The following is a 72,089-nucleotide window of genomic DNA, read 5'->3' on the forward strand; positions in this document are numbered from 1 at the left end:
CCATCGCCCTTACCCCGCGAGCGGCTATTAACTGGTGACGAGGCCGGCGGACGGGCGTCCGTCCCCAGGGCTACTTTGGAAGGTGGAGTCGGAAGGTTGAACCGACCTTAGAGCAAGGTCGTTTAGCGAGCCCTGTTCTCTCCGGCGTTTCCAACACCTCTCTTCCTTGCACTTGTGTTGCCGGCTGTCCTCTTTTTATCACGCGCCTCCTCCAATTCACGGTCTTTAAGCTCCTTAAAAGCTGTTACCCTGGATAACACATCTTCCCTGTCCTCGTTAATGTCACTGAGGACAAGGGTTGCAGCAATTTCCGCTCGCATGAGGTCATTGCTTTCCTCAGTCCCTAGGGTACAATCGAATGGCTCTCCACGGTACAGCAACATATGAACCATGACGTACAGACCACAGTCATTGGCAGTATGTCCTGCTCCCCCCGATTGAATTTAATGTTGACAAAAGGGAACCCTTCAACTTTCTTGCCTTTGTCGAGCCCTTTGTAGGCCATATACTTTCCCATTGCATCAGCCTGGCGGAAGTTAGGCAAGGCGTTTAAAAGGGGAAGACGTAAGAACAAAACAAATGGAGCTGATAATTAATCTAGTCACCAGTTTTATTAGTCTTACAGTAATACGCGCAATCCCTCCGTATGGTAATTTCAGAAGATCGTCCTCGTAAGAACGGTTATCAAGATACTCGATCTGCTGAGAGAGGAAATTTATGCAAATGCAAGAGTAATGATCTTTATCGCCAGTGCTTACCGGGACGAAAACCTACAAACATGCACCAAAAATCTAAAAGTTTTGAAACATAATTAGCAGATTAGAGGCATACATATTGTGCGTAGTTGGAGTTATACAGTCTGTGCCCAGAGTTGTACATTATATGTGTAGAGTTGTACATTCAAATCCCAGAGTTATACAGTATATTCTTGCAGTTGTACATTATGTATAATTCTGAAAGCTAAAGTTATATACTGTATAGCTCTTGCCAAAGGATGTATAACTCTAGCCATAAAATCTATAACTGTAAGCATATACAGTGTAGTGTATAACTCCAGGTATTACTCTAGGTAAAACTCCATGCCTAACTCTAAAGCATATATTGTACAACTCTAAGCATATACTGTTAAACTCTACGAAAATAATGAATAATTCCAGTATGTAAATGTCTCTATATTGATATCTGAGCTCACCATATCGGAGTCCAGTTGGAATGGACTAGGACACGACTCTTGCCACATGTCCCACGAGTAACAAAAGCCTTCAGAATGATCAACAACCAAGTTTTTCTTCCTACCTTGCCAAATTTCAATTGCTAGGGCCTATAAAAATGATAGACGGGGGTTGGCAGCTTGTATCATAAGTTACGTACAGTTTGTCACAAAATAACTTGCGGAGTTCGAGCACACTTACAGCGTGAGCTAGGCCAAAGAAACAGCGCGAACTTGACACAGCTGCGGTGTTCGCGTGCGTAATTTGATTGAGTAGTACGGACCAATGATCGATAACATTTTTAATCGATTCCCGGGCATCAACGACCGGAGATCAATACGCGTTATGCGGTTTGGACGGGGATATGTGACCAATTGTTCCCTACAAAGGATTAGCAAAATTGAGACACGCAGCAAGGGAATGCATTCATGGCTGTTTATTTGTCGTATTGAAATATAGGTAAAACTTCTCTTTTACTTACGATTTTTTGTGGTCGTGGAATTCATCAAAGACATAATCCATTACATCCTTCCTCACCCTGAACACCGTCCTGAAACGTTCCTTGTTAAATCGCAACCACTGTGAGCATACGTGCTGGTCAGGATCGGGTGACCCGCAATCCCGAGAACACCCTAGGTTCTCAGGTACAATGTCCATACACGGAAGGGGGGCAGTTGAATGCAGTAAGAACGGATGGTGGATCATGTCACATCGCGGCACATAAATAGGGGGTGGGAGTGGCGCAACAGGCTCAACCCTAGCATCTCTAATTTCAACTACCAAACCTTCTTTGGCAGCACCAATCGTTCGCTCCTCAACCCCGGCAAATGCCGCATTCACATCTTCCGTGCTCATGAAAGTCAGAGGGATTTCATTTCCAGTACATTCCGTTGAAGGATTCCCCGGGGTGATCTCCACACGGCCGACAACATCTACGTTCCCACCCCCATTGTTAGAATGTTGTTCAACATTCTCAATTACATCCTTCTTAACAGTGTCCTGAATGAAAAATAAACAAAATTAAACACCAAACGTATAACTCTGGCCATAAAATGTATAACTGTAAGCATAGAATGTATAACTCTGGCCATTAAATGTATAACTGTATACACTATAATGTATAACTATGGCCATATAATGTATAACTGTAAGCATAGAATGTATAACTCTGGCCATAAAATGTATAACTGTATACACTATAATGTATAACTATACTGTATAACTCTAGATATACCTCCAGCTATCTAATGTATAACTCCAAAGCATATATTGTATAACTCTAGCCATATACTGTATAACTGTAGTCATATACTGGTTAACAGTGGCATGAATGAAAAATAACAAAATTAAACACCAAACGTATAACTCTGGCCATAAAATGTATAACTGTAAGCATAGAATGTATAACTCTGACCAGGAAATGTATAACTGTATACACTATAATGTATAACTATACTGTATAACTCTAGATATACCTCCAACTATCTAATGTATAACTCCAATGCATATATTGTATAACTCTAGTCATATACTGTATAACTGTAGTCATATACTGGTTAAGAGTTGTACCAACCGGCCGTTGCAGTGGCACTACAGTTAGAAGGCTTGAACATAAGTTTCAACAAGGTTATACTTGATCAACTTAGAGTTATACACGACCAATAAACAAAAAAAAAAAACGATTGTATAAAAAGTATTTGTCGCAAATTAACAAACTTACCTCGCCACCAGGACCACTCCCGTCCGTTTGATTTCCACGTGCAGCTTCCTTCATTTCAGCAGTAGAAAACAGACAGTCCATCAATTCTTGTGTGTCCAAACCCAATTCTGGGACCGTAGATTTTTCAATCGCCATATCTGACGGTTGATTGTCTAACAATCGTTCAACATTTTCTGGCAATCCCTCCCCATGGACTTGCTCATGCACCGCATCACCTACCACGGGCCGAGATTCAGCATTCTCTGACCGTCCGTCAGCTTGGCCTACAATGTCTGCTGCTCTTTCATGGTCAGTGTCTGCCAATCTTCCAACATTTTCAGCATTTTCATTCAATCCGTCCCCATGAACGTGCTCATGCCCCTCATCACCTGTCCAGAGGCGAGCCTCATCGTCCTTTGACGGTCCGATACTTTCCTCAATCTCCGCCTCGGAGTAATTCGCCCCCAACAGCAGTTCTCTGACAGTTGGGGCGGGGGTGCACACAACCTGATCCTCTAACCCTGGGCTAGCAGGTGACAATGGCTTAGAAACCACTGTATCACCTCCCACTTCCTCCATAATCTTTGACCATGAAACTGCAATCGATTTCGTTGGCGTGTCGCCTATGACGGACTCTCGACGCGGCTCAACGCGGGGGTTACCACCCCATCCACCCCCATCATTGCCGAGACTCTCAAGAACTTCACTGATTTGACGCGTAGATGCATCGATTCCGACAGTTTTATTGGGAGGCTCAGTAACTACCTCTCCAAATGCAGGGGCGTTACCCACGTAAACCTTGACCTTTCTCGCAACTGCATTCGGCTTGACGTACTTTTGAATCTTTTCACCCTCAAAGAATTCTTGAGAGGCCTGACTAGCATTTAGGCCCGTCGGATCACTAGTTCTGACTTTGATCCGTGCGGTTGCATCTGCGTACCATGAATAGAACACAATAGCGTTCCTTTGCATTTGCAGATAAAGCTCGTGAGTACCCTGCATCCAAGAAGTACAGTAAGTTAGTTATATTATAATATATGAGTACGTAACCAAACAGAATCCATCTGCGAGAAATATATAAGGGTTTGCACTTACATCGACCCTAGCTTTCAATTCCTGGTCATCCTCGACCCCTGTGGTAGTTCTATCGAATGAACTTCTTCTCGGAAGTTGGGCGGGGTTGAGGGGGTTGAGGGGTTGTTGCAGCTGTGATAGTTTGGGTTCACGCGGGTCGCCGAGGCCGCTCGTCCACACTCCTTCCATAAGAGGGGTCTTGAAGGCACCTCGGGTGCACTGGTCTTAGACAAGGTTAAAGTACCCAATCCCCTTGACCCACCTCAAATTTTACCCTCTCTACAAGCGAAGCTTCATCCCAATGTTTAATCAAAGGAAGATCACTATTACAAGGCTTACCCCTGTAATCATATCGCTGAAAGTAGCTTATCATGAGGAAGGGGATACACCCATTCAACATTGTTACCCCCCTTTTGCAGTCTGACCCCGCTTTCACCGTCGAATCCAAAATATAAGAGCACCAGTCAAAATGCGGGATGGCTTTAGGATCTTCTCTGACCCTTATGACTTCCAATCTATCCCGCTGTTTGGGGTGGGTGCGAGGAATGAAGACATGCAGAACAAGACAAATAGCCGGCAAAATTGATCGTCCGCCTCCTCGTACTCTTGAAGTTGCTTGTGAACTTTCCCTAAGGGTATTGCACTATTCCCTTTGGCCACCCCGTACGCTTCCCGCCATTTGTCCTTCAGCTCCTTATTCTCGGGGTCGGTGGACCCCTTCTGCGTGCTCACAGGCACCAAAGGGAGAGGGTTAGGTCCGAAAGGTAACAAGAAACAGTCATGCACGTCATGCTTGCGATCATAAACTCCTTCTTCCGCGAAGCCCTGAACACATATGAGTTGTCGGAGAAGGATTCCAAGAAAGAGCGACGTGTGCAAGTGGGAAGCTCCTAATCTTGAGCTCCAAAAGGCCACCAAACCCAATTTTCTTAACAGCGGACACCTGATCCTCATTAAGCTTTTCAATGAGAGAAACAAGTCTTTGGGGTCGACACGAAACCGAGACTTCATGCACCCTCTTTACCCTTGGCTTGGCCTCAACTATCTGGGGAAAAGCAAAGACAACACAGAAAATTATACAGACTGTAGTTGCAATTATAGATATTTGGAACAAAGAAATACACATACTGTGAATTAAAGTAATACAATAGATAGTCAGGGTTATACATTCTGATAATAGAGTTATACAAAATATAAGTGAAGTTATACATTCTGATAGTAGAGTTAATCAGAATATATCAAGAGTTATACATTCTGACAGCAAAAGTTATTCAAAATGTAATCAGAGTTATACAACAAATGGCAACAGTTATAAAAAGCTAAAACTTTGAACCTGGGAATCAGCTCCTTCTCGATTACTTGGTGCATCATCCATCTCAGAAGTGACAAATAAAAAGGGATTGATTATATAATGTGTAAAATTATATGTGTAACTCCAGCCATTAATGTATAACTCTATTATTAAAATGTATAACTCTAGCAATAGAAAGTATAACTGTGGCCATGTAATGTATAACTCTATGGATATAATGTATAACTCAAACACAATCAGTATATGCTAAGAGTTATACATTATATGCCTAGAGTTATACATTGTAGAGTGTATTACTGTAGTTCCAGAATGTATAACTCTAGTCATACAATGTAGAATGTATAACTCTAGGCATATAATGTCTAACTCTATACACAGTCTGTATAACTCTGATCATACAATGTATAACTCTTGACACAGACTGTATAACTCTAGGCATATAATGTATAACTCTAGGCATATAATGTATAACTCTAGTCATAGAATGTATAACTCTAGCAATAGAAAGTAAAACTCTGGCCATGTAATGTATAACTGTAGTCATAGAATGTCTAACTCTATACACAGTCTGTATAACTCTAATCATACAATGTATAACTCTTGACACAGACTGTATAACTCTAGGCATATAATGTATAACTCTAGTCATATAATGTATAACTCTAGTCATAAAATGTATAACTCTGGCCATAAAATGTATAACTGTAAGCATAGAATTTATAACTCCAGGTATAAATTGTATAACTATAGGCCTATATTGTATAACTCTATGTATGGAAACTAATTAGAAGTATAGTCATACATATAACAATTAGAGTTTGACATCTAGGAACCAGAGTTATACATCTAGGAACCAGAGTTATACATATTGAGTACTAGAGTTATACATCTAGTAAGCAGAGTTAGACATCTAGTAACGTATAAATCAAAATCAAAACTTTTAACCTGGATATCAACTCCCGTGTCAATACTTTCTACAACATCCATCTGTAGATGACCAACAATTGGGATTAGAGTTATACAGATATTTAATTGAAGTTACAAATCATTCTATAAGAGTTATACCAACAAGACGAGATTTTTTACCTTCAATTGATTTCTTGGAAGATTTCTTGGCATTTTTCTTGGCAAAAACCATTGTTAATTATCAAATGACCTCGAATTTGTTCTGCACAACCATAATTAACAATTGAACAAATAAACATCAGCAAACCCATAATTGCAGATTGAAAAATCGATGGAACTCTTTTTATGATAGTTTAACAAAGGCAATAATTAACAAAAAACAAACTCATATCACTAAATAAGGAATGGAGAAAATACCTTATAAAAAAATGGAGACAGGCGAGTTTGCACGCGACTTGGTATTAATTTGTTGTGATGAAAATGGCGTTTGTTGGGATGGACTTAATTGGTAATGATGAAAATGGAGTTATCAGAATTGTGAAGAAAGAAAAGGAAGACGAAATGACAGGAAATAGAGGGAAAACACAAATACCCGCAAGTTGTTTTGAATTGTCTAGAAAATGAGGAGGAAATGATCATGGTGATGGACAAAAAGGTGTAGCATGCATGGGTTAGTGGGTAAGAGGAGAGAGGTAAATCAAAAATATTAGTTTAATGGGGTTTAGTGGGGTTTGACTGCGAAATCTTGGCCATTGGTTTGATTGATCCAACCGTCCACATTAGAACTTATGGACTTATTATATAAAAGGACCTTAGTTGATCTCTTCTCTATATATATATATATATATATATATATATATATATATATTGTAGACACCGAAATTTTATATTTTTGGTATCTATTTATTTTATAATATCTTTTGTATTTTAGAGATAATTATCAGAAAATAATGTGATAATATCTTAGAATATTCTAGAATATGCCGTCTTGCCCTCCAAGCTACTAGACTATAAATACAGCTCTTGTGTTTAGGGTTTAAGAGGAGAGCATGGATTAGGTCAAATAAACGACCCCGTCTTCCTACTATCAAATTGTAGGTATGATGGAATAAGTCCCAAAAACGACCCCATATCTCCGTACGAGATTAAGTCGATAAGATCCTCGTAGAAACTATCAAACCCTAAATCCTTAGAGATGGAATCAAGAGAGTTACGGAAATTGTAACCTTTAATCTTTCAATAATAAAACTCTTGTTTTCCGTATTATTTTTGTTCCTCTTTATTGTTTATCGCAGGTCAAATCCTCCGATTCGTCGACCGCTTGAAGATGTTTTGACTTTTTTTTTTTTTCTTCTTTGACATGAAAGTCGTGGGCACCTTAACCTGTCGTAAAGGTAGCTCCATTTTTTTTCTCCGTCACCCGGTCATTATCTGACTTAACGGACAACACACTGAGCTTTCATTCTATGATTGTCTTGCCCTTATAACTTTGCAACATACATGCGTAAAGTTTGGATGGAGTGCACGTCATGTAATCCCAACTAGTCCTATAGTCATGCAGAGGCCATTAGGTGGGATACGTAATTAGTGCACCATACCCACACTTCCTCTATAATTAAGATTTAGGCTAGACCAATTAGGAAACTACAAAACTAAGAGTCCTTTTTTGGTAAGTACTCTTTTTAGAGCATCCGGTTTCCAAATTCTCTTAACTTCTATAGTCCTTCGGCAACAAGTCTCTTTTAGAAATAGGGTTTAAAGACTACCATGCCTATATATACTCTGCGGTATTGAACGAGAACAATTCATCAGCTTATGCGTTCTGCGCCCTTATTTTCTACAGGTAATTTCTTTCTCCTTCAAGCAAAGATACTGCCCAACGATTGCAGACTGGGACTTGCATAGACTCTTCTGCCCCCAGTGCCAAAGTGGCTGCAAGATTAGCAAGCGCGTCAGCCAACTTATTGGCACTCCTTGGTACATGACCAACATGGATGTCGTCAAGTTGATTCAGCAGTTGTAATGCCCGTTGATGGTAGGGGATCAAGTCTTCCTTTTTCACTTCATATTCACCAAGGACTTGGTTGACCACTAACTCTGAGTCTCCGTAGATGTCCATATCCCTGACGCCTATTTCAATCGCCATTTGAAGGCCGAGTATAAGGGCTTGGTATTCTGCCATATTATTTGTACACAACTGAGTGAGTGTAAAGGCATATGGCATAAGATGATTTTGTGGAGTTACGAATACAACTCCAGCTCCAGCTCCATCTTGCCTTGCAGCACCGTCAAAGTACATTTGCCATGGAGGTAGGACGTCCACATAGAAAATTTCTTCTCCTGGGAGGTCATCTGAAATTTCCCATTCTGCTGGCACTGGATGATCAACAAAGAAGTCGGCGATAGCTTGGCCTTTCACAGCCTTTTGAGGCACGAACACCAAGTCATACTGCTTAAGCAACATTGCCCATTTCGCAAGTCTTCCAGACAAGACTGGTCTTGAGAGTATGTACTTGATTGGATCAGCTTTTGAGACCACATGTATGGTATGCGCCTGCATATAGTGCCTCAACTTCTGGATGGCAAACACCAAAGCAAGACATATCTTCTCTATGGGCAAGTAATTTAACTCGGCTCCAACCAAGGTACGACTCAAGTAATAGAGTGCTCTCTCTTTACGGTCTTCAATTTCTTGAGCACACATTGCCCCCAGTGAGCGTTCTTGTGCTGCGATGTAGAGGACAAGTGGCTTTCCTGGAATTGGTGCCCCCAGCACTGGTGCACTGGCCAAGTACTTCTTGATGCTATCAAAAGCATTTTTGCATTTTTCATCCCATTGGAATGGAGCATCCTTTTTCATGAGATGGCTGAATGGTTGGCAACGTCCTGCTAGGTTAGATATGAACCTTCGAATGTATGCCAAACGTCCTTGCAATCCGCGCAACTCTTTTAACGTCTTTGGTTCCGGCATTTCGTTGATGGCTTTAATTTTTGTTTGGTCAATTTCAATGCCTCTATGCCTAACCACAAACCCCAAGAACTTCCCAGATGTGACACCGAACGCACACTTGAGTGGATTCATCTTGAGTTGACATTTTCTAAGTCTTTCAAAGACGGTTCGAAGGTCTTTGATATGGTCTTCTCTTTTCTTTGATTTGACAACCACGTCATCAACATAACACTCTATTATTTTATGCAGCATGTCATCAAAGATCTTTTGCATTGCGCGTTGGTACGTAGCGCCAGCATTCTTCAATCCAAACGGCATGACTGTGTAGCAGAAGATCCCTTTTGGGGTTCGAAAACCTGTTGCTTCTTGATCTTCGGGTGCCATATGTATTTGATTGCTTGTAACCAGCAGTACAATCCATGAATGAGAAGGCTACATGACCAGTGGTTACAATCCATGAATGGGCCGAGGATCTTCAATAGTTCCCAAGTTGAGTTCCTTGAGTTCATCTACAGTCGATTTCCCCCCGTCTTCAAGTGTTTCAGGGGCTTCATCCGCCTCAACTTCTTCATTCTCGTCAGGTATCTCTTCTACTGTGATGTGATATGACGACGTTGTAATTTCTAAGTCACTTGACTTCTTTGTATCACAGAGACGTGAAGATGAAGGCACAAGCTCTTCGGCATTCTTTTGCTGGCCAGTAAGAACTAGTACGTGCCTCCTTGCTTTGAGTGGCTCATGTTGGATGATATCCACTACTTGCATACGCTTCATACGAGATGGTATTGCGCTTCTCAAGTCATCGCTTACTCTTACTTCTTCTTCATTTTGTGTTGCAGAAGTTGAGAGAGGACGACCCTTGCCACTATTCTTCTTGGGAGCCCCTAGTCGACTGAAGACTGTTTTTGATGGACCGCCCAAGCGTTCATGTATTGTGCCCTTCTTGTTTATGCGCAACAAAGGTGTTGACACTTTGACTTTACTTTCTCCTTGATTGCCAAGCCTAGCAAATACAGAAATGTGTTTGGTTGAAGCACTTGGTCTCCCTAACCTTGTGAATATAGAAGGGTGACACTTCTCTGCAGGTGGACTTATTCGATCGAAGACTGAAGATGGATGCATCTTTTCCTCTCCTTCATTTTCTTCGACCTCTTCTCTTTTGTGATGTCTTTGAGAAGACGCAGTAGCCCCTTTTCTACGAGCACCAATCTTCACAGGCGCAGGAGACTCATATCCGAGCCCGGCCCTGGTCACCATGAAGCTCCCATCTTGCTTGAACACTTCATGTTGCGCTTTGTTCAGACCGTACGGCTCAACTTCTATAACTTTGCCGAGAGGAGTCGGATTTGTAAAGTCATATCCAGCCTTTGCCAGTAGCTTGTAAGCATTGGAATCAAATATCCCCTTGTTTCCCTCACTTGACGATTGACTGGATGAACAGACAAAATCATTCTGAGGAGGTCTCACAATCTTCGTTTGAGATGAACTTGGTAGAGGTGTAACGACTTTGGCCACCCATTCCTGCTTGAACATCAGACTTGACTTTTTATCCTTAGGCTCTGTCTTTGGTGTTAGACACTCTGCAAAAGGACTCTCCCCATATTTGCGGCGAGACTTCGGGATGTAGCGTAGTACTGGTGGTGTAGTTTTCTGCGTCGTCTCTTGCTTCTTGGGTGATGCGGCAGAGAGTAGGCATTTTCTTGGCCTTGTCTACATCTTTCTTAACATCATTTTCTTTAGCAGGATTTTGCAAAGACTATCTTCTTTGATGATGTTCTTTTCCCGCTTACCCCCTTTTCCTGTTGAAAAGATAGTGGTTGGCATGAACTCACTGGAAGTACCATTCTCTTCAAAGAATTTTGCATCAGCGAAGAAAGAGTCGACCTTAGAGAAAGGTTTGGCATCTCCGTCTATCTTTCTTTCACCACCACGATAATATTTCAAGCATTGATGGAGGGTTGAGGCGACAACTCCATTCTCACGCTTCCAAGGTCGTCCCAGCAATAGTTTGAACGATGTCTTGCCATCCATGACATGGAACAATGTGTTGGAAGAAAGATCAACCATGGTAAGGTTTACGCGGATCATGCCAACTGCGCGCTCCCCATTCAAGTTGAAACCATGAATCATTGTTCGACTACTGGAGAGTTCGTCCATCGTGATCCCTAATTCGTTCATGGTTGCTTTTGGCATGAGATTGACTCCTGATCCTCCATCTATTAAGATGCGCTTGACCTTTTGCCCCCGGATGTATCCGGACACATAAAGTGGCCTGTTGTGAGGCTTGGATCCAAGAAGTAAATCCTCATCTGAAAAACTCAAGGCTGCATTGCATGAGACACATCCAGTTGATTGCTCAAGAGGCTCAATTTTTTCTTTCATCTTGCCCGTATACAACTCGGGCTTCTCAAGTCCTTGAATTATCAGCTGACGCTTCTCTTTAGGTAGATGAAAGATTTGCCTCCATCCCATGTTTGTAGGAAGGGCGTCAAGAGCAGCCACTATTTCGTTCTCCTTTTCAGAATGCAACTGTTGTGGCAATACCGCATCATCTGGGCCTCCTTCCTCTATCTTCTTTTTATCATCACCACCTTCCGTAGCTGAGATGGTGCACACGGTAACCTTGTTTAAGAAGTCTTGTGGGAAGAATTCTTTTAAGGTGACGGGACTCGGTGGTTCTTGCTCAAGTACATCGATAGGCAAGACATGTGGTTTGATCACTGTTTTGGGCTTTTTCTTTCCCTTCGTCTTACGAGGTTTAGTCTTCTTTGATTGTTTTCCTCGACGGTGAACAGGTTGCGCTATCTGTCTTGTTTGTTTCTTTGACTTCTTGCGCGTAACCAAAGTCCAACCTTCATCGTCATCTTCATGCTTCTTTTCCTCATTCTTATTCTGAGGAGGTAGTTTTTCTTCCAATGACATTGGAGGTAGCGGCAGCAATGACCCTTGGATCCAGTAATGCCACAGCTTAAAACTTCCGAATCGCAACATATACACACATTGTCCTTGCCGTGTAATTGGCTCGTCAAGTTGTTCCAGGATTACAGTAGTTTGATTTGTGGTTACTGTGTCCTCCAAGTCAAGAATGATCTTCCCTTCCTTGGAGAGCTGCATGATCTTCTCCTTGAGTGTTATACACTTTTCAATAGGATGACTCACCAGCCTATGATAACGTGATAATTAGGATCGTTTGTCTTGTTTGCTTGCTCGGGCGCTTGACTCGGCAATTGTATAACCTTCTTTTCCAAGAGGTCATCAAGCATTCCGGACAAGTCAGAATCTGGGAATGGATATTTCTTAGCCTGCAACTCTTTCAATGTAGGCTTGTCTCGTTGGTAGTTGTAAGAGAATGACTCTTTCTTCTTTTCATACTTTGGCTTTGACGATATTTTCACAGGTGCACTGCTGGTTTCGACGACCATTGTTTCCTTTGTCGACGATTTGGAGTTCTTATCAGTTTTCTTGAACTCCTTCTTTTCACTTGGCACCTTAGAAGAACTTGGTCGAGCACTACCATGTTCTTTGATTGTGATCTCCATGTCGTGGGCGCGGGTAGCCAGGTCTTGGAAGCTCTTTGGCATGATCCCTTTCAGGATGTAAAGAATGTCCCATTTCATCCCGTTGACGCACATTTCAATCGCCGACGCTTCACTTAAGCGATCCTTACATTCCGGACTCAAAGCGCACGCCACCTGTTGATGTAATCGACACAGGCTCATCTTGCCATTGAGATGTCTTTGTCAATTCGCTCATGCCGACGACACGCCGGTGTCAGAGAATCTGTTGAGGAATTCATCTTCCATGTGACCCCGGTTGTCAATTGACTCGAGTCCGGATCGTGTACCGGTCGAACGCGATCCCTTTGAGCGAACGAACGAACGCTTCACCAAACGACGCTTCTGTTCGGCAAAGATTGTTGCATGTCTCGGCGAAGTGGGCGATGTGTTGCTTTGGGTTCCCCTTCCCGTCGAACTGTTGAAATTTTGGAGGCTGATAGCCGGATGGCATCGCAGATCGTCAATCCTCTTAGTGTAAGGCTTGATGTAGCGTCCACTACTTGTCGAGCTATCATCCAACTGACACTTGATCGTCTTGGCTATTAACTCTGCAGACTTCTCTTCGGTGAAGTTCTTGATCTCATTCTTTGGCTTTTCCCTATCTTCGCCAACTTCTCTATCGCTATCAACATCCCTATCGGTGTCACCATGCTCGCTCTCGGCCTTCCTGTCACAGAGTGCCACCACCTCTTTTTGGAGCTCATCAATTTTTTTGTTCTTTTCTTCATTCTCCTTCATCATCTTCTCAAGGAGTTCATTCATTTTCTGCATTCGATCCTCAAGAGTATCACCACTTATCACCATGACTCAAGCGACGCTAGGAGTTGATGTTTCTTTCTTCTTTGGCGACGCCTTTGATTTGCGGGGAAGCCTTTTTGTCACCCCTTAACACTTCTACCCTCCTCGCGTGAAGGAGATGAGGCGAGCCAAGAGTCTTAGCGGCGGCGGCTATGGAGGCGACAGAGAACTTGCGCGGCCTAGTTGGGACGTGTGCAGAGCGTAGACTGGCAGCAGCAGCATTGACAGCAGCCTTCTTCGCCATTCTTGTTGTGGAGATGCTAAACCGATGCGTAGCGAGGGAGGTAGCGACCATGGGGGTACCTGCGGGGATATCTGCGTAGGTCTTCTTGGATGGACTGGAGGAGATGCTTTGCTTAGTAGACATCTTCTTGTTTTGGTAGACTTGAATAAAACAGCAGTAGAGATGAGAGGTAGAGATTTTCACGTCGGGTTCACCAAAATTTGTAACAGCAAATTTTGTATTGCGATAACTGAAATACAAAACAAGGAAACAATTATATTTTATTAATAAATATCAAAAGTACGTGTACATTGCATGATAGCTCCATGGGAGAATCGAAATGATCCGACCGGAGTAATTTCCACATCTTCAAGCGGTCGACGAATCGGGTACATTGCATGATAGCTCCATGGGAGAATCGAAATGATCCGACCGGAGTAATTTCCATATCTTCAAGCGGTCGACGAATCGGGTACATTGCATGATAACTCCGAAGGAGAATCGAAATGATCCGACCGGAGTGATTCCACATGAATTGATAAGTAGAGTGCGGCCTACTCTGAACCTGCGCACCAATACTTCCCAACAAACATACAACCACGGGTTGGGGACAATATGCACATACAGGAGTATAATATATGTTATGTGCATAAAATCAAGATGTGAATTTTTGAAGTTGACATTACCTTGAAAAGACGAGCACGATTTTAAGAAATGGAGTGAGCTATTGGGCTGCATTCAAACAAAAAAGGAAAAAGGTCAAATTGGATTTTGAGAGCTTGTACGTCAATGACTCCATCAACTCTCAATAATACAAAGTCAGAGAAACTAAAGTAACAGGGTGACTAAAAGGAATGATGGTCTCACAGCTCTACGACTATAACAGTACCCAAATATAGGCAGCAAGGGACTATAAGAGAGTAATTTCTCATTATCGCTCATAATTTTCACTTTCAAGCAACACTGGCGAACAATAAGGCTTTCCAAAATCCAGTTTGTTGTAGTCTGTATGTTGAGTTGAAGAATTTAGGGCGTAAATCGGTCTCGCTCTGAATCTAAAATATTTTCATAAGTCCAGACAGAAATTCGAGCCCGGCATCTGACAAAAAGGATTCATGTAATAAGAATTTAAATCCCAAATAGAGGTCATATTTACTCGAATCGGAATAAACCTCGAAGATTATAACCTCAACATATTCAACCAAGAGGGCTTTATGTTCATAAGCACTAATGACAACCAACATTCAAGTATTCAAGCAAGAGTTCATGACAACAAGGATAGGTTGCTGTATAAAAAAAATCCAGTCAGTTCAAAATAAATAAAAAAAATTGAGACGGCGATATTTGGGTCTGGCGGCCAATGTGAACTTGATCGAAGTTAAAGCTAAATCGATATCGATCGATAATGAAGTTTAGACAGATTTCAATAACTAAAATTCAGGTCTGGGAGTTTCGTAAACTTTATGGTGGAATCAACAAAGAAGGTCAGCCAAGCGAATAAAGGATGTCAACCGAAACAAAGAGCGAGACACATGAGAAACAAAATCAACTTTTCCTCCTTATATTTGTGTGAATGAACAGCATGTATGTAAGCTTGCCTAAGACACTTCGCATAGAAATGGAGAAGCAATGATATTCCCGTGTGAGTAATGAGCCATAAATATTACCTTGCAAACGCTTTCTGAGTAATGTAAATGATGAAGCGTTCGGATTTTTTGGCCAAACAAAGGTAATAGACCCCAGACTGCACAGGTCAACGACAAAAGTCAGTATTATAATTCATAACATTATCACAAAGAAATTAGGTGGTTATAAAAGACACAAATGCAAGTTGATAAAGCTTGAATCCTCCATGGCTAGTACTTAGCTGACAATGCAAATTAAGAAAAGCCAAAAAAAAAAAAAAAAAAAGGGGCCTCAAAGATTGATATTTAATATGGCTAATTGTCATAATGCCATATCCCTGCAACTGAATTTTCACTTAGTGTCAAGGCAGTCAAGATTTTCCTCGATATATCGCCGTCTATCACTAAAGATAACTGCATAATCCCTAGCTCATTCCGGTATATGCAACACTTCCGTCTAGTAGGCGTCGGCACCGATGCTTACTAATCCTTGGTGTCTACACTAGCGCTAAGTCAATATCCTTAGTCCGAAACGGAAATCTTCTCTAAGGAAAGGTGGTTTTGGTTTGAATCTAAAGCCGAGTTCGGGAATTCATACCACAGAATTTCTGGGCAGTGGGGTCAAGTTGATAATTCGCGGACGAAAAGTGCATGGTCCATATTCACGAATACAAGAAAGGAAAGTTGGATTTGTGCTTCATGTTATCGTGAAACAAGGGTAAATTGGCTAAGATTAATCAATCATAGGACTACTATAAAAAAAAAAGGGAGAATATGAAGATGGATGGACATACGGGCAGAATATCAGACACATCATTACACATCATTGGGTTTGCAGGGGTAAGAGAGAATTTTACTTCACAAATACAAATAAACCAATATCCAAGCCTTCAATATTAATCTAAGTGACGAGAAGATGTTGCCGAAACGAAAGATGAGAAGAACGAGATGAATATACCTCGGTAGCTTTTGGATCGGATCGTCGCACAAGTCGAAAAAAAAAAACCTCGAAGAAATAATTGTCTGCGTTAAAGAATTCGGCCGGGAAATCGTCAGTATGTTTGCAAAGCTATGTACGTCCATAACCGAACTGAAGCAGCATGACGAGAAAGGAGAAGGAAATTACCTGTAGAAAATAAGGGCGCAGAACGCATAAGCTGATGAATTGTTCTCGTTCAATACCGCAGAGTATATATAGGCATGGTAGTCTTTAAACCCTATTTCTAAAAGAGACTTGTTGCCGAAGGACTATAGAAGTTAAGAGAGTTTGGAAACCGGATGCTCTAAAAAGAGTACTTACCAAAAAAGGACTCTTAGTTTTTTAGTTTCCTAATTGGTCTAGCCTAAATATTAATTATAGAGGAAGTGTGGGTATGGTGCACTAATTACGTATCCCACCTAATGGCCTCTGCATGACTATAGGACTAGTTGGGATTACATGACGTGCACTCCATCCAAACTTTACGCATGTATGTTGCAAAGTTATAAGGGCAAGACAATCATAGAATGAAAGCTCAGTATGTTGTCCGTTAAGTCAGATAATGACCGGGTGACGGAGAAAAAAAATGGAGCTACCTTTACGACAGGTTAAGGTGCCCACGACTTTTAAGTCAAAGAAGAAAAAAAAAAAGTCACTCGCCAAATAAAAATACTGATAGAGTGACGTTTTTAAAAAAAAGATGGGTCATCCTTGCGACAAGTTTGGGTGCGCATAGACTGCCAAGTCAAAGCCAAAATGAATCGAGACCTCGCCACATCAAGACACCAAAGGTGCACGTGACAAGGTCCCGAGGGGGCAATTTGTAGGCACAGAAAATTTATTAATGTGCCGAATAAATAAAATAAATCAATTAAATTTGAGTTAATATTATATTTTAGCTCAATTTAATTAGTTTGCCCCGATTAAATGAAATACGGATCGACTCGGATTACAAAATGGGTTATCCGGATCATTAAACTCGAAAAAGATCAAATTTGGGCCAAGTTCACTAATAAGCCCATAAATGGGCCTGTGAATGTCAAAGTCCACCAAAGGGAATTAAAACTCTATAAATAGAGCTATTCCCATTTATTTCAAAGTTAGAGAAATCATAATCATAAAATTCAGAGAGAAGAAGACACAAAAGCTCTATAAATTCCCTCTGCAAGACACTTCTGAAAGCAGTCAACAAGCACACCAAAAGCGTGCACGCCTGCCCAAGAAATTCAAGTTCAAGCTACAGCATTCAAGAGAGAACAAGTCGCAGTGACCCTCTCAAGAATACAAATCGACACCTCCTACAGAGTGCATACAACCTCTACAGGTGTCATTCAAATACAACGTTCGCGCCTCTACTACAGACAGCGTTTACGTGATCTACTACGGCATTTAGAATCAGAGGATACATTAGAGATTGTACACATAAACTTTCTGATATTAATAAAAAAATCATTTGTTTTCTATTTGTATTACATTCATTTTGCGATACAAAATTTGCTGTTACATATATATATATATATATATATATATATATATATATATATATATATATAATGAGAACCACTTACATAATGAGAACCGTGAGAACTCTACCTGACGGAAATTTTTTCTAAAAAATAATGACATATTTGGATTCGGCATAAAATTTTATGGCTAGATAACATATTTCTTGGTCCAAAAAGTATAAATTATTGACAGAAATCAAGGCGAGAAACATTTTATTAATTTTCATGCACCTACTACTCATTTTCATGTATCTAACAATTTTCATGCACCTAGAACTCGTTTTCGTGCACCTAGAGCCTGATATTTTCATGCACCTAGTAATCATTTTTATGCATGTAATAATTTTCATGCACCTAGTATTCCTTTTCATGCATCTATAGCTATTTTAGTATACGTAGTTGTACTTTCGTACACTAAGTTTATATTTTGTTAATAAAATAAAAAAAAAAAAATTACCTATACTCAAAATGTGTTTGAATAAACTAAACAAAAGGTAAATGATCCATCAAAACTTTCAGAACAAGATTTGATGATGATTTAGTAACTGTTCTCACGGTTCTCATTATGTTAGTGGTTCTCACCGGATCCTGACCCTATATATATATATATATATATATATATATATATATATATATATATATATATATATATAGTTAATATCCGGTGAGAACGGTGAGAACAATGGTAATAATCAATAACTTACGCTCACGATCACACAAACAATAAAACCCAAATTTTACAACACCCAATCTCACGTATCCTCTCTCTCACATCCCTATGCACTACTACCACCACGACCACAACCAGCCGTCTCCGTCAGCCACCACCGTCATCCACCGTAGACCGGCGACATCACCATCCATTCCAGCAATCGCCGGTGTCACCGACCACCCCGAACGACGCGGGACCACTAACACATTTAGCTGCGTTTTATGGTGATAATTCTGTTATTGATGCTGCAGTTAAGATCGATTCCGAGAGTTTATCCGGATTTTGGTTAATATTTCAGTGAGTTTTTGTTTTGATTTGGGGATTTAGGGTTAATTTATTGAATTTATTATAATCTCGATTAACTTTAATGCTTGAATAAACCTCTGATTAAAGTTTCGAAAACCCGTCGCAAGAACTCCGGTGATGTAATATTTCACTGGAATAATAATACATTTGTGCATCGGTCCTCGGCTTTGGTGGTTCGAATCGTGTTTTTGGTTTTAATTATATTTATGACCTTGATTAATCAAATGGCCAATAAACTGGGCATGGTTGTGTATTTCTTCCGCTCGAGTAAGTTCATTAGGTACTTAATTATGAGTGATTGCGTTTGGCAAATTAAAAACACCAGCAGTAGCTCACTTAAACTTTAGTCTATTAAGTGATAAGTTCAGGTGTTTTGCACTGAAATTCCGATAATGTCCACTACATTGTTTAGCATGACAGTACATTGAAGTATATAGATAAAAAAGTATTATACGAGACTCGGAAAAGTGAGACCAAATGTAATACGTGCAAGAGGAGTTTATGTAAAGGGTTGTTAGTTAATCTGATTTTTTGGTGTAATGTGTCTGACTCACTATATTGTCACTGCCCTTGAGCCTTTTCTCGCACCATCTATATTAATAGAGCTCTGTACAATAACTATGAAAGTTTGTACCCTTAGCTACTCAATCTCCTTTGCTAGTCAATCTGGTGTAATGTGTTTCAGAAAGCAATGAATGAAATATCATACCTTTACCAAACTGGCCATCAACAATGAGTTTGAGCTTTGTAGTGCACTCTTTTTTTCGAATCAAGTAAACAATATATGACTTAAAATGTGTTTTAATAATCATCCCCTTGCTTACGTCGGATTTCTTGGTTGCGTGTCAGTGGAATAAATTGAAGGGTGTTGTTGCTCCGAGGTCGCTGGAATCGAGCTTTACCGAGTCTGCGATTACATCAGCTCGCTGGCTGTGCTCCGTCAAGCAAATGGTGGTTTGGTGTTAGTCTGTGTTAAGTGTGGGGCGGTATTGAGAGAGGTTGTGGTGGTTGTTAAGAGATTAATTATGTAATTAGGTGTGTATTTGGTTTTAGATACATCAAAAACACTATTAGATACATTAATTATACTATCTGGTACGTTATTTCTAAGTAAGAAAAAAATTGTACGTAGTATAGAAAAAAGTGTATCTACATTCTTAAAAAGTGTATATAGAATTCCGGTAAGAAGTGCAACTAGAGAAAAAAATATATTTACGTTCTTAAAAAGCGTATATAGAATTCCGGTAAAAAGTGTACCTACGATAGTTAAAAGTGTATATGGAGTTAAGATCCGGTGAAAAAGACTACCCGATGAGAAAGAACTGGATACATTACAAAATATGGTAGATATATTGTTTTTTTACCAAATTTTAGATGCACTTTAATCTATTGTAGATACATTTTTTTATATGTTCCTAGATACATTTTTTGACGATGTAGATACATTTTTTTACATTAATTAAAGTTACATTATATAACAATGTAGGTACATATTTTTCCATTCTAGGTACATTTTTTTTTTCTACATAGGAAACAAATAAAAACAAAATACCTAGATGCACAAAAATATTATTCTATATACACCAACATGTGATCTAGATACACAAAACAACCTTTGAGAAATAGTGAAAATCAACAAATAATAATAATAATAATAATAATAATAATAATAATAATAATAATAATAATAATAATAATAATAATAATAATAATAATAATAATAATAATAATAGATCAAAAATCAAGTGGTATTCAATAACTGTTTGGATTGCAAAAGAATTCGATCCAACAAGAATAGATATAGAGAGGAGTAGACAAAACAAGAGAACACCAAAGTCAATAGAAAAGTTAGAAAAATGTAAGAATCGTTCTGATAACAACAGTAGCAAATTAGACCAAAATTCAGGTCACACTATACGTACTACCAACACACCACGACCACCACACACCTCCGACCAACACCTCCTATCGCAACTCCGGCGTTCCCAACGACCTCACGACACCGGTGAGGAGTAGAACAACGATCATCGCCGTATTTTGCATCTCCAAATCTTTTTCTCGCCCGAATTCGCGTAGCACCAACAACACTACAACTTAACCCACGATGTCAATTGAGTCATTGTCGGCGTCGATTGGAGTCCGTTGACTATTGAAGAAGGGCATTATGGGTAAGGGACGAAATAAGGGGAAGAATAATTGAAGAGAAAATAGATTGAAATCAACGCCAACGAACAGAAATGAATCGAGGACGCTGGTCGACGCCTTTGCCGGCATTTTCTGTAGAGACACGCACTAGTAGTCGACGGCGTGTTTGAGCTATTTTCGGCGATGTTATCATATATCAACTTATAAGATGGGCTAATTCAGGTGTGGCCGCCGGCGTATGTGGTGGTGATTGTGTCGTCGGCGTCGTCCATTGTTGATGGTGGTAGTGGCTGGTCGTGGTGGTCACCGTTAATTAAGGTGGAACGAACGTCGCTGTTCGTAGTTGTTTATCGCTGAAAATGTAAAAGAAATGAGAGGTGAGAAAAAGGTTGACTTAGGAATTGGTGTTTTATAATTTATACGTAAAACGTTTGGTTATCATTGGGATTGATCTAAGCCGCGAGTTGTTTTTTAATCTAATGGTTGTAGTTCGTTCTCACCGAGTGTTCGTTCTCACCGGATCCTATATATATATATATATATATATATATATATGTATATATATATATATATATATATAGAGGAAGGATCAAGTGAGTCCACCTTAAGTCATTAAGTCCATAAGTCCCATTTATAGCCCTTAGATTGTGAGGATGAATGGCTAAGATTACACCAAAAAGCAACTTATAACATTAAAATAATATGTAGACTAATTACCTCTCTCCTTAGGCTATTAGACTTACTGTTCATTCTGCATGTATGTTTCCCCTCAGTCACTTGCACGTTATTCAACTTCCCTCCACTTGATCATACAACCTCCTCATAATTTCAAAAAACCGTCCTTCCTTATTCCTGTCTTTCATTTCACATTTCTTCATTTCTTTTCTATTCCTTACTGTTCCATTCTCTTGCTTACCAAATACAACAAATCCATTTCTTTTCTGTATTCTATCGCATTCAAACCTTTGTAGTTCCTATCTTTGTTTCTTTATCTCAGTTTGAAGGTAATTTATTGATCATCCTTTATTCTTTTCTTTGTTTAAATTTTTTTATTTTGCAATTTATGCTTCAGTCGTAATTGTTTTATTGCGTGTTTCAATTTTATTGTGTGTTTCAATTTCTGTGATTTTATTGTGTGTTTGAATATTTAATTAAATTCACAGTGTAAATCTGAATTGATGGGTAGTGACAATGTATTTGTTAGGGTTTTAATCGAGCTTTGTTTTTTGGGGATTGTAAATGTGATGTAATTGGGAATTTGTGAATGTGAGGACACCAAGTGTAAATGTGAGGATAGGAGAAGTGTAAATGTGAACAATCAGAAAGTGTAAATGTGAGGATAGGAGAAGTGTAAATGTTATCAAATAAAGCGTAAATCTGACTCAATTGGAAGTGTAAATGTGAAGATATTCAAAGTGTAAATGTGATGATAGAGTAAGTGTAAACGTGAACACTAAAACCGTATATCCGACTAAATTGGAAGTGTAAATGTGAAGATACTTTGGAAGTGTAAATGTGAGGATAGAGTAAGTGTAAATGTGAACAAATAAAGGGTAAATCTGACTAAAGTGGAAGTGTAAATGTGAAGATATTCAAAGTGTAAATGTGACGATAGAGTAAGTGTAAACGTGAACACTAAAATCGTATATCCGACTAAATTGGAAGTGTAAATGTGAAGATACTGGAAGTGTAAATGTGAGGATAGAGTAAGTGTAAATGTGAACAAATAAAGGGTAAATCTGACTAAAGTGGAAGTGTAAATGTGAAGATATTCAAAGTGTAAATGTGATGATAGAGTAAGTGTAAACGTGAACACTAAAACTGTATATCTGACTAAATTGGAAGTGTAAATGTGAAGATACTGGAAGTGTAAATGTGAGGATAGAGTAAGTGTAAATGTGAACAAATAAAGGGTAAATCTGACTAAAGTGGAAGTGTAAATGTGAAGATAATGAAAGTGTAAATGTGAGTGCAGGAGAAGTGTAAATGTGAATAAATAAAGGGTAAATCTGTCTAAATTGGAAGTGTAAATGTGAAGATACTGGAAGTGTAAATGTGAGGATAGAGTAAGTGTAAATGTGAATAAATAAAGGGTAAATCTGACTAAATTGGAAGTGTAAATGTGAAGATACTGGAAGTGTAAATGTGAGGATAGAGTAAGTGTAAATGTGAACAAATAAAGGGTAAATCTGACTAAAGTGGAAGTGTAAATGTGAAGATAATGGAAGTGTAAATGTGAGTGTAGGAGAAGTGTAAATGTGAATAAATAAAGGGTAAATCTGACTAAAGTGGAAGTGTAAATGTGAAGATACTGGAAGTGTAAATGTGAGGATAGAGTAAGTGTAAATGTGAACAAATAAAGGGTAAATCTGACTAAAGTGGAAGTGTAAATGTGAAGATAATGAAAGTGTAAATGTGAGTGTAGGAGAAGTGTAAATGTGAATAAATAAAGGGTAAATCTGACTAAAGTGGAAGTGTAAATGTGAAGATCTTTGGAAGTGTAAATGTGAGGATAGAGTAAGTGTAAATGTAAATGTGTAGACTGTTATAGGTTGACGACATCTGTGCATTTCTTATGTACTTTTTGTTCTGATTCGGATGGTATCGATGGAGAAGTACTGGAGGTGAACAACAACCGAAGTTACCCCCTCAAGTTTTCGTCAAGTGTCGCCCAACCGGCTTCACAAGCTTATTGGTAAGCTTAACATTGCCCAACGAGCTGCTGTACAGAGGATTGGATTTTGGGGGCTGCTTCATCTTAAACTCGAAGTTTCCGCTTTCACATGTTCCCTGAATTTCTTCGAGGCTTTTAGCGATGGTTCTCATGTTTTCGGGCGTCGGAGTTGAAGGAGTTTATGGTTACTAAGTACGATGTCTATGACTGTTTCATGTTACCTGTTGGTGAGAGAGAGATGGAAATAGTACCTACTGGACACATGCCTGGTGCTAAAGATGAAAAATATGTGCGCATAAAACAACCGTGGGCGCAAAAAGTTCAAAGTGAAATCAAATTCTGATTCTATTCCTTTAGGAGACGTCTTCAATTATATTGAGTCAGAGCAATTCAAAGATGGAGGCGATGAATTCTGCCGCCTGTTTGTGCTTCTTAGCATTTCATCATTCCTTGCGCCGACATTGAACAACGGCATTGAAATCAAACTTTTGAAAGTGGTTGAAGATGTGAGTGCCATACCGGAGTATGACCGGTGCTCGTATGTATTGGAATGTCTAGCTAATCTTTGCGGTAGGAGGCTCGCAATGTGCGATCACATCCGCTTGGTTGTATCCCTTTCCTTATGATTACTTATTTTTTCAGTATGATTACCGTGGCAAGAGTTGCCCAGATGGCCTTCCACTTATTCAAAGATTGGGATCGAAAACTCTATCGAAGAGGTTAAAGGATGAGTTGGACGTGGGTCCACTGGGTCGCCTAACTTTGTCGAAGGTGATGTACCCGCGATGTCAAAACAAGACCCCGATGAGAAGGACACGTAATACGATGTTGGCTATAGCCGGCGTGCCCAAGGCGCCATTGGCAAGCCCCACGCCTCTTCTGATTTCAACGTCGGGTACATCACCCGATAAGAAGTTTATTTAGATTGAACTCCCTCCCGGTGTTGAAGATGACGATGAGTTGAAAGCTAGGGTCAGTAGATGTAAGATTTATGTTATGAATGTTTAATTAATCGCATATTTTTATTTAATATATATATATATATTGAGCAGGTATATTTTGTGTATCTAGAGTCTTAAATCTTTTTTGTTACCAACTCGTAGGGTGTACACGAGCTGTACTTGAAGATTCAAAGGAACGCTGTGGCCTTCTATTCCTGGTATACGGATGCAAATTTGAAATGCTTAAGAAATTTACAACAGGTGCTACTTCTTCAATCGATCTTGTTCCTTCACAAGCGACGCAAGCTTTTTTGAAGGAGCAAAGGTGAAGGAATATGTTGAAGAAGTTGGAAATTTAGCTTCCCAAATGAAAAAGTATAATGATAACGCTCCTCATTGTCGGATGTTGGGAAGGTGGCCAAGAAAAAACAAAGGCAAGCAAGAAAAAAAAGACCAAGGCTCCTAAGTTCGAGTTTACGCCTCCGTAGAGCCTGTATCACTTGCGAAGATTCTCGATTTACATGATAAAGCGGGTGATGCGGCGATGTCGAGGTAATGGAGACCGCCGATTTCTACAACACCGCCGAACTTAACGAAGCCTGTCGACGAGAGGAAGAGGAATGCGGGCTAGATCTAACCGACGACTTGACTCAATACATCGATCGGCAGATTCTAGAGAAAATTTATAGCCCGGATGAAGTTGAAGAAGCGTACACAAAGTCCTCATTGAACGAGGAGCAGGAAAGTTTGGGAGGGGAAGTGCCCGACACTAGTGGTGGCCCGAGAGAAAATCAAGATGTTGTCCGAAGTGTAAGTCGAAGCAACGAATAAGGGTGATGCGGATGTGGTAGGTCATCAATCAAGATGGTTCATCTTGATTCAACTAAAATTTATTTCGATTCACGATATTGATAATGCGCTGCAAGGTTTGCGAGATGTGGGGATGGTGGCGGTGAAGCGGGAGGGGCGTACGAGATAGGTGAGGATGAGATTGTGCGGGGTATGGATATGGAGTCGGCTCAAGAACAGGGGCCTGTTTTCGCGAAGGGGAGCCGTCTTTTTCAAAAGTAGCAAACAAGGTGGGTGCGGATGTGGTAGTCCGTCAATGAAGATGGATCATCTTCATTTGAGTTGAAATTTATAGCGACAGTGATGATATCGATAACGCTACTGAAAAAGTTGTCGGACAGCGGTGACATTCAAGTGGCACGGGGTGGTGCAATCGACGATCCGGGATGAGGGCGTGCGGGGGCATGGACATGGAGCAAATCCCAAGAGCGGGGGACTGCCGCGGGCCCGAACCACTCGTGGTTGGACTAGTGCCTGGTGAGGTTGTGGATGTTAGCGGTGCACCGGGAGTGGAAACGGCCCGTTGGACCAACCGAAGTCAGTGGTACGAAAGCACCGGATGGTGAGCCTGGCGTTGTTTCGACCACAGTGCGTGAAGATGCATCGCAAGAAGGTTTAGAGATTGGTAGTGGCATGGTCAACGAGGAAGGTGAGGGCCCTACAGAACAACCTGGTTGCCCTGGTTCATTTCAGAATGATGACAAGCCCATGGATGTTGCAGAGGGTTCAGATAAGGTTATTATTGAAGCACCCTCCTCCGAGTTTAAGTTGCCGGAATTTCAGTGTACGTTTATATCTACTGCAGAGCTAGCTGAGGCGTTTAAGGGGGTTCCAGGTGAGGATTTTGGAACGACTGATGTGGCAGGCCCTTCTCAACCAGCCGTTCCCGCTGATGGTCGGGAAATTTATGTCCCCCGTAGTAATATGGATCACCACCCTTTCCTATTTCATTCACCTGAGCCCTTACAGTGCATGGAAGTGGTCCCTGAGAATCTGACTTGCACCATGGATTGTGGGGAACCCATGCCCGAGCAGGGCTTTATTCTTCGTAGACTGCATTTGAATAAGAATTTATTTAGGGGTGTTTTTAAGGAAAGGAAATACGTCCTGGACTACGTATTTAACAAATCAGAAGCTTGGTTGAAAGGGTGAGTCGATTAATTTCTATGTTAAACATATTAATACTTATATGTTGTCGTAACCATGTTTGCCTTATATAAATCAAATTTTTTTTGTAGGGAAGAATTGGCAGTTTTTTCAGACTTTTTCTTCGTGTCACGGGAAGACATGTTAACCCTTGAACCTGGACAGGAAGTTATGAATTCTGTAATCGATTGTTGGTGCCTACTAATCAATAAGATGATGTACGACCAAACTGCACCAGTTGCATCCTCTCGTTGTTTCTTCGGGCTTAGTCATACTGTACTTGCCCTATCCTCACTCAATGCAATTTTTATAGTTCCAATTTAATTGATTAGTAAGTGTCTAAATTTAATAGCGCTGCCGTTTGTTTGAACAGAGCCCTGCACTGGAAATTTGGAAAGCCAAGAAGAAAGGCATTGTTCTTGACAAAAAGGACGAAAACAAAATTTGGGTGGGATGCTTGGATTCAATCCTGTTTGTCTCCATTTCAACTTGGATCTGATATGGTAAGTGTAAATGTGACCTATTGTGAAGTGTAAATGTCATCACACCGAAAGTGTATATGTGATTTTCACAGAAAGTGTAAATGCCTGGATGTGATTAAGAAGAAAGTGTAAATGTCATGGAACATGAAGTGTAAATGTGATACGTAGTGAAGTGTAAATGTTATGATGTATAGTGTAAATGTGATTATATAGAAAGTGTAAATATATTGACATAGCGAGTGTAAAGGTGACTAAATAGAAAGTGTAAATGTCAGCACACATAAAGTGTAAATGTGAAAATATGTAAAGTGTAAATGTCATGATGTATGTATTGTGGAAATGTGAACATATAGAAAGTGTAAATGTGATGACATAGGGAGTGTAAAGGTGACTAAACAGGAAGTGTAAATGTGGTCGCATTTAAAGTGTAAATGTGAATATGGAAAGTGTAAATGTCAGCACTTTGGAAGTGTAAATGTGAGATATAGTGAAGTGTAAAAGCTATGAGACGGGTAGTGTAAAGGTGACTAAATACGAAGTGTAAATGTCATGACATATGTAGTGTAAATGTGAATATATGGAAAGAAGAAAGGCATTGTTCTTGACAAAAAGGACGAAATCTGGGCTGGGTGGGATGCTTGGATTCAATCCTGTTTGTCTCCATTTCAACTTGGATCTGATATGGTAAGTGTAAATGTGACCTATTGTGAAGTGTAAATGTCATCACACCGAAAGTGTATATGTGATTTTCACAGAAAGTGTAAATGCCTGGATGTGATTAAGAAGAAAGTGTAAATGTCATGGAACATGAAGTGTAAATGTGATACGTAGTGAAGTGTAAATGTTATGATGTATAGTGTAAATGTGATTATATAGAAAGTGTAAATATATTGACATAGCGAGTGTAAAGGTGACTAAATAGAAAGTGTAAATGTCAGCACACATAAAGTGTAAATGTGAAAATATGTAAAGTGTAAATGTCATGATGTATGTATTGTGGAAATGTGAACATATAGAAAGTGTAAATGTGATGACATAGGGAGTGTAAAGGTGACTAAACAGGAAGTGTAAATGTGGTCGCATTTAAAGTGTAAATGTGAATATGGAAAGTGTAAATGTCAGCACTTTGGAAGTGTAAATGTGAGATATAGTGAAGTGTAAAAGCTATGAGACGGGTAGTGTAAAGGTGACTAAATACGAAGTGTAAATGTCATGACATATGTAGTGTAAATGTGAATATGGAAAGTGTAAATGTCAGCACTTTGGAAGTGTAAATGTGAGATATAGTGAAGTGTAAAAGCTATGAGACGGGTAGTGTAAAGGTGACTAAATACGAAGTGTAAATGTCATGACATATGTAGTGTAAATGTGAATATGGAAAGTGTAAATGTCAGCACTTTGGAAGTGTAAATGTGAGATATAGTGAAGTGTAAAAGCTATGAGACGGGTAGTGTAAAGGTGACTAAATACGAAGTGTAAATGTCATGACATATGTAGTGTAAATGTGAATATATGGAAAGTGTAAATGTCATGACACAGGGACTGTAAATGTGACGAATTATTGAAAAAGTAAATCTGAATTTTTTACTGAGTGTATCTTTTATGTCTTTGTTGTCACACCCGCCAGGTCTTCATCCCGATCTTATCTGGCAATAATGATCATTACAGCTGTGCATGCATAAACTTCGTTTCCGAGCAGATAGAGTATTTGGACAACCGTCGATACGACGATGATTTTGAGAAGCTTCCATATTTTGGAATTTCCCGCATTGCGGTAATAATTATAAATAGCATTCCGTAATTTGTTCTTCAGTGTTGATGTATTCTGGAATTGTAAACACTGTTTTTCAATTGACGTTTTTTTTAATTCCTTTTACAGTGTGATTTAATGGGTGCGTATCTGGAGTCTAAAGGGTTTGTCAGAGGATCAAAGGTTGCTGGGTTCAAATTTGTGAATGTCGAATTTAAATGGCAAGGCACGGGTTATTCTGCGTTTGATTGCGGGGTGTACATGATGATACACATGCTGCTTTTCAATGGGAAGCTATTTGACTGCGCCTTAGGTGAGATGGACGTTCTGAACCTCGTCCGGGCTGAAGTGGTGTCGATTCTTATCCTGAGTGACCATAACAAAGTGAGGGAGAGCGTTCGCTCAAGGATAACCCAATTCAGAGATAAGTATGGTCAAGGTCCGAACCCATTTGGAAAACCTGGTGTCCAATGTTGCATGTGGCGGAGTCCGGACGATGAGGAAGAGATTACGTACGATAAACGACCTCGTGTTGCGTCCCACCCCTAAACGCGTAGAAGGAAGCCCCGTGGTCAATCCTGTAGCCATACAGCGGAAGCGACCCATTTGTTGTTCAGCGTCAGCGTGATCGTCGGGTAGCCAACCGTTGTCACCAGACGGAGCCGTCCCCGGGGGGGGGATGGCTTGGGTTGCTCTATTGACTGTGGGGCTGCTGGTACGCAAACTCTTGTTGTCTCGACCTTCTTACGGAACAATCAAAGTCTGGTCAGGGGTATTCGATCACGTCGAAAGCATGCGGTGGACTATTGCCTGTTAGACGACTACAACTTTGAAAATTCGTTAGTTCCTGCCTGTCTCTTATAACAGCGCCAATTCGTTACGATATTTAATTTGTAACTACTTCTCAATTTCTTACTATTATACGTGTGTTTTATTGCAGTGAATCAATCTCTTGACAAAGAGGTAGGCATGCGACGTCTGCGCCGGTCCGACATCATGACCATGCTTCCGAGGTTGTAATGTCGCCTTTGTTGTCATTGAGTCGTGGGGCTGTTTCTTTGAACCATTTGGAGTCCATTTGAACACTTACTTCCTAGGATGGCCTTCTTTGGGATACGTCATATGGTACACCGTCCCCCCTCCTCCCGGCGCACAAAGCCTCAAAGTTATACATTAGTTCTTTCTTTTATTATGAAGTCTCACTCACTCCCCCGAACAGGGAATGTATCATGCGACTTATGGATATACGTGAAGCAGTGCTCACGGTCTAATGACATCACCGATCGGGTCAGTATCACATTTGGGATACCTTCATCCAGGATGTGATAAAACTTTCAACCTGAATGCCGAGTTTATCTTCGCACTGTCAACATTGGTGGTCACTTTGCATGCGTGTGTATAAATTTTGGACAACAAACTGTGGATCTCCTTGACTACCAACATCATGCCAATCGGGATCGATCGAGATGTCGCAATGTTACTCGCCAAGTGGCATCGTTTGTTAGCGATTATTTGGACGTCGAACGGACGGGGGATATGAGATTACTAGCTTTGAGCATCGGCAAATCCCGTTCAGGCGCCAAACACCCCTTCCTAACATAACGAGAATCGGGGTTTTTCGTATGATGTATATCTTTGATGTACGAGGGTCTACCTTTTGAGCATCCAGACTTGGAGAGGAAGAGGAATCGACGGTACTTGGTAGTCGAGTTGGTGGCGACGCTTGTTCTAGCTGACATAAATGTCAACGGAGACATTTTTGAAGCAAAGTTGAATGGGTTTATCGCTGGAAAAGAAGATTTATGGGCCAAGTTACAAAAGAAGCGCAAAATTAAAATTTGTGTTGTCGAAAAAGTGAACAATTTGTGGACATTTTTTTTTTAAAATGTATTTTGTTTGGCACTCTTGAACTTAGTAAATAATGTTTTGCAAGTGTAAGCTTTTATTAAAGTAATGAAGTGTAATTGTAAATTACACTAATGAAGCTTTACAAATAATGAAGTGTAATTGTTGGCATTTATAGTCATAGTTTATTCAAAGTGTAAATGTGACTAAATTGCAAGTGTAACTGTTATCACACTTGTAATTTAGTCACATTTACACTTTAAGTGTAAATGTTAACACACTTAAAGTGTAAATGTTAACACATCGGTGTCAACTTTAACATCTTGAAAGTTTGAATATAAACACACCGAATTTAAATTGAATGCGGTGTAAATGTGGTGACATGGGAAGTGTAAATGTGGTGACAGCCCAAGTGTAAATGTGAACAAAAAAGTGTAACTAACAACAAATAGGAAGTGTAAATTTGAATATAGGAGAAGTATAAATGTGAGGATATAGTATGTGTAAATGTGAAGTTCTTTGGAAGTGTAAATGTCTTTGACATGGGAAGTGTAAATGTTAACACCGAGTAAATTGGAAGTGTAAATGTGAGGATATAGTATGTGTAAATGTTAACACTGAGTAAATTGGAAGTGTAAATGTGAGGATATAGTATGTGTAAATGTTAACACTGAGTAAATTGGAAGTGTAAATGTGAGGATATAGTATGTGTAAATGTGAAGATATTCAAAGTGTAAATGTGAGGATATAGTATGTGCAAATGTGAAGTTCTTTGGAAGTGTAAATGTCTTGACATGGGAAGTGTAAATGTTAACACCGAGTAAATTGGAAGTGTAAATGTGAAGATATTCAAAGTGTAAATGTGAGGATATAGTATGTGTAAATGTGAAGTTCTTTGGAAGTGTAAATGTCTTTGACATGGGAAGTGTAAATGTTAACACCGAGTTATTTGAAAATAAGTGTAATCTGTTACTTGAAATAACATAAGTAATCCAAAATAAGTTCAAGTAACACAATGTTTGGCTATCTAATAAAACAGAGAGATTTTGGTCTTATGCCAGTGTAACTCTAATGTTGGTGTTACTAAAAGTTACACCAACTGCATTTCAAAGTTACTGTTTGCCATGAGACCAATTCCTTATCGCTCGCTCGAGTTATAGCACATCAAAGTTTTAAGTTACACACTCAAAATATATAAAGCAACACTTGTCACGATCGACGTCTATTCTTCTCCCGACTCCAGCTCTTCCTCCTCCTCTCCTTCATCCTCTTTCAGTTGACGACCCTTCGCACAATGGTGTGTGTCTTTGAGAAGGGGTTAGGCGATTTCTCTTGTCGTGATTTGCCATTCTCTTGCAATTCTTACACTTACGTTTGGGTTTCCTAGCCAACACCATTGCTTTTGTTTTTGTCGACAAAGCAATCTTTTCCGGTCCCCTTGTTTTTCGAATTCTTTGGTGGCAATATCGTGACTACCTCACATGCCGTACAATTCAGAAATTTCTCCATTTGTTGATTTTTATTCAACACTTCCTCTAATGGTGAGAGGGACTGTCTAAATGATCTAATTACAGTGGAAAAGCTGTCAACATCAGCTATTCCTTTGTCTCGAAGGAGTCCCTGACTTCATGAACTTGACCACATTATTGACATTGCAATTTGTTTTTCATCGATGACTTGCATGTTTTCTGTTCCTTCACCATTAGATGTGAAAATCCTTAATCGGAGATACTCTTTCATCCATCTATTCGAACATAATCTTTGGTATAGTCTTTATCCCACTTTTGAAAAAATCCATATTATATGGCGGCATAGGATTCCCGGTTCTTTCAAACATCGTACAACTGCAGCTTGCTCTACGTGTACCTTCGTCATCAGATAAAGCTATCATGTAAGTGTGAACGTTAAAAACAGTGAGACTTATGTAAAGTGTAAATGTATTGAATTGTAAAGTGTAAATGTGAAGTCATTAGAAGTGTAAATGTAATGATCTAAAGTGTAAATGTCATGAATTGTAAAGTGTAAATGCTAAGTAATTAGAAGTGTAAATGTAATCTAATAGGAAGTGTAAATGTTAAGGTATTAGAAGTGTAAATGTAATGAACTAAAGTGTAAATGTCATGAATTGTAAAGTGTAAATGCTAAGTAATTGGAAGTGTAAATGTAATCTAATAGGAAGTGTAAATGTTAAGGTATCAGAAGTGTAAATGTTAAGTTATAGGGGATTTACATGTGTAAATGTCATATGATGTAAAGTGTAAATGTCATCAATTGTAAAGTGTAAATGTTAAGTTAATAGAAGTGTATATGCAAACTAATAGGAAGTGTAAATGTAAACTAATGGGAAGTGTAAATGTTAAGTTAATAGAAGTGTATATGCAAACTAATAGGAAGTGTAAATGTAAACTAATGGGAAGTGTAAATGTTAAGTTATTAGAAGTGTAAATGTTAAGTTATAGGAAGTGTAAATGTTAAGTTATAGGAATTTAAAAGAGGTAAAAACAGAAAGTGTAAATGTCATAGGAAGTGTAAACTACCTGTACTGTACACAACTTCAAAATTCTTCTTTCTGGTTGAATCTTTGACAATAGTTATCTCTATTTCGCCTCTCTCAGTGAAACCTCCTGTTCTACATGTATCAATTGAGAAGAAGGCTTCTTGTTTGAATGTGTTGAAAGCTGAATATGTGTACACCTTTGCAGCATGAATCTCTAATGCCAGATGTGTTGATTTGTTGTGGACGAGTGCTTATCCATGTTGTCAAGCTGCTTTTGTGTATGTCTTTGTTGGTCCATAGCGCTCTCAAAACGCATCCAAAACTCAACCAATGTTCCTGACTTGTGTTCAAACCTCTTGAAAAAGCTATTTTCGCTCTCTGATCTTTGAGTTGTCCTCATAATTGACGCCATCCTCAAGTCTCTGCAATGCGCCATCACCCACTGTCCCCTTATAGCATATGTATCTGCAAACCAATCATTTACGCCAACACCATGATCTTGAACTATTTGCTCCCAGAGACCATCAAATTCGCGCCTCAAGCTCATCGTCCCATATAATGTCATCAATTTTGAGATGAAGTCATTATAGTCGCTTCTCGATACGCCAAACTTATTTGGCATTTTGTTCATTATATGCCCACATCTGAAGCGATGGCGCGCTGTCTTGAAAACAAGAGGGACAGATTTGATAATACCCGGGTCCTGATCTGTAATTATGTACTCGGGTTCCTTACCTCCCATTGCTATTAAAAACCGGCTGAAAACCCAATTAAACGACTCATAATCTTCCCTTGCAATTAGAGCCCCACGTAACGTCACGGATCGTTTATGGTGGTCAACACCGTGAATGGTGTGAATACCATAGAATACTTATTGGTGGAGTAAGTTGGGTCGAATGACACCGCATCACCAAAAATTTTGTAATTATCTCGGGCGGTACTGTCCGCCCATATGGCCCTACGTAGGCTGCCATCATCGTCAAGGTCATATTCAAAGTAGAAACCTATTCTTGTTTTGAGTCATTTCCTTGAAATGGTCAACAAACAACCGACCATCCCATTCGTGAATGAAACATTTAACATCCCTATGGAAGTTCTTAAAATCATTTAAGCTTGCTCCAATGTTTTCGTATCCATTCACTTGTTCTTTGCGGATTCGTATGTTTTTGTTGCTCCTATCTTCACCGCCAATTAATCATTAATGATACGTCGATAAAAATAACATGAATGGAATTATTTATTTAGTATAGAGATCGATTATGTATTACAAACCCTTGAGTTTGACACGATTATCATCTTGTGATAATCTGTTATGTTACTGTGACAATTTCTCGGAATGTCGTCACGAAGTGAGATAAGCTCGTGATTGTGACCCTCGTGGAACCGGTCAATTACTAAAACACCATTCTTCATATATAGTCGTATCCTCGCTTTACACCCAACTCTAGTGACCCTGAATATCCTCTTTGAATTCTCCCCATCCATCCGCCATCCCGATCTTTTCGGGCTTCTTGTGAGCGAAACCTTCTCGATTGCGGACAACGAGCTTTGACTTGATCTCACCGCCACGCCATTTTTTTTGTTGTGTACCTACGTACATCAAACCCACAAGCAATGGCGTATATCTTATAAAAAGTCACCGCATCATCAACACCCCCAAACTCCCGGCCGATGTACGGTGTAAACCTCTTCTCCACCTCCTTACATGCTCTTGCCTGTCGGGTTGAACCCCATTCTGTTTTACCAAGTCCGTAAATGTGCACAGAGTGTAAGTGTAAATGTAAATGTTCTCAGATATGAAGTGTAAATTTTCATTTGTAAAAGTGTAAATGTCATCAAAAGTGTAAATGTCGAACTATAGTAAAAATAAACATCCAAAAGTGTAAGTGTAAATGTCAGTAGAAACAAAGTGAAAATGTCTTTCATTACGAAAGTGTAAATGTCATCAAAAGTGTAAATGTCAAAACTATAGTAAAAGTAAACATCCAAATGTGTAAGTGTAAATGTCAGTAGAAACAAAGTGTAAATGTCTTTGTAATGTCATGTGTAAATGTCAAAAAAGTGTAAATGTCAAAACTATAGTAAAAGTAAACATCCAAAAGTGTAAGTGTAAATGTCAGTAGAAACAAAGTGTAAATGTCCTTGTAATGTCATGTGTAAATGTCGGCAAAAGTGTAAATGTCAGAAGAAATGCAGTGTAAATGTTATGCTTTAAAAGTGTAAATGTCAACAAAAGTGGAAATGTCAACATAAATATAACAATAAAAATGCAAATGTTATGAATTGTAAAGTGTAAATGCTAAGTAATTAGAAGTGTAATTGTTAAGTTATAGGGGATTCAAGTGAAAATGTATTATAATGTAAAGTGTGCGATTAATACAAGACGGAAAAGTGTAAACGTGAGCAGTAATGCAGTGTAAATGTGAGACTTTAAAAGTGTAAATGTCAATAAAAGTGCAAATGTTGTCAGAATGCTAACTCACATAAAAAATATACCAATTAAAATGCAAAGTTGACTATAACAATAAAAAAGTGTAAATTTAAAAGTACAAGGAAAGTGTAAACGTGAGCAATAATGCAGTGTAAATGTGAGGCTTTAAAAGTGTAAATGTCAATAAAAGTGTAAATGTTGTCAGAATGCTAACTCACATAAAAAATATAACAATTAAAATGCAAAGTTGACTATAACAATAAAAAAGTGTAAATTTAAAAGTACAGGAAAAGTGTAAACGTGAGCAATAATGCAATGTAAATGTGACATTTTAAAAGTGTAAATGTCAATAAAAGTGTAAATGTTGTCAGAATGCTAACTCACATAAAAAATATAACAATAAAAAGTGTAAATGTAAAACTACAACTAAAATGTTCATGTAAATGTTGTCAGGATGCGTTCATGCAAATTTAAACCCAAATTAATGTAAACCCAGCAGGAAGATTTAACTCTAACAATGTTCATTTCAAACCCAGTAACAAATAATCAAAACAAGAATGAACAAATTCAATGACATGCAAATATGCAAAATCGTAATGTTTACCTTCATCCTTCCTATTCAATGAAAAATATGAAAATGTGAAAAACAATTAATAAAATGAAGAAATACCATTGATGCCATCTATTATTTGCATGTTTACGCTGATTTGGAGGATTTAGAGAGAACTTTATCTTCGTTTGGAGATGAAAGAACCCGATTTTAGAGAGAAGAAAGAAAGAAAAAGATCGAAATTAAGTGTGTTGAGGAAGGAAGAATGTGGGAAGTGGAAACATAGTACAAAGGATATATGTTTTTGTCATTTGGAAATAATCATTGGTAAGAACAATTCGCGGGGAATTGTTGTCCTCTCTCATAGCCATGCTTTTCCTTTTTTTTTTTTTGGCCTACATTTTGTAAATAATCTCCACCATAGATGTTGTCCATCTAAGGGTCCTTATAAGGACTTAAGGACTTAAGTGAGGTAAGGGACTCATTAGATCTTACCTCTATATATATATATATATATATATATAGCCGGGATCCGGTAAATCCAGAGTTTTAAATGAATCCGTCCTACCAATTAGGACCACAAATAGGATTATACATTCAGTTGTACCATAAGCATTGTACAACTAAGTATAAGAATCCGAGCTTATGTGTATTCTTTCCGAGCTAATTTAAACGGATGAACTCAATATTTTCTAATAAAACTCATATTCTTTAATATAAAGCTCGGATACTTTGACACAAAGCTCAGATTTTACACGGTACAACATATACAACTGGTTGTATAGTCCATGAATTCAATTCATGGACTATACAACCAGTTGTATATGTTATACGGTGTAGAATTTGAGCTTTGTGAAAAAGTATCCGAGCTTTATGTTAAAGAATATGAGCTTTATTAAAAAGTATTGAACTCATCAATTTACACATTAAAAACATGAACTTTAAAGTAACTCAGAAAGAATACATATAAGCCTATTATCGGATATGCTGTAATTGAGCGTTCAGATTATGCCACGTAGCTCATAAAAAATACCCGCATTACTCTTCTTTACATGGGTTTTCAATTTCCTTTTCACAATCTGATTCCTAAAAACAATCACTCACTCAAACTCTCTCTCTTCAATTGTCCTCTCTTGTTGCTGTTCTCTTACCTTTTTTTAATCAATTTTCGATAGCAATTATATGTTGAAGTCAAAAAATTCAAATTACTTCTAGAATTTGTGACGGAAAAACGCAAAGTACTTGGCGAGAATCGTTTCAAGCAATTAATTCAGGTATGAAAAAGACGTGGTCGATTAATGTTTTTAGTAAAAATGATTTTAAATTAAATAAAGTTGATTAATTTTATTCGCATAGATGCTTAAAATAAATTTGATCCGTTTAAATTATTTTAAGGTTTCAGTTGATGTCGTTCGTCGAAAATCATTCAATTATTCTAATTCGTATATTTTTCGATGTTTCGGAGTTGAATTGTTTGAGTTCTTATAATCTTATGTGATGATGTTGAAAAGCTAGTGTGTTATAACGATGTTGCACTGAAGTGTGAAAACTGATAAAAACCTACAATGAAGCCACTTAAGTTAGTAGGTGAGCCACCGAATTCATCCGAAAGATTCAAAGATGAAAAATTCATTTCTAAATCAGCGGCATTACACAATGAAATATATTAATTATTAGGGTAATTTGATAATTTATACCTTGAATAAGTCACTTTTTGAAATCTTATACCTAAGATAATTTTCTTTAAAATTTTATACCTAAAATAACATTTTCTTCCAAACTTAATACCAAATCTTAAAAAAATCCCAAAATTAACGATTTTGTTCTCGCCAATTTAATGGTTTTTAGTGGTGGTAATGGTGGATGTGTGTGTTAATAGGTGAGGCAAAGGATAACAATGTTTAATTAGTAAGGGTAAGATTGTCAATTCAAGGCTTTTTTTCGGATTTGGTATCAAGTTTGGAAGAAAATGTTTTTTTAGGTATAAGATTTTAAAGAAAGTTATCCTAGGTATAAGATTTGAAGAAGTGACTTATTCAAGGTATAAGTTATCAAATTACCCTAATTACTATCATATCATATTGATTTTGATTTATTTGTTATTGTAATACATATTTGCTGTTATTGTAACACATATTTTTGGTTCCTGTAACACACTTATTTTTGCCCAAAAAATTCATATGAGGGTTGATCACTCTAGCATATACTCTGTATAAGTAATTGTTGTGACGCATAATTGCTTAGTTATCGTAACACACATGAGTTGCTATTGTAACACTCTTTCGCTATAATTGTAACATAGACTGTGTGGTTATTGTAACAAATAATATTATTGTGTTAGTTCTTACTCTATTATATAAGAGTAAATTATCAATTACACCCACGTCAAATGCACTTTTTTACATTTACTCCCACGTCAAATTTTTTTTATAAATTACACCCAAGTTAATAGCTCAGTTTATAAATTGCACCAAACCCCATTTTCCGGCAAAAAAAATTATGAAATGACAATTTTGCCCCCGAGTCTATTAGGCTGATTTTGTGGGACTTTTGAGTTAATTCCCCTATTTCCTCCTCTCAACCTAATTTCCCCTCAAAGCCAGGGCAGGTCCCACCTTTGAACTTCATCTTTCTCCTACATTACAACTTCATCTTCCTCCTCCTCCATTACAACAATAACCATGACCCGGTTTCAATCATTTTTCCTTACCAAATAAATAAAAAATCCAAACACCTATACTCCATACACAAATTAAAACCAATATGCATTGATCCAACCTTAATTAATATCTCCTCCATTTTACTTCTAATTATTTACCCTTAATGAAAGTACCCCTCTTTCCATTAATTCCCGTCTTTATTGAATCTGCACACCAAAAAACCGTAAAAATCAAAACTATCCTCCACTTTATAGATTTGTAATCAATGGCAAGAATGGGTAGTGGCTATACTTTATTTTGTAGATTTTTTTTTGTAGAACATGAGAATAATAATTGAAATCAAAGGCAACCGTAAAAATCAAACTCCATTTTGTAGAACATGTGATTTAGAGGTATTTATTTGGCAAATGTATTGGTTTTTAATAATTTGGCTGTATATATGTGTGTTTGGTGGGACTTGTAGATGTTCATTGTGATTTAGTAATCAATGGCGCATGAAAAAAGATGGGTACTGGATTTAATCGAAATGACAAGCTTTGATAAAGGTCGTTAATGGTGTTTTTGAGAGGTAAAGTAGAGTAAAGGAGAAGAATGTGGGTTTACTTAGTTTGGAGTATGAAAAAAAAATTATAAGAAAGGTAACCTATTTAATAAAAGAACAAGGGCAAAATCGTCATAAATTAATGTTTTAAACAAAAAAATTTGAAATTTGACGGAAATGTCGCCGGAATCCGATATTGGGTGCAATTTATAAACTGAGCTATTAACTTGGGTGTAATTTATAAAAAAAATTTGACGTGGGAGTAAATGTAAAAAAGTGCATTTGACGCGGATGTAATTGATAATTTACTCATTATATAATGATTTTTGGAATGTAAATATACGTCTTGGTTGTTATAGACTTGTATGATAGCTATTTTAGGCTCATTTTCACCTAGACATTATTTTTCTTGTATTTTGATGTTTGTTGTTCAACTGAACTAGCTAAATTACATTTTGTTTGCTCATAATACCACGGACTATAGTGATTGTATCGGATGTTGATTCTATCACACCGTTAATGCTGAAATATCACTTTCTCGTTTTTGTTGTTACAATAACAAATAATGTGTGATATTTATAGTAGTAATCCGTCTTATAACAATATCATGTATTTGTTATACTAACAGGATCGTCCAATTACGTTTGCACATAACTTGTGTGGCGTAATTCAAAATAGTGTAGTTTTATGATTCAATATAACTGATATTTTTCCTAAAGGCTATTAGCTCAATGGGAGAGACGTGCAATCTTGTACAACGATGTGGGTTCAAGTCCCACATATCCTAATTTTCGTTACAAGTAATGTTACTTGGTGGAATAAGTACCGCTGCTTTATATAATAAGTGGGCTACCTTATTGAGTAACCAGTATTACTATACAGTATGAATAATGGTACTACAAAAACCATTACTTCATTAAGGAAGCAATTTGACTCTATAAACTGATAATGTTACTGCATTAAGTAACAAATGTTACATTGTAGCGTAATCTGTGTTACTCTATCGAGTAACTATTGTTACTCTTACCTAAAAAAAACTTAAATGATTTTGGTGGCCTATTAAGGATGGTCTTTACATTGTAAAATTGGCGTATTGGTTGGGGATGAATATGCCTGAGGACAGTGACTCAAGGTTTGGGGCATAGGAAGAATTATGGTAGCGATATTGTTAGTTGTTAATCTATAAAATCAATAATGTTACTCCACAAAGTAACGGATGAATAAGTTGTGTTACATAGGCTATGTAGGACTCGAACCCACACTTTTGTGCAGACCGGCACGTCGCTCTACCATTAAGCTAATAGCCTTTTAGGGACTGAAACTCAAAACACAAACAAAAGAAATATGCAAAAGATTATATGATGCACTACGCTAAATAAGACCTTCAATAACGGTCAAATAATGCAATTACCGTTTTAAATAAAAACACGGGACCGTTATTGCAACGACGGTTGTTAAATATATACCACGGTTGTACAAATAATACGCGACCGTTATGAACATCAAGAACCATTATAAAATCTTTTAAGAAACCATTATTAAATCTTAATAACGGTTTCGGATCCGTTGTCGTAGTTTACTATTGACAACATCTTATCGTTCCAAAACCGTTGTTAAATATTATATATGATAACGGTTCATTTTGTTATCTTATTTAATTGAATGTCAAAATTTAACAACGACTTTATTGCATGTAAAACCGTTGTTATATTTATCTGTTGACAACGGTATGTAACCGTTATCTGTTTTTATTGATGAAACTTTTACAACGGTTCTGTTTAAATAAACCTTTGTAAAAGTTTTAAACTCGGCAACGGTTATCGTTCGTTATCTTATATTTTTGGCGGTTTGAATGGGAGGGAAAAGATGTCAACGGTTATTTATCTAAATAAAAAGGTTTTCAAATAATTGTTTGCAACAAGTTGTTTTTAACCGTTATCGTTATTAATTTTTTTTTTTAAAAAATGATTTTAGCTTGTTCTAACAGCTGCTGAAATGCTACTTTTTCAGCAGCGTTTGTAACAGCGGCTGAAATGCTATTTTTTTCAGCTGTTGCTGAAAAATAGCATTCCAGCAGCTGTGCAGTACAAAAATTCGATCCTGCATCAAAATATTACACCCCATCATCATCGAAACCTAGTTTAAAAATAGTACAAACAGGATGATCAAAAGCCAAAATACAACTTCCTCAGAAAAACAAAAGAAGCCAATACACAATGGGTCTAATATATTCACACTCGTACATAAAGCATGAGCAAACTTTTGAGACTCCACTTATGTTACAACATAACTGGCCCACATATTTCTCAACTGGTGATGTCCTCTGGCGAATATTCTTGGGCTTTATTGAGTATTAGTGGAAACTACAATTCAAAATATACATAATCAAAATAGATATAATACATAGAAGTATACAGAGTTGAACTCAATTTACATCTGAAATAATTTTTAAATCACACTAACCCGTAGCGGAATGGTAGAAAGTTTTTCGTTGATAACCTCCCACGTGGACTGACAAACGTAAAAGGCGCATTGTTTGTCGTCTGGTGCTTTAGGAGAATATTATATAAATCACACACAAATCAGCTGGATTAGATAATCAACCTCTCACATAAACATAAACTAAATGATACGAGTAATTATTAAGAATACACTACTAATGGCATGATAAAATTGGGAACAGTGTTGCTTTCATATTTCCCAAGTTGACATAATCTGGTTTTTGCTTCGAAAACACTAATTCATAATTATACACACATTCATTATTATTTACATATATATGGCTCAAGTCATACAATAACAAATGACATTATTGAAGGTTGTAAACTTACTCAGTTATCATCCTTACACAACTATCAGAGGGTTTTCCTTCGCGAGAGTCAATCCAGTACACTGTTTTTATTTCCACTTGGATTGCCAGTAGCACCCAATGCTTCCTATTCAATTTGGGACATTGAACTGTTAGTTCGTTTACACCCATGTAAGCATGTTAATAATAAATTTATAGAACCGTAATTCATTACAATAATCACGTACTATATATACATATTCTCATTGTACGGGGCAAGCCATAGTTTTTTGGTCGACATCGACCGACGAGCGATACTATTGATTTGTTCTTCGTATGAAATTCTGTGCACAGAGAACGCCTTAGGACTCAAGAATTCGTAGGCGTTAATTGGGACCTTCCACTCAGCGAATTGATTATTCAGGTACCTATTACGCCACATGGACGGAAGAATGTTATTGTATTGATAATTTAAACAAACATCATTATTCGTAAATGGAAATGACTAAATAGTTTTATTAATAAAAATTACTTCATCCAAATAAAAAATGTGAGCAGCATCTAAATTGTCAAGTTCAACAAATTCCATCAGTTGCTTCGGGTCCAGTACGGCTATATCAGCTGCGCCTATAATTTCCTCTTCAATGTTAATCATGACTACATCCCCTCTAAGTGACTTTTTTACAGCCAGGTTGTGCAAAGCCTTCAGCGAGGTAGTTTTCATTTTTTTATTATATTCACACGATTCATAATAAGAATCATAAGCAGGCTTGACTGCAACAACTTTCGTAGCTGGCTTATATTTTATGTCCCGTGGTTTTGTTTTTTGGGAAGACGTAGTCCTTTCGGTGACTTTGTCCGTTGAAGTAGTAGTAATTGCTTTAGCTTCCGCCATGGCTTTGCTTAACTTCTGCAAATGTAAAGATTAAAGTACTTACAATATGTTAATATTCGTACCCTAATATATTTAAAGAACAAGTAATATTTAACGTCTGCTTATAGGTACCTCGGGGATGACAACATTGATGAGGTTGTTAGGCCAATGCACATAAGAGCTTAGGGTTTCTTTCAAATAAGTGACCTCCTCATTAGGAAATGGTAATTTTACTTCCCTATACTCGTCTTTTTATAATTGGGACACTTTCACTTCCCTGCAATTGTCACGAAGGGGTATACCATGAATCTTAACTTGTTGAAGCCAGTCGTAAGCAAACACGTATCCCCTAGCAACAACAAGTTTCTGTTTTCTCTGTAAATAGAACAGACGACAAGCCACCTTGCAATCACCCTTCACGACAGCTTTAATCAATTAGTACATATACATTCACTACCTTTAATAAATTTCATAAGAAAAAAACGTGTACTGGGATGAATAATTATAAACTAGCAGCTATTACCTTTTTCGGTGTTGAGAAGAACGTCTGATCATCAACTAACTCAGTCTCATCCTATGTCACAGCGTTTCTGTCTTCCTCTTCCTCTTCAAGTGCCTGATATCGATCCTCGGCTCCCACCTCAGTCTCCTTTGCCATTTCCTTCTCCCTTGCCATGTCCACCCCGGCTTCTTTCTGTACATTAATACTTGTCCATATAACACGTACTGATTTTCCAAATCATATAACACATTGTATATAAGACATAAATATTATTACCTCTTCCTCCTCCTCCTCCTCCTCCTCCTCCTCCTCCTCTGCTTCCTTTATGACTTCTTGAACCATATCCAACTCTTTTTCTGATGGCTTTTCCCCAGTTTCCAACATTTAACCATCAAATGGGTATTTTTTGTAGCTGTGTAGTAGAAATTAATGTCAGCATATATAGTTATAAATTATGTTGGTTCAAATGCAGTATTTATAGATTACCTTCTTGGAATCATCACCACTTCGAGTAGTTTTCCCAAAATACTTAGTGATACCAACATGCGTCGACACCCCTCTCACACGACCTGGATAATCTGCTTTGGCGATTGCCCTAGCCAGAATGTCATCAAAACCTTGAGGCTTCCATTTTCCTTCTTGTACCTCCTTCTCACAGATCCTCTATATACACATAAAACCATCAAGAAACTAAATTTTATTTAAACTCACAATTATATAACTCTGACCACCAGTTTGTCGTAGGAGTGACATATTAAGTCAAACTTACAATTTTTTCCTTGATGTCCTTATCATATTCAGTTTCCATCTTTTCATTCTTAGGAGTGTGACCTTCCACCCAAGCGTCATGACGATTGAATTTTCCAAGCTTTGCCTACAATTCATTCAGCACACTGATATCCTCTCAAAATATGTATGATTACTATGAAAATATATAACATCCGACTCAAACACCTAATAGTCTAATACTATAAGAATTATGTACTTACAAGTTTCATCTTAATCAATCTATAACCACCCCGGGAGCCGTAAAAGACGGTTTTTGTGTTTCAAAATGTTCGCCTTATTCCTCTCACTCATAGCCTTCATCAAATAAATTGTATCAAGAAACGTAAACATGACCAAACACTAAACTAAGTATACTTCTTTACTTATTATTATTAAGTTACCTTAAACTTGTCAGACTGCCTATAAGAAATATAGCTATCCCATTGGTCTTGACTGACATACGGATACTTCTTTGTTGGTGGTCTCTTGTTCATCACCCCGGTTTCCTTGTTGAACAGGTGGTTCTCAGCAATCTTTAACTTCCAAGAACTGAGGGCTTCCCCTGTTTTTTTGGTACTTATCATACTTTTCGGGGACAACGTAAGCTAACTGCATATATGATGAGCATAGTTCGTACAAGTGTTTCCGCTAATACACATATCAAGTAGTAACTTAATTTTATCTAGTATTTATTATTGTATTTACATATCTTTATTCTGTTTATTAGCATAGTGTTTCGTATTTTACTCAGCTCACTGATACGCGACCTACCAAGAGGCACATACTGTCTTACACAACAACCAATGCAACTCGTAAAATACCCGGCATTCTCACCATATGGCATCCTCGTATCTTTATCCCATTGTAAAGAATAAGGTATATGTGAATTTATTGCTTCTAGGGAAACCCTATGGCACATTTGACCCACAGTGTGTTGCAAATTATTCTCATCACCGGAGTCATCGCCTAAGGCATTTCCATCGTTTCTTTTCCACTTTTCGACCATATCTAAAGCACAAATTAATAAACAAATAATAACAATGCATACTTATAATAACAAACAAATATCTAGATAGGAGGGTTTATTACTTCTTTAAAGAGGAGAATTCAGATTGATCTGGCGGTGGCAATGGCGATGATAATGACGACAGCGACGGCGATGGGGTATGCTGGTGGTTGAGGGAAAGCTCAGTGTTTGAGGATATTATGTGGGGGAGGGGAAGCTCAGAGTATATGTGTGTGATACAACACTTGCAAGACCTTGTTTATTAGAAAGTAATAAACACGGTATAAGAAAAATCGTTATATTTTGTTTCCAAGCAGACAACGGTTTTGTTTGAAACCGTAATTGATTAGTATTATCTACAACGGGTTAGAAATAACCGTTATCTTAAATATTTTCATTTTGTTTAATTTTTCTGCCACGAAATAAAGCATCATTTTTATATACATAACAACGGCCTGAACCGTTATAACTGTATACGTCCTGAACAACGGTTTAGGTATAACCGTTTTATTTTATATTTCATTTTGTTTTATTTTACCGCCAAGAAAAAAGGCATCATTTGGTAATTCCAGCTAATTACAATAAGTTTCTCATAAAATCTTTCTTATTTCCATTAATTTAAAGGATTACAAGCTTACACATAAAGAGTACAAACTAACACCATACATAATAAACTAGGTGAATAACAATTAGAAGAAGAAATTTGACAAAAAACTTAAGCCATGCCTCATTATTTTTGAGTTCTACAATATTCATAGTTAACTTCTTGCACTCTTTATTTGCCTTCAATATTTCACTGTCATTTCCCCGCTTCGATTCTTCAAGTTGATGTAGTATACTTCTCACTTAAGTAATATCGATATCCATGCTCTTTTTCTCATTCACTAACCTGTTTATAACCTTCCTCTACCACTCAGTCATTGGTTCATCAACCCACTTGAAGTTATTGCATCCACGCATTTTAGTGTTGGGATTATAGAATTTGCAAGTAAGAAACTTTCTTCCCGGATTTTGCAAAGTCCAAGAAGTCCGCAATGCTGCTGGAACTGAGCAATTACATGTCCCTGTTGAAATAGAGAAAGAAGAAGAGATACCACTTGACATAATTTGAGTAATAAGAGAGAGAGAGAGAGAGAGATAGAGAGAGAGAGAAATAAAGAAAGAAAGAAAGAAAGAAAGAAAGAAGGTTAATTAAAATCTATTTTATTCAGCAATTGCATAATCTAACACGGTTCTTATAAGAACCTTTGTAATTATCTTATTAATATGAAATAATTGTTAATTACAGCCTTATAAAAACCACCTTTTGAAAATTACAGCCTTAAATAATTTTTTTTTGAAAATTACATCCATAAAATCACTTTTCTTTGGGAGTTGCACCACGACGACGTTTCCGGTGAATTTTATCAAAAACTGATTGATATACCCTTCTTTTATTTTATAGCTTACTTACCCAATTTCTGAACTCTCTTTAATTTATTACTTTTCTAACATATCATTTACCAAAAACTCTCCTCTTCCTCAAAACTTTCTAACAATTTCTCCTCTAACATCATTTTACCGAAAAACACTCAAATCATGAGTGACAAAGCACAATATGGTCTTTAATTCTGACATTGTTGTTAATGATTTTGCATTTCATTAAACCGGATGGTAGTTTGTGGTTATTCCATGCTAGTGACCCAACAGGCTAACACGTGTAGTGTGCCTAATGCCCACCTTTCAATATCCTGAACTCTAGGAAGGAAATTACATGAGACGAGGAACAACAATGCGACGACTATCAGGTGCCTAATTCACACTCGTTAATGCGCCGATCTCCTCAGATACATTTACTCGTTCAGAAGTAGGATTAGTCGACGCATCTCATAGGTTGACTGTGGTTTCTGTTGGAAATTATTAATCTCATTAATTTACATATTCATATATGAAACAATTTATTTAGTCATAAAATAAATTCTAGATCTTATGCATGCAAACATAAATAAATATAGAGAAGAAATCGTTTTCCTTACTATAAAATTTTGGATCAAAGGGCACAAGTAAGATCTCCTTCTTATTTGTTCTTGAGCTTTCCTTATATCGATGAACAAAGATTCAAAGATAAAATCTCTCCCAAAGATGAATACCCAAGATAACCCCTTAATAGATTAATATTATTAGATCTAGAATAATAATAATCTTACTAAAAATTGACCCAAAAATAATTATTTTGTACTCTATTATTTCGGTAAAATAGTGGAAGGAATTTTGGAGTTTTTATCTCTCTAATTTCATAAGATGTGTAGAGAGTTTTTATTTCTTACACAAGAAATAAGAATTGTGTGAATGAATAATGAAAGAACCCATTTGGCTCTCTTTAGAAGGCAAAACCGGTTGGTGTGGGGAGGGTGCCCTATGCATGGGTTTGATTCTCTAACCAAGAATATAGGCATGCAAGGCCAGGTGTAGGTTTCATAATTATGTTTTCCACTTATAAATAATCAACACAATTTTATCCTAATACACCCTCCATTTTGGTATACACACATAAAATGGATGAGTCCATTTTATTTGTGATTTTGTCAATATGTCACATGTGACACATTATATGACATCTTATATATAAAATGTACTTTTAACAATTAAAAATCAACATATTAATAAAATATGTCACTTATAAAAATTAACATAGTAATTCACAATTACTTGTACCAAAATGGTTTACCAATTTATAAATCACAACATCTTGTATTTATAATAAATCATTCATTCAGTTTCAATTGTTTCTGTAAACAATAATTTCATCTAAGTAATAAAAAAATTCGATTACTTAGACCGTATCTTACTTAATCAAATTACAATGAGACACGTAAATATTACTTCCAAAATCGTCCGTCAATTTAAAGTAATTTAATTAACTCGTATCGTCATACGATCAATTAAATATTCAATTAAGAGTGTTACCCTTTAGGTATGACCTAAGGGGATCAACTAATCACCACCGTCGCACGACAGTAATGTCAAACTCTAGTCAGCCAATCATTACCGATATGTGTGGACCAGTTGAATGTAAAATATTACATCCCATATGTATTCTTAAAATGAGAGTTAAACATGTGATCATCATGATCGACAGTTGTGATCGCATTATTGTCGAAGGACACATATTCCAACAATCTCCCACTTGTCCTCGACAAGTGTGCGTCACCAATTCTCTTGTCGTATTACTATCTCCCACTCAATGCAAGGTGTCTTTCAGGTCTAACTGCAAGTGATAATATCGAGAGTGGTTTCCTCGATCTGGAGAATAACTGATTGACCGGAATTATCTACCATAGATACCTTCCGAGCGTGGCCACGCATTTCCAGTTCGTTACTCCTCGAGTGGCCTTGAGATATTGTTATAACCCTGACAAGGGGTGGACAATTCCTATCACACTTATTCCTTTCGACTAGCCACATCCATCATAACCCAAAATATGCCCATTTGACCCCATTTACGAAGGTCGTAGTAACACAAATCAAAGTTAATCTGAAACTGTGCCATCTTAGGCGAACAGTCTTTAGTCAAAAGAATCGACTCATTAGAATACTATAGTAGCTCTCGCCATGACCAGGCTATATAAATTTGCCAGAACTCTATAAGCGGTCATAAGGCCCGACAAAGTGTTCCTAACAGTCTGCCTATGTGATCGACAGTCATCTCATATGACTCTATGGCATTTGAACTTGCCATCAATCGCATGACACTCTAGTCACTTCGAGACGTCACCTCATACAAGTGACTATGGGCGAATACCATGTTAATCCGGGTTCACTTTAACGGGGTTCAATATTGCCTCTACAACCCGTTTGGATGTAACAAAGTATAAAAGGAGTTTTTCAGCTTAAAAACTCGAACGACAAATGTGATAATCACATATGAATAGTTAATACCTGATTACTATTCCATATTCTATAATCTAATTTGATATTGTATGTAGTTGTTAATCTCAATTCAATTGAAATGTTATGACTCATCATGTTAAGCCTATGAGAAGGCTTTGGTTAGTAGGTTTTATCAACTTCTTGTACCTTACTAAACCTTACTACATACTCGTTTTCCTTTGTAATGTATATATTTGCATTACAAAACTTCTTGAGTACGTGTCGAGATCCAATCAAGACATAGGCCCTCTAGCCTTAGAATAGCTCCCACTATTTTCACAGTGTGCAGGACTCATCCTTCTTGCACATCTCATGATTGCAAGTGTACTCAATTTCCGTTGTAAGTATTTCTCATTGTTCTTTATTGCCTAAAACGATTCTAGAAAATCTATTTCTTAAATAACACAGCCACAATGGTATCTTAACCATCCTGATGTGTTTTGATTATGGTTTTGTCAGAAACCATGTGCAATCTCAATTGTCAATTGTCATTTGTGTAACACCCTTACTCAAAATTGCATCAAAAACACTTTGCATTACATCCTTAATGCTTCTGCAAGCACTTAAGGGTAATCTTTATGGCTTACTTGGTAAATATTACTTAAATTCGGTTTGAAACAATTCATCATACTCAAAGTATATGAAGTGTTATACATCATTTCCTATTTAATTGATTTGGCAGCGGAAGCAAATGGAATCAATCAAATATGTTCAACTCGATTAAACTAGTCATGAATCTTATCAACATAAGATTCTTTATTTGAAGCTAATATCATGTGGATTTATTTCATAAATCCGGATATTAAAGATGTACTATATTTCTCCAAAGTCTTAAATCATTCGCAATGATCAATGTGTTATCCACATATAAGACTACTTAAAATTTCCGTAACTCCCACTAAGCTTCATGTATAAACACAACTTCTCGACTTATCGAGAAAAGTTTTATAACATGATCAAATCATTGATTCCAACTCATTTGTGTCATACTCAAGACCATCTCTTAAGTTGCACAGTATCTTAGGATGGCAAGAATCTACAAAACCCAAGACATGTATTGAATAAATTTCTTCTATTTGAAGAAGTGGGTTTTAGATTCACTCGCTATGTATATCTCATAATGAAACACAATCCCTAAGAAGATCTAAATAGACTTAAGCATTTCAACTATTGCAAAACCCTTTGCTACCAATCAAGCTTTGATATCTAACAATTCACTTGGAATTTATTTCGGATTTTCATGGCTCTAAGCCTTGTATTGAGTTGTGACTTAAACACTCTCATGTAAGTCATATGTTCATTACTTTCCAGAAGTAACTTGAATCAAACAATTTCTTTGTAAGTTGTAAGCTCTTTACTTTCTTAAAAGTAACATGGATTCATCATCTTCAACAAGTGATGAATTTAACCTCCTAGGTTTAGAAGAAACAACGTTTTACACAAAACGTCTCATGTAGCCAGGAAAGACCAGTTTCTTGCGACATAACATACTTTGTGGCTCTTGAATAATTTCTCCCACTCTATCTTCTAGAAATAAACTTGTATTCTAGAAAGACAGCATCACGAGCCACAAACCCGTTGTACTCGTGATTATAGTAAGGGAAAATAAGCATTTGTTTCTTTTGAAAAACTTACCAACATGGTACCCTACCATTTCATATCTCATATGATTCGTTTTAGATTTAGTGGAAAAATAATTTAGACAAAATGATAAAATCCCCAAAAGGATCAAGTAACTCAAAGTAACTTGATTGAAGTCCAAACTATATCGAATAGCGTTTGATTTCTTATCCAACCACTCATTTTTCCATAATGTGTGTTAGGAGAGATTAACTTGTGATACTATATCACATTTCCTTTGGCTTATATCAAAGTCTTCACTTTGATAATCACATCACGACTAAATCGTGATTCTTTGAACTCTTTGAACTTCTTCAAAGATTTCTCTATTTACCTTATTAAGCGAACTCATTAGCGTCAACTTAAATCGTTGGTAAAAGAAAATGATCAACCTATTTTGGATCAATGATTTACAACCTCGATCTCCTTTTCAACCAAAAGGCACGAGACATCTTGCTTTGAATACAAGATACGCATATACCATAAGATCTAATGGTTTCAAGAGTACTCGATAACTCTTTGCGTTCATCATTCCAGAATCTAAGGTTTAATCTTAGGTTACCAATTTGAGTCTTGCATCATCTTCATCATATATCATTCTAGTTTAGTTTAGAATGTAATCACCTTGATAATGGGCTAGCCATACATCAAATCATGGTGTATAGGGTCACAAAAGTGAAACCTCTTTTGTATCTTAACAAATTTATATTCTTATTTGGAGTTTAAGCACTTAATAGACACAATTAAGTACAACTTTAAACTCAAAAACTAGATTGAGTACACAATGACTCTATCTCTCAACATCATTGTTGCTAGTCGTCATATTCTAATCATCCTATGTATCGAATACAATGATGAAAACCACCACCGGTTTCTAATATTGACGAAGTAGTACTAGCAAAATTTATGTCAATCAAATAAATATTTAAAGAAGAAGGTCCCATTAGATGTCCCACAACTAACTTGTTGATTCTTCAATAATTTGGGGTAGTTTCCTTTCTAGCGTCCAACAATTAAGATAATGGAAACTTTATCGGTCGGGATTGATAGGTTTAGTATCGTTATTCTCAATAACTTTCCTTTTAACATTATCTTGTATCAATTCCATTCTAATTTTACTTCTTTGAACCTCACCTTTTTATCTTAACGGTTTAAGAGAATGCTCCCACTCATATCAATGAGTCTTTGCTTAGAGAAGCAAAATTGAATTTCATGAAGACTACTCTTCATTCGTTTGTTTAGTCTTAAAACTTTCATTAAAGTGGTTGCGGCATTTTGGTCAATTTTGATTTCCAACAAATCTAGTTACCAAAATGATTTAACGTTTCAAAGTACTTAATTCAATTAAGCATATGAGAAACAATTCATTGTTAGTAGATATGTTAGTCAAGAATCAAAAACCCTTTTGATCACGAATAACTTTTATCTATACTCTTCACAAGAGATCCTTACAATGGATAATACGAGATTTTCAGAAGAAAAATTCAAGTTTTATCTTTAGTTACGATGTTTTAATGAGATTTGAATCAAAAATCGAAATGATATCGGATATGAATTGTGGTAAAGAAATAGAACAATATGATACGGAATAGTGGAAAACTTAACATTTATCGTTTTATTAATACTTGTAAATAACAAGTAAAGCATTTACATAGTGACCTCTACCCAACTATGATAAATGATTCCAAGATCCAAATTCATTTTAACTTGGGCACGGTAGGGCCGATTCATCCCTTATCAATATAACTCGATGGATTAACTCTTTAATCGATTCTACTTTTAGAACTCTTGGTCGATAAAATTACTCAAATATTTATCTATAGCCCGGAACACATGCGACTACGGTCACGAATACTTCCGTTGAGCTTAATCCAAATTTCGAATAAATGTGTCCATGATCCAAATCCACATCAACTTGGGCATGGTAGGGCCGATTCATCCCTTATCAACATGAGTTCGGTGGATAGACATTTATCACCCACTTCCCCTACGTAACAAGGTTTGTACCCCGGTAGGGCCGAGTGCACTCCCTCGCGAAATAGGTTTTCATGGTTTCTACTTTTTGGTAAGGCTATGTCTCAATTGTTTATTTTAGCGAGAGGTCATGTCAATTTATTATCTATCACGTTTCAAGTGAACTAAAGCGGTGAAACTACGATAATTGTAATTGACACGGTCGAATAACTCGATTTAATGATAATGCATGTTTTAGTTATGGCGATTTAGCGATGCATGCAACATATAAATAAAATGCAAAGCATAAAAATAAATCCTAGTATGGCCTTCCTAAAATAGTAAATCTAATAAACTATTACAAATTCGGAAACCAACTCCTTTGGTCCCTTGAACTTCGGTCTTGGCACGCATTTCAAGGCAACACTTTTCTTTAATGGATCACCTTCTCGAGTGACACCGTCTTCTAGGAACTCCGGAATAAATAAATTACATAACAAATTACATAATTTCCTATTATACATTTGTAATTAAAATAAAATAAATCTATTAAATTACAAAACGGTGATACGAGATCACAATAAATTACAACCGAATCGATATTCCCATACATTTCGGGTAATACCAATTAAAACTAAGGCCATACTAAGTAAAATTACATAATTCGAAAATTACATAAAATTAAAATATGACAATCATAAATAAAATGCAGCATTATAATATGTATAAAAATGCCCAATTTTATGCTAAATCGCCTTTAAGGAGCCAATATCGTATATTTATCGGTTTTTACGGATTTGCGTGATTCCTTTTTAAAAATCACAATAATTACATAAATTCATATTCATGTACAAGTTAATTACCCTAACCAACTTAGGACTCAAAATTAGTCTCCACTAACATATTGACAATAATTAACTTATATTTCTTAATATTGTTCATAAATGGACTCAAAAATACAATATTATGTCATAAACTTCAAATAAATCATAAGAATTTCAAATAAATTCAAAATTCAAAATTTTAAACTCATGAACATTCTGGAAAAATACGATGACACTCATAATGTTAAAAAAACCTAGGTTAAAAATTTCGAAATTTATCGAGAAAAACAATGTTGCGGTTTATCGGATTTATCAATTATAATAATAAAAATATGAGAAAAATTATTTTTCTTTACTTTTCACTTTTATATCTGAAATATATGATAAAATGCAACATGTGATGTTTTTCCTTAGTCATGAAGTATGTTTTAGCAATTTTTTCACTAATTAAAGTCACTATTTATGTTATTTTTCATCAAAAATTCATAAATCATGCATAAAGACTTCATTATAGGCAATTATTTTACACAAATATTGTAAAATTGCATGTGACAACATACTAAATTTCTATGACCAGATTCGAAATATTACTCATATTAACCAATTTTTCCATTTAAATTCGAATTTAACATGAAAAAAACCATATTTCGAGCATAACAACTCATAAAATTATGAAAATTTACAGGCCATCAGTATATAATATATGTGAAAACATATCCATAAACCACTGGAAAAATCAAAGTTTAGCTATTTTTCGTCCAAAAATGACATTTTTATCATAAAAATCACATTTTAATGCCATTATTATATAAAATGAACAATAAAATCCATAAATTAAACCAAAATATCCTAAAAAATTTTAGGACCATAAACTTTAACATGCATAATGAATTTCGTGATATATCATAATAAACAAAAATTTATAAGTTTTGTTTGTTAATCTTATAACTCGGCAAAACAATAACCGATTTGCATGCAAACAACCTAAGGCTCTGATACCACTTGTTGGAAATTATTAATCTCATTAATTTACATATTCATATATGAAACAATTTATTTAGTCATAAAATAAATTCTAGATCTTATGCATGCAAACATAAATAAATATAGAGAAGAAATCGTTTTCCTTACTATAAAATTTCGGATCAAAGGGCACAAGTAAGATCTCCTTCTTACTTGTTCTTGAGCTTTCCTTATATGGATGAACAAAGATTCAAAGATAGAATCTCTCCCAAAGATGAATACCCAAGATAACCCCTTAATAGATTAATATTATTAGATCTAGAATAATAATAATCTTACTAAAAATTGTCCCAAAAATAATTATTTTGTACTCTATTATTTCGGTAAAATAAAGGAAGGAATTTTGGAGTTTTTATCTCTCTAATTTCATAAGATGTGTAAAGAGTTTTTATTTCTTACACAAGAAATAAGAATTGTGTGAATGAATAATGAAAGAACCCATTTGGCTCTCTTTAGAAGGGAAAACCGGTTGGTGTGGGGAGGGTGCCCTATGCATGAGCTTGATTCTCTAGCCAAGAATATAGGCATGCAAGGCTAGGTGTAGGTTTCATAATTATGTTTTCCACTTATAAATAATCAACACAATTTTATCCTAATACACCCTCCATTTTGGTATACACACATAAAATGGATGAGTCTATTTTATTTGTGATTTTGTCAATATGTCACATGTGACACATTACATGACATCTTATATATAAAATGTACTTTTAACAATTAAAAATCAACATATTAATAAAATATGTCACTTATAAAAATTAACATAGTAATTCACAATTACTTGTACCAAAATGGTTTACCAATTTATAAATCACAACATCTTGTATTTATAATAAATCATTCATTCAGTTTCAATTGTTTCTGTAAACAATAATTTCATCTAAGTAATAAAAAAATTCGATTACTTAGACCGTATCTTACTTAATCAAATTACAATGAGACACGTAAATATTACTTCCAAAATCGTCCGTCAATTTAAAGTAATTTAATTAACTCGTATCGTCATACGATCAATTAAATATTCAATTAAGAGTGTTACCCTTTAGGTATGACCTAAGGGGATCAACTAATCACCACCGTCGCACGACAGTAATGTCAAACTCTAGTCAACCAATCATTACCGATATGTGTGGACCAGTTGAATGTAAAATATTACATCCCACATGTATTCTTAAAATGAGACTTAAACATGTGATCATCATGATCGACAGTTGTGATCGCATTATTATCGGAGGACACATATTCCAACAGTTCCATGATCGATTGCAAGAACATTGTCGCTGCCTTGTCTAACATATTCAAGTTATAATCGTCCTAAGAGATCAGAGCATCCAGTGTACGGTTCTACTTCGAAGACTAAGTGTCCATACACCCAAAATTGAAAATTAAAGAATTTCAATTTGGGGGAAAATTGATTTACAAAGTATATAAGAGAGAGGATAATTAATTTTTATGAGAAAATGAAAATAATAGAATTCAATTAAACAAATTAGGGTAGAATATGACGAAAAAGGGGTAAATTGGATTATGTGAGAATGCAAAAGAATTGGAGAATTAGGGTAAATGATGGAGTTGTGAAATATGATAACATAAAAGATGAAGGTAAGGGCAATTTCGTCATAAAAGATTAACTTAAGTGACAAAAATTCAAATTTGCATCAATTTTCCATTGGATTAAATGTTTTGGCTGTAATTTCTCATCATAAGTGATATTTTGAATGTAATTTACAAAAAAGATTATTTAAGGCTGTAATTTTCAAAATGTGGTTTTTATAAGGCTTTAATCAACAATTTTCTCTATTAATATCTTCAAATTTCAATTTATTTTTAGAGGTGTTTATATTCTAACACGGTTTTTATGCACTACCGTTGTCATTATATTATATGTTATTGTTTCATTCATTTGTCTGTTCGTAAGTTATTTAAAATCTATGTTAATAAGCATTTGCATGTAATAAAGAGTAGAATATATATTAAAACAAGCATATCATACAATGGCAAAAAAAAAAAAACTGTACAACAAGGGAAAAAAAAGGAAACACAATAAAAAATAAAAAATCACAAAAACAAACACCTAACTAAGTAAATTAATTAAACACCCTAACAAAAGTTTGACTAGGAGGTGGGTATTGAGGATAAACTTGATTATAAATCAAGCTTACTACATCGGCATCAAGACGGTGATCAAAATGAGGCACTTCTTCGTCTTCCCATGATTTTGGTACATTAATAAACCTGAACGAATTGAACCTTCGCATCAGATGAGCGTCCTCAATGGTGGCAACCCATAAGTAAGGCCCCATCGTGTACATAACGATCCTTAGGGTCGTCGGCATAAAAGTCACTTTTGCCCCTTTGATGGTCACGTGATGCATACCTTGCAGCGAGTTGTTTTGCTTGGCGAAAATCGTCAAGACCATCCCCTCGAAACTCGATCAGAGCATATCCAAGAAACCCACGACCAGAAATCCAAGCCGGGTGGATTGCCCTAACATTTAAAAACCAATTCTCAATGAGGATGTCCCTCAATGGGGTAAGATATTTAGAAGCTCGCTTCCTAGAAGCATCGCGTATGACTGGGAGATTGTGAATAATGTACGTAATCGGGTTGATATAGCGGGTTACCGATTGTTGAGGAGGAGCGACTACGGATGATGAAGACGACGACATTTAAATTATGATATGTATGTATATGTATATTATTTAAAAAGTGAATTAGAAAGGTTAGTAATAATAAAGTGATTCTTATTGTTACTACAAATGTGATGCGATTTATAGTATAATAAAGTTATAATTAATTAGATTAATTTCATCAATACGTTACATTCAAACTCTATTAATTGTGCATGCATGCACGAGGTGAATAATGGTCAAAAAACCAATAATAATAGGGCATGCATTGGTAAAACCACAAACTTTTCAGTTTTTACAGTGGATCTGTATTTACAACGGTTATAAGAAAAATCGTTGTTTATTGGTTTAATATGACAACGGATTTAAAATAACCGTTGTTGCTATATGAAATATGATAACATCTTAACAAAGAACCATTATTATTTTGTGTTATAAATACGGTCAAACAATCAATACTGCAACTTTGAATCAGAAAAAGTAAAAATTATATGGCATGCATTAGTCAAATCACAAACACTAGAAAATCACAAATAATTAAACAATTTTTTTAAAAATGGGTTCTGTTCAACCGTCGTTGATATATGTAATATGATAACGGCTTAACAAATAACCGTTATCATTTTGTGTTATACATATGGTCAAACAATCAATACTGCAACTTTGAATTAGAAAAAGTAAAAATTACAAGGCATGCATTAGTCAAATCACAAAAATTACAGAGCATGCAATCATTGTGTTTTTAGTCATTGGACAACGGTTTTTTGATAACCGTTTTGTTTTTAATAATTGGACAATGGTTTTTTTGATAACCGTTGTGTTCTTACTCATTGGACAACGGTTTTTTGGATAGTCGTTGTAAGCTTATATGTTTAACACGGTAGAGTTGACCAATTTTTATTTAACTTGTACCGTTTCCACTTTCCAATTCTTAATTTGTTAAGTTTCAAATTCTTATTTATTATACCGGTTCCAATTCTTACTATGTTATTATACCGTTTCCAATACAACCCAAATTCATCATAAGTAGAATTATAATTTTCACAATCTTAACTTGTACCATTTTTACTTTCCAATTATTCACTTGTTAAGTCATCCATTAATTTTCTACATCGATTATGTCGTCAAGTTCATCAACTTATAGTGGTTCATATTATTCATCCGGTGATAATGATGATGATAATGATGAAGCATCATATGAACCTCTTGCAGGACCCCGAAGCAGATTTATATACGCTAAACCCTTTACGTGCATCATTCACAATCTCTCGTATACAGAGGACATGCATGGAAAGGCTATACTCTCGTATAGCCTTGACTGGTTAATAGGTTTGATTCGGTTAGCCGGATTGAATTTGGTTTAAACTATCTACCCGGACAATGATGCACATGATGGCTTCGGGCGGTGCGCCCTCATCGAGTTTGGCGGGGGTGAGGAGTGGGAATGCTTTCGTCAGGCTCGCAAACTTGAACGGGCATTCTATAACAATGACTCTTCGAGACTCTGGTTTGATCACGATGATCAGCGGGTAGGCCCCATATTTATGGGTTGCTAATGAATCTGACCGTCTCCTACTACTTTCGATTCTGCACCGCCAAGGTCACATTGCCGAGTAGTGGACAGTGCCGTTGCAATGGGAAAATGAATATATGGATTGGGCTGAAGGTGAAAGAGACATATATGGTGATATTGTCTTGAATTCCAGATGATGGGGTAACAAAAAATATACTCCCTCCATTCAATTCCACACTACACATATGCTTTTTCACGTTTGTCAACGCTTGTTTTACACGATAAATATCTTTAGCTTGATATTTTAATGTACTCCTAAAAACCTAAGTCATTATAATAAAAGTTAGATATTTTTCGGGTGATATTATTGATACGTGCATATTCTATACACTTTATCTGTGGTTTTGGCACGTATTTCTATGCATAATTGTTAGCTTAAGGCTGCTATTTCTCCCGAAACGGTTTACTTTGCATTTTCTATGATTTATTGTAGGAATGCGTGGAAGTAGGCTAAATCAAGCCAAATTCGTCCTCCGGAAGCAAGTCTAAGGAAGCCAAGAAGAAGGAGGGTCCTATTCACTCACCTTGGGATGCGTGCAAGGGGTGAAGAGTTGATTGGAAGCAACAAGGAGCCACTGCACAGCATTCTCGGTCGATCGACTAGACTGTGAGGTCGATCGACCACTGGAGCTCATCAGATGCTCTTTGTTCAGCGTTTTCGATCGATCGATTTGTCTTTGACGATCGATCGACCTGATTTCGAGCTGATAATTATTTCTCCGTGTTAGACTTTTAAAAGCCCAACTTGTAATTAACTTTGGGTATCTTTTTATCAGTAGAACGCAGCAACTTTTAGGTTATGCTTTTGATTCTGGAAAAACTTAGTTTGGAGATCTAGCTTGAGACGGAAACCTTGGATTCGAATGCTTTGTTCTTGAAATTCAGTTAGTAAGCTTTTTATGCAATTCTTCCTCTTTCTTATTTTCCTTGTTATTTTGATTCTTGTTTCATCAATTAATTTCAGCAATTGAATTTCCCTCCTTTGTTCTAGTTAGATTCCATCATGTCAAATTTGTTCTTTATTAGCAATTTCGAAGTTAGAGTAGTTATAATTATGCGTAGGTAATTTCTTTGATTGGGAACAAGGTGAGCCATGGTACTAAATTAGGATTGTTGTGTAGCATGAGTTCTTCCGTATTGATCTTGTTGTCTTTTGATGGATTTCTTTGCTAGATTGAAAGATTGGTAATTTGATTTATCGTTAGATTTAGAATTTCTCTCGAGTGAAAGCTTTGATAAATTCTAGGGATTTATTAGACCGTAAGGTTATTTGAGCTTTGATCGAAAGACTAGCTTATCTTCCCTGAGACCGTATTATAAGACCTCTGCTGCCTGACTGACCTGTTATTTACCATGGTGAACCGAAGTTCCCGATCCTCTTTTTATCTTGTTAAGAATATTCATTTTAGCAATTAGCCAGTTAATCAACCAATTTCAAAACCCCCAATTAATTGTTACTTTTATAGACGGAAAAATAGCAAACAAAATCAACCTTGTCTCTCTGTGGTTCGACCCTTACTATCACTAGCTATAGTTTTAGTTTGGAATTATAAATTTAATTTTGGTACTAAACGGCGGTATCAATTATCTCTGAATTCCAAAGGATGGGGTACCAAAAAAGGTAACAAAAAATATAAATAATTAAACTTTAATTCAAACCACCACCATAATCCAAATACAACTTACAATGCCAGATAATAATTAAAGACTTAATTATTAGAATCTGATGAAGTATTAGGATACTCATCATGAATTTTGGTATAGATCAAGTCGTAGATCGGTCCTTCATTATCATTGGGAAGCGCAGGTGGAATGGCCTCTTTCTCTAATGACATAGGCACGGTGGCAAGAATGTGATGCTTCCTGCAATGTTTCAGCAGATGATGATCAAGATGGGTCGCAACCCATAGATAAGGGCCTTGTTGTTTATCATCCAAATAGAATTCTTTTTCCGCATCTTCCCCTGCAAATCTAGACCCTAATTTTCTTGCCTAATGAAAACTACCATGGCAGTTGGCTTCGTCAAACACGATAAAAGCAAAGCCTACAAAACCTTGCTTGTTTGTAGACACAGGGTACACTTTTTTAACCGCGGTGAAACCGGAGTCATAAAGCATTTGTGTCAACCACCCAAAATTATGGTTTAAACCCTTTCCATTCACACCATAATGAACTGGGAGATTATGGAGAATGCAAGTAAAAGGCTGTGCGTAACGAGAATGTGATTGTAGCTCCGATACACCAGGCATATTTTTTTTAGAGAGAAATTTAGAGAGAAATTAAAGAGTAAATGTTTGATAATTTAGAATTTGACCTAAAACATTATGAAGTTAGATTTATAGAATTATTTTGGTCAAATTGAATATTATTGGTCAAATTGAATATTTATTAAAGTTTTGATAAAGTTTTGAATGCAGTAGTCAAATTGAAAAATCTAATCAAATACTGACAACGGTTGAATTGAAAAACCGTTATTTCATAATGGAAAATAATAACGGTTACAAAAAATCCATAACTATAACATAACAACGGGTACCAAAAACCATTGCTGGTGTTAATTATTTATTAACGGTTTTCTAAATGCCGATTTCTTAAATTGGTAAAGGTTTTCTAACAACCGTTGCTAAGAGTGATTTTATAACGAGTTTTTGGAAACCGTTACACGTTTTTTACAACGGTTTGTTAAGCAGCCGTTGTCAGATTATAATAACAACGGTTTTCGAGGGAAACCGTTATTCCCATTAGGGCGGTCTAGCTTTCCGCCAATATTTTAAAAACAGTCATCTAACTGTCGTTATTAAATGCATTAAGCCGTTATGATACGCTCCTTATTGATTGCCAAATTTGGCGTAGTGATGGTACAATTGTATTTAGTATTTGCTTAGCTATTAGAAGTAGCTATTACAACTCATGAATGTTATTTTTAACCTTTTTACTTCAAATATGACAATTAAAATGTATCATTTATCACCATCCCGAACACCATACATACTGGAATATTCACTATACCAGCATGTAGATTAATAATAAAGATAACTTAAGATACACATATGCCAATAGCACCATATGGAGCATGTACGTACAATGCTCATTTAAGATACACATATGCCATTAGCACCAGCTGGGGCAAGTAGGTCAATGCTTCACTTTTTCGAGCTCCATCGCCTGAAGTCTAATGTGCATGTTCTTTTTGATTTCTTGTAGCATGATTTCAGCTTTTCAGGACAATGCATAAGCAACCTGCAACCATTTGTAGTGTATAAAAACAGGCCATAATCATATGTGTAACACCCCCATACACCAACGTGCCTTACCAAGACCACCTAGAACATGAGAATGCTACCATCTCGGTTATCCGAGGCATAGTAATCAAAAGTGACCATCAAGAAACGTACTTTAAGTAAATAAGTTTAATGCGATTACATCAAAACAAAAACTGAAAAGTAAAAGTACAAATGTTCCAAAACCAAAATCCAACAAAACGTCATGAAAAAACAGCGGAAGACTACAACGCTGACTCATGGTGTCTCCATCCCCGGCTAATCCCACGCGAATCCAAGTTATACCTGCTAAACAACTGCTCACCATCCCCGAATGGAACACCAAAGTTTTCAAAACATTTAAACAGGGCCAGTTATTGTATAAACAATATAAGACAATACAACAGACAGTTACACAATCACAATCCTCCAACTCCATCACATCACCAACATCTCACTACACACTAAAGTGTGTAGCCGTGCCAGAATATCCATCGCAATAGATATTCCACACCGCCCGTGGGGGACCGCAGCTGTTCCCAGCTATGCCCCGCTCATCTCCATCGAGCAAATAACCGATGTCCATTAATGTCCACATCCCCCTTGTAACTGGAACCACAAGGGGCAAATCAAGGGCGTGAAGCCACTTCTGAAAGTGACTTAACTCAGCCGAGGGCGCACCTCGCGAATGACAGACAAACAACAACCAACCACAATACCAATGTAAACAATGCCAAAAACCAATTACGATATAATCAACATGCCAATCAATCAAGCAACCATCTTATAACATTTACACAATAACTGAGTAGGAAACCCTACCTAAAATAAAATCACCAATTATCAATCACAAGCAGCGGATCAAAAGCCTTCCTCTACGAAATCACCTCCTATAACCAATTAATCACATAATTACAATCTATAACATCAACAATCCGAATAAGCCCCAAATAGCCCAAGTAGGGTTTAAACAAAAATAACGAATTGACATAAAAATAGTACAAAGTTCTTACCCACAATACGATGATCGCAACGGTATAAAGAACTCCGAAATCCGACAACCCTAGCCTTTTGATTTGATAGCAATGAGTTAAGAGAAGTTGACGTTGTTTGTTTTCTTTTGTAAAAAGTTTTAGGGAAAAGAGTAAAAGGTAAAAAGAACTGATGAATTCACTTTATATAACTCTTCACGTGTTGCTATCAAACCTGGCCGAAAACCCGTATAACTCGACATACTCGATCGAATAACTAAGGTACTCGATCGAGTACTGTAGATACTCAGTATCTGTTAAATCTCCAACAAACACCTGATGATTATCGAACTACAACATGCTTAGGAATCGCAGTGTTTAATCGACAGTTTTGTATTACTATACGTCAGAAAACTCAAAACGATTTCGAAAAAAAAAACATTTCAAAATTTTTCAAAAGTACCTGGAGTGATTTATGCACGACGACGGGGTCGTAATGATACTAACTAGAGTAAAAACCGACAACGGACCAAAAACCGACTCAAAAATTCAAATCCCGACTCCAACAACGAGTCAAACCGAGTCAAACACAAAAAACAAACATCACAAAGCTTCCATGTTAAGTATTCCCGGAATACTTGAATGGTCAAGTACAAATCATGCCATGCAAAATGTAGGATAGAACAAATCATGATTTCAATTGCTTGATAGTGACAAGACAGCTCGAAGACCCGTGAAAAGGCGCGTGCCTCTTCGAGTAGCCCATGCGGCCACATCGCTCAAAACGCACACAACCACGCATTTATCTACAAATACCCCTTAAATGCCACCATTTGAAGGTACGCGAGTATCCGCCCCCTCATCTCTGCCTTAAAATTCTCGACTCGACTTCTTAAGTCGCAAACCGACACGTATTTTCGACATACCGATCGAAAATACAAGCTATACACATTGTTTGGTACCGTCATCGTGCATTAAATCACTTGACTGACCATCTCGACCAACTACACCGTCATTAAACTTAACAAAACACTCTTTATATTGCTAAAACGGTTTTTAACCGAGTTTTCTGACCTAACAAGTTGTTACACTTTTGTCGATTTCTCGTCTCAAACCTAGCATGTAAGTATGAGGATGTAATAATCCTCTTCTTTCATGTCATTTTATCTGTTTTATGACTTTAACATGCTAAAACTTGCATAACATGGTCCAAAAAATACGGATCGAATGAGCGAAAACCGAGTTTTGACCGAAAACAGAGGCCCTAAACACCGCTAGGTGCCCCGTGCCTCAATGAGGTGTCCTGGTCAAAACTCAAACGTGTTTGAGTTCATTCTTTACATTTTTCATTTCATTTTATAGCCGGTTTTTACCATTTCAAATCATTTTTATGATGAATCTTTTTAAACATAAAACATTTTCACCCTTGGTTCCTTATACCATGACGGTGTAATCCGTGTTTCGGTGATAATATTTGGTTAATTACATTTTAATAGGTATTTTAAAACCTTTTATTTTATTTCTTTACATTTTAAAACCAACATATTAGTCATAAATGCAAAGTCATCCTTGGTTCCATATACCATGTCGGTTTAAACCCGAGTACGATGATAAACATTGACTAATTACAAACAAATGAACTTAATACAATTAGTTCATAATCATTTTTTAAAACTATTCATGTCAAGCTTGCAAAACCGAACCCGACGTCGAATATTGTCGATACAATGATGATTATTCAAGTCTCGTTCCTCACATTAACACAAAGCAGTCTAAACGACCTTTTCAAACCAAGACGGGCTCAAACACCCCCTTTACAAACCGTTTTACAAACATTTTCAACACGCCGAAGACATCACTTTGGATCGTTTGCTGCCCCGCGCCTAAACAGCCTAACTGTTTTCCAGTTTTCAAACCAGGACAGGCCTCCTTCCATCGCTTGACGGCTCGCTCCTCAATAGGCTGCCTGATGCAGACCCTGCTTCTTTTCCAGCACTCGTCTAGGACGATCCCGACTTCGGTTAACCCGAATACAGGACGGATGATGTTAGGCCCAGTTTAGCCTGGTCTGACTCTAACCTGGCCTGACCTTACTAGGCTGATTGAGGCAACCAGAGACCGGAAAAATCTAACTACTATTTAGCTATTGAGGAATATTATAGTAAGCAGGCTACTAAATCTGGAAGAGAAGCCTGATGGTAAGTGCAGAATAGCCGGGCAGGACATTTAAACAGGCTGGATTAAGAAGATAAACAAGAGAGGCAGTTGTACGAACTAATAACCACGACCTACTCTCATGGAAGACCAAGTCCAACTACAAGGAGCACATAATCTTAGTAAATCTAAACGTGCAAGAGGAAAGGAAGGACGGTTTGTTAAAGAAGAACGAGTCAACCGAGTTAATAGGGAATGTGCCATATTTTCCAGCTAACAGCCCCAACAATCAAGGGGAACGTTGAGGATGAATGTAACGTTAGCATTTGTAGAACAATAAATAGCAGAATCTAACAATTGTAAAGAGATTCATGATTGATCGATTATTTACATTTTATCTCTCATTTATTCCTGAATATTCAGCTACACACACAAGATTGTACTCAGCTTATCAAAATAATACAAACAATATTCTTTATACTTAATTATTCCCTTGTTATTCACTCACAATATTCTAGACTTATAGAACTAGATACCCAAATTACTCTTTAATCAAGTCGGATCCATTCAGGGGAAATCCTGCTAAAATAATTGGCGCCCACCGTGGGGCATCTAGTTCTTTAATCAAAAAATTCCTTTTACCATTCTCCATTTAATATTCACATACAAAAATGGTGGAACTCACCCCGGAACAACAATTAGCGGCTGCCCTGGCTAAAATCAAAGAATTGGAGGCAATTCAAGAGAAGGCGACCAGGTAAGTAGAAATCAATAGGCTGAAGGAATCTGAGTCTAGCCTGAGGAAAAAATTGGAAAATCAGGCCTCAGGCTCCAAGACCAGATTCGAACCAGGAACCCCATTCTCATCCATTATCAAAAACATTGACTTTTCCAATTTTGGAACTCCGGAGAAGGATACATTATCCGGTACCCAAATCATTCCCAATGATGAAACAAACAAAACTGAAGCAGCTATAATGATGGCTATGCTTCAGGAAATCCAAAAACTCCACAACAAAATAGAAAATATACCCGGAGTGCCGGACCACGTGGGTGAAGTAGAAGTTGACGACTTTGCGAGATTCACCCTTTGCGGATGAAATTGCAAAGATTGATCTCCCAAAGAAATTTACCGTCCCATCCATGAGAACTTATGATGGGACCTCCGATTCACAAAATCACGTTGCCATATTCAAACAGAAGATGTTGGTCGCCTCAATACCGGTGAACTCGGGCAGGTCCGCATGTGTAAAGGCTTTGGTACAACCCCGACCGAAGCAGCATTACAATGGTTCATTAATCTCCCAAATGAAGGTATCAAGAATTTTACAGAACTAATCAATGCCTTCAATCAACAATTCGCAAGCAGCAGAGACATGGCCAAGAGACCTAGTAACCTGTTCAGGGTAAAACAACTCCTCGAAGAATCTCTCAAAGAATTCTGGCCGATTTGTCAAAGAGAAGGTGGCCATGCCAGTGTAACGAAGAAAAAAGCAGAGAAGCCTTGAGGCAAGGAGTCCCGCTTGACGGTGACATCTATGCAGACTTAACCAAGAAAGCCTACCCAACCTTTGCCACTGTTCAATCCATCGCCTTAGAACATGTCAGATTGGAGGAAGATCTCAACTTCAGAACAAACTCGTCCGGAGGAAAGCAAGGCTATGAACACACTAACAGGAAAAGCTCCTACCAAAAAGGAGGCAACCCCAGATCAGCACCCTATTCCAGGCCTGAACGATCTGAAGTCAACATGGCACAAGAACACAAAGGTAACCTTTCTAGCCTTCCAACTATTCCTGAATATAACTTTTCTATTAATACTACAGGATTATACAAGCGCCTGGAAAGCCTGGGAGATATGGTCAGATGGCCCAAGAAATCCGACAACCCCAGGAAAGACCCAACGAGATGGTGTGACTTCCATCAGGACATCAGGCACACCATAGAAGAATTCATCCAACTCAGGAAACATGTGGCATATCTCCTAAAGAAAGGCTATTTGAAGGACTTAATCCAGCAGCCAAAGAACAAAGATGAAGGACAAAACAAGAGAGATTCATGGAACAACAGAGATCCACCTCCTCCTCCCCCCATCTATGAAGTCAAGTTCATAAATGGAGGATCAGAAATCTGTGGTCTGACCAGCTAGGCTGCCAAAAGAATATCCAGGGAGTCTAGACTTCAGCCCCCTTCCAGGTCCAAGTCATTGCCCGCTATTACTTTTGATGACTCGGACCTGCTGGGAATATCGGATCTACACCATGACAGCTTGGTAATCACCATGCAAATTGGCACAACTAAGGTATCAAGAATCCTGATAGACGGAGGCAGTTCAATTAATTTGGTGATGCTTGACGTTATCAAAGCTATGAAGATAGATGAAGGAAAGATCATCAAGAAATCCAGCGTCCTGGTTGGATTCAGCGGAGAAACAAAGAACACCCTGGGAGAAATTAGCCTGCCATCCTATGTGGAAGGCGTGGCTTCGTATGAAAGATTCGGGGTAATAGATTGCCTATCCTCATATAAGGTAATCTTGGGCAGACCATGGATCCACAACGTCAAAGCAATCCCATCAACATACCATCAATGTGTGAAAATACCAACCGAATGGGGGATAACCACAATCAGGGGAGAACAAAGGACGGCTCAGGAATGCTACACCCAGGCTTTGAAACCCTCAAAGTCAGGTAAGTCCCTTGCATAGCAATTAAAGTCACCTGTCAGGGAAGAATATATTGCACAAACATAGATGGAAACAGGAGAGGTCATTTTGGACCCAGAGTTCCCTGACAGGAAGGTACTTGTAGGGTCAGATGCACCGGACTCGGTCGGACCCGATCTGCAAAAGAGAAGAAAATTTGCTGCAGAGAGGCATGAAATCATCAACCAAGAAGTTGACAAGCTACTGGACATGGGAATGATCAGGGAAGTAATGTACCCTGACTGGCTTGCAAATGTAGTAGTCGTCCAAAAGAAAAACGGCAAATGGAGAGTCTGTGTAGACTACACTGACCTAAACAAAGCCTGCCCAAAAGATCCATTTCCCCTGCCACACATCGATGCAATGGTGGATGCCACTGCAGGCCACGAGATGTTAACATTCATGGATGCCTTTAGCGGATTCAATCAAATAAAGATGCACCCAGCAGATCAGGAAAGCAGAGCTTTCATCACTGAAAGAGGAATATATTGTTATACTGCTATGCCCTTTGGATTAAAGAATGCAGGTGCAACCTATCAAAGGCTAGTCAACATGATGTTCAAAGACCAAATAGGAGATACCATGGAAGTCTACATAGATGACATGGTAGTCAATTCAAAGAAGGCAGAAGATCACGTCAAAGACTTGGAAGTAGCCTTCCAAATACTAGAGAAATTCAATATGAAGCTCAATCCATAAAAATGCCATTTTGGAGTCTCAGCAGGCAAATTCTTGGGCTATATGGTGACAAAAAGAGGAATAGAAGCCAGCCCTGAACAGATCAAAGCTATCCTGGAGCTAGAACCACCAAAGACAGTCAAAGACATACAAAAGCTGACTGGAAGAATAGCGGTCCTGAACAGGTTCATTTCAAGATCGTCAGAGAGGTGCAAATCATTCTATAGTCTGCTAAGGAAGAACAAAGACTTTCAATAGACCCCTGATCAGCAGGCTGCCTTTGAGGATCTGAAAATATATCTATCCTCTCCTCCCTTGCTGGAAAAACCAGTCAAAGATGAACCCCTGACAGTATACCTTCGATCCACAGCTTCTTTGTCGGTGCGGTCTTGGTCAAAGAAGCGAGACGGACAACAAGACACCTGTCTATAACGTAAGTAAAAGTCTCTTTGGATGCGAGAGATCAGGTATGGCCTACTTGAAAAATATGTTTTAGCTTTAATTATGAGTTGCACAAAATTAAGACCATACTTTGAAAGCCACTCTATAATAGTCAGAACCAATCTTCCTATCAAGTCTGTACTTAGGAAGCCAGAATTGTCCGGACGAATGTGCAAATGGTCAGTCCAGCTAAGCACATACAACATAACATTTGAACCAAGGACAACAATTAAGTCACAAGCACTAGCAGACTTTGTGGCTGATTTTAGTCCAACCCTAGAACCGGGCCTAATAAAAGAAGTAAATAAACTGACCAGTGACCAAACAGACCTAGAGTGGACCCTATTTGTCGATGGTGCAGCCAACATGAGAGGCACAGGCCTGGGGGTAGTACTAAAATCGCCACAGGGGGATAAGATAGTACAAGCTATAAGCTGTGCATTTGAGGCTACCAACAATGAGGCAGAATATGAAGCCCTAATAGCTGGATTTAAGGTATGTATTGACCTTGGTGTGCAAAACCTAAAGGTACGTACTGATTCCCTTCTTATTTCCAACCATGTAAACGGAATATATACTGCAAAAGACTCAAAAATGATGCTTTATTTGGAAATTGTTCAAATTTTAAAATCAAAATTTCGCAATTTTAATATTGACCAAATTCCCAGGGACTTGAATACTGAGGCCGATGCCTTAGCCGGCCTAGGATCCAACTTCAGTCCCCTTGACTTCGACAAAATACCCATCGTACATTTATTAGAACCTGCAATAAATAAACAAGATGAAAGTTTCCCAATTTATGTTGCCAATTCTTGGACAAAACCCTTTTATGACTGGCTACAACAGGGAATCTTTCCCCTAAATAAGCAAGATGCCAGAGCACTAAAAATAGAAGCTGCTTCATATACTATTATTAACAACGTGGTTTTTAAGAAATCGCAGGCTGGGCCGTACCTCAGATGCCTGGAACCACAAGAAGCTGAACAGATATTATCAAAAATCCATGAAGGATACTGTGGAAATCATAAAGGCAGAAGAAGTCTGGCAAGCAAGGTACTCAGAACAGGTTATTATTGGCCCACCTTGAGGGCCGATTGCCTGGAATTTAGCTCTAAATTCAAAGCTTGCCAGATTTATGGACCATATATCCATCAGCCATCTGAGGAACTACATTCCATATCCGCACCCTGGCCATTTATGAAGTGGGGCATGGATATATTAGGGAAACTACCTCAAGCACCCGGACAAAAAGTTTTCATACTAGCAATGACTGATTACTTCTCCAAGTGGATAGAAGCTGATTCATACAGGCAAGTCAAGGAAAAGGATGTCATAGCATTCATCAAACACATCATATGTAGATATGGCATCCCCTCTGAAATAGTATGCGACAATGGCACGCAATTCGTGGGAAAAAGAACAGCAGCCTTCTGTGCTCAATAGAACATCAACCTGGTAACCTCCACACCAAGATATCCAAAGGCTAACGGTCAGGCAGAATCCAGTAACAAAGCAGTAATCAGCTGCATAAAGAAGAAGCTAGAAAGAAGGAAAGGCAGATGGGCTGAAGAGCTCCCCCTGGTCCTCTAGGCTGACAGAACCACGCCTAAAACATCCACAGGCCAAACCCCCTACTCCTTGGTCTATGGATGTGAAGCAGTGATCCCGGCTGAGGTCGACATTCCATCAGCCAGATGCAGCCTGAACACAATAACAAGCAATATACCTCTAATGGAGGACAACCTGAACTTAACGGAAAAGCTAAGAGATGCAGCCAACATTAGATTAGCAGCATATCAGCAAAGAGTTGCAAAAAGCTACAACAAGACTGTCAAAGCCAGGGTATTCAGGGTAAGAGACCTTGTCCTCAGGAAAGTCTTCCAAAACACAAAAGAGAAGAATGCTGGCAAATTGGCCCCAACTTGGGAAGGTCCCTACCTGATTGACTCAATAGTCGGTCAGGGAGCTTATAGATTGCAAACCCTGGATGGCGAAATGATCCCAAGAGCTTGGAATATTGCACACTTAAAACTATTTCACATATAAAATATATCTCCCAGTTCAGGTATAATTTTCACCTTAACATTTCTTGCCTGGCCTAATATGAAACTAAATGTATGATACTTGCCATTATATGAATAAATGCCGTATATGATTTCTTCAATTATGTGCCCAAGTACTTGTCAATATTCTCATATTTACTTTTACCAAGTAGAATCTTCAATACTTGTTTTACATACTGCATTTTATTTAAAACAAATCTTAAATATTGGGGGCCACCCCACCAATATCCAACTGATACCCAATTTTCAGTTGCAAAATAGGCCTTAAAATATTGAGCTCCATTTAATATACAAATCTGGAAAACCTCTTCCTGACTTGTATAATATAGATGGGTTATAAGCCCTCCAGACAGGCAAGGGAGGTAAGCCCTCCAGACAGGCAATAACCCCACCCATAACACGATGAACTGGCCAGATCCAGCACAAAAACTGGCCTGATCCAGTCAGATAACTGGCCAGATCCAGTAAAACATCCAATACTATAAAAGTACCTTATCAAAACACAAAAAGGAACCAACAAAGACCAAATATTTATTCATCCAAAATAGTCGGCCTTGCCTCATACTTAATATTTATCCATTCCAGGGACATCCCCCCTGGATGGGCCAAAAAATACCTAAATATCCATTCCAGGAACATCCCCCCGGATGGGCCAAAACAAAGAGGAAAAACATAAATCTAAGTAGGTTTTGAGCCGTGAACCAACTCACAACCATCCACCATTTCGATCACCGATTTTTCCTTGGAAGGAGGAGAATCCACTTCTTCTTCTTGACCCATGTTGGCCAAATCGGAGGATCGAGCGTCAGTCTTTGTCTCATCCCGGTCCAGGATCCCAATTAGCCGGTCGATTCCGGATCCGTCATAGCATCAACCCGACCTTTCCCAAAGAAGTGCCGAGCGGCATCGCAAGCCGCGCCTCCACTAATTCCTTTTCAAAGCACCAAGCTCTTCATTCTTCCTCAGCTGATCCTGCAAT

The 72,089-nt window shown here is 37.4% G+C and overlaps 2 protein-coding genes and 1 long non-coding RNA gene across 3 annotated transcripts; 2 read left to right on the forward strand and 1 right to left on the reverse strand.

Annotated features, from left to right (window-relative positions):
* Positions 1–26,526: 26,526 nt before the first annotated feature.
* On the forward strand, positions 26,527–27,049 carry LOC141634111 (uncharacterized). The gene is made up of 3 exons (XR_012538836.1): positions 26,527–26,614; positions 26,705–26,888; positions 26,986–27,049. It is a non-coding gene; the product is annotated as an uncharacterized LOC141634111 (long non-coding RNA).
* A 633-nt stretch (positions 27,050–27,682) lies between these two features.
* On the forward strand, positions 27,683–33,396 carry LOC141630949 (uncharacterized). Its single transcript, XM_074443681.1, has 4 exons — positions 27,683–27,778; positions 28,722–28,868; positions 28,974–29,316; positions 33,305–33,396. Exons 1-4 carry the CDS (start codon positions 27,776–27,778, stop codon positions 33,394–33,396), a joined length of 585 nt encoding a protein of 194 aa, XP_074299782.1. The 5' UTR covers positions 27,683–27,775.
* Positions 33,397–33,400: 4 nt separating this feature from the next.
* On the reverse strand, positions 33,401–33,928 carry LOC141630950 (protein FAR-RED IMPAIRED RESPONSE 1-like). Its single transcript, XM_074443682.1, has one exon. It carries the CDS (start codon positions 33,926–33,928, stop codon positions 33,401–33,403), a length of 528 nt encoding a protein of 175 aa, XP_074299783.1.
* Positions 33,929–72,089: the final 38,161 nt, after the last annotated feature.

Source organism: Silene latifolia, chromosome Y (assembly GCF_048544455.1).
Source record: "Silene latifolia isolate original U9 population chromosome Y, ASM4854445v1, whole genome shotgun sequence".
NCBI lineage: Eukaryota > Viridiplantae > Streptophyta > Magnoliopsida > Caryophyllales > Caryophyllaceae > Silene > Silene latifolia.

Coding starts and splice junctions, on each gene's coding strand:
- LOC141630949 (XM_074443681.1), top strand. Junction 28,869..28,973: donor TTGGAATTTCCCGCATTGCG/GTAATAATTATA, acceptor TTCCTTTTACAG/TGTGATTTAATGGGTGCGTA. Junction 29,317..33,304: donor TGGAAAACCTGGTGTCCAAT/GTTGCATGTGGC, acceptor CGCCTCTCTCAG/TGAAACCTCCTGTTCTACAT.
- LOC141630950 (XM_074443682.1), bottom strand. CDS start 33,928: ATGGGAGGTAAGGAACCCGAGTACATAATTACAGATCAGGACCCGGGT.